General features: G+C 47.2%; 1 pseudogene; it reads left to right on the top strand.

The window, feature by feature from the left end:
• Positions 1-17,582: 17,582 nt before the first annotated feature.
• Positions 17,583-18,059, top strand: LOC119357942 (annotated as a pseudogene).
• Positions 18,060-72,089: the final 54,030 nt, after the last annotated feature.

Below are 72,089 nucleotides of genomic sequence, written 5' to 3'. Positions count from 1 at the left end.
TTTACAGACCCTGAACTTGTCATAGTTAAAACGATGATTGGTTAATTGGAGGCCCATCTTAAAAGGCTTTGTTAAATGGTTTCACTCAGAGGCCTGGCAGCCCATGAAAAGCCTCGATTTGGAGCCTGGCAGCTCGTAAAAAGCCTCACATATTTTCCTATTTGAATTTTGTTTGTTGACAATCATAAGTATTTTTTGATAAACCGGCGTCCCTGACCCGGCTTGCTTTCCAACTACCAGTTGTTGGCACATGATCAATTATAAACTGGTGGTCATTGACCCGGTCTGGTTTGACTAAGTCACCAGGGTTATAAAGAAAATCCGGTAGTTATACTGGTCCGGTTTAATAGATAGCGAGGCATTATGAAGATGAAATTACCAAACGTCTTGGATTGGTGTTAAACACCTTTGCTGTATACATGTTTGGTGAATCAATGAGGTATGTTTTGTACATTATTTTTTGTACAAACACTTGATTATTCAACTAAAGTACTATATACTTCTTGGATATTATGACATGTTTAGCGGTAAACCGCTAGACACTTTTAAGTTTTTTGGACCTAGGAAGGCAAGTCATCATAGGCTATGCATAAAATATATCCTGAAGGACGACACAAATTCTCACAAAGTGTTATGAAACATGCTCGATGGCATGGCAGATAAACAAAGTTTCAGCTATCCTATTACATGAAGCTTCAAAGCGGTTCAAATAGTGCCATTGTTTTTCACAGTAGCCATATAAACCGGCGACCGGATCAGTCTTCTTCATCACGACGGTTTGACGGTTGCGGATCAGTTGGTGTTGGCACTTCTTCATCCCTCCCCAGCCACTGGAAATCAGACGTTGACCAGTCGATTCCGGTTAAAGCTTGAAACACTGCCTCCTCATGGATAAGATCAGAAGGGTTAATATCAGGGGCATAAGTGTGCTTACGAATCGGAGGCACAAGTTCTTCGACTTCATGGATATTGGCCGGCTGTCTTTTCCCTTCTGCATCATAAAACGGTTGAAAATGGGACAAATCGGTGTCCTTAGCCAATTTGCTGGCCGCTGGCAGCATCTGTTTGGTCAGCCGCCGAAGATCATCATTGTCAAAATTTGAACCGTCTTCTTTAACGCCCGGATATCCTTTAATGATATCCTCCGCTTCAATGTCTGGAATCCAAGCCTTGGCTCGAATAAGGGCGGTTAATGCTCTTGCTCTCGCAGCGGCTCTTTTCAACTCACCAATACGCGCCGGTAACATGCCCAGCTTCTCAAGGGTCTCCTTAATCAATGTTGGCGTTGGTTTGTTATAAGCCGCTGTACTAATGGCTCGCTGAGATCCAGAATATAGCTGCTCAACCAATGTATATGCCGCTTTGAGCTTCATCCGCATATCTGCACCAAGATGAGTGATCCGAGTTCCTGCCAAAGATTTTATCAATATTTTGGTCAGTTTTAAGATTCATTGACTGGTGCAACATACATAAGCAGACACTTACCAAAGATAGCAGAGGTCATAGCATTGATTTGGCGCTTCAAACCGGCTAGTTCTTCAACCACCGGTTTCAGGGCTTCCTCGGCATCTACAGCTCTTTTGGTCAAACCGGCTTTTTCGGTTTCCCATTCAGCATGATCTCGGTTGAAGGATTCTTTCAATTTTTCCATTCCGGCCAGGGCCTGCGTCAGCTCCTCTTTGGCTTTTGCAGCTTCGGCTTGTTGAGACTTCACATTTTCTTGCAAGTCAGAGTTTTGGGCATCTTTGCTTCTCAGTTTAGCCTGCAACATTGAAGGTATATTCAACAAAACAACATATTTATGCACTAAGTATAAAGCATATAACAAGTTATCCACTTCATACTTGGGGGCTAATGCCTATTTGCTCTCAAATACTACCCTCTATACAAGTCTCCAGAACAATGCAAGCATTATCCTTGACACTTGGGGGCTAATGTACGTTTGTTCTAAACCGGCGGTGTGGATTCAAAACCGGATTAATTTGCCAAGTTTAACCGGCCTTTGGGGGCTATGCTGCAGAATGTTATCTAAATTTTTTCAAACATGAGTCTTATCTATGATTGAGGACACGCCTTTGCAAGGATCAATGATGGGATGCTTGAAGTGTTACAAAGACCCGGTTTATGATTAACAATCATAAAACGGTTCTTGGAGGCTACTTGGAATAATATTTAAGCTATAAATCAATGTACAAAGGAGAAGCATTTACCTCATATCGTTCTTTCATCAAATTCACCAAACCGGCTTCATAATCCCAGTTTGAGTGCAGACGGTTCAGGAAGCCGGAATGAAGTTCATCAGCGTTAAGATGAGCATAGTTTGATAAGTCACTGCTCCATTTACCTTTATCCCTTGCAATTTGCTCTTCTTTGGCACTATGCTGAGCCAAAATGACGGGATGACCAGGAGAGATGTCGCCTGTTCTAGTAATAATAACGTCATCACCTTGACCTTCAGGATTTTTGGTGGATGATGATGGATTAGCCCGGTTTGGTTCTGCTGGTTCAGTATCAGGGGCGGCAGGTTCAGCATCTGTTGGTTTGTTAGTATATTGGCCGTCAAGGGGTGGATCATCAAAAGTTGTTTCACGATGAAGGCCTTCCGGTTCACCAGTCTGCTCTGGTTCACCTCTTGGTTCTTCTTCTTCAGCAACAAGGTCTTCTGGCGGATTGGTGACCCGAGCTTTCTTGCTGGCTCTAGCTTTGGCCCTGCAAACAAAATAAAAAGGGATTAACATCCTGTTCAAAAGATATAGGGCGCATTGAAAGGAAAGATTTTTCATAAACTCACCCGGCCACAGTTTTCAAAGGGGGAGTTGAGTTGCTGTCGATTCACCAGAAGAGGAAGGAGGTGTCACCTGATAATTTGAATCAGACGGATTAAGAGGCTGTCTGAAATAACCTGCCTTGGGGTAAGAATGGTCAGAAGTAGGAGAGACCTCAGACCGGCGCTTCCGAACCGGAGTATCAGGTAAACCGGTAGAGGTGACCTGTTGGCCACTGTGTCGGGTTGTCCGGCGAGCTTCATGTTGTTGAGTCTTCAAAATAAATGTTGGATCCAAGTGAGCAAGAGGATGAGAAAAGCTTACTTTTCGGATTGCTTGGCGAGTTTTTTGTGTTGGCATAGAGTCTGAACCGTAGGAAAGGGTAATTACCTCTACGTCATCAGCCAGACTAGCTTCTGCCTCCTCCTGAGGAAGATCATTGTTAACAAGATGCATAAAAAGAGAGCCAAGTGAGTCAATTTCTACCTCAACTTCTAGGTCATCAGTATCATCATCAAGTTCCATATTAATCCGGTCAGCCGTTTTCCGCTTTGACATCCGTTTTACGGCTTTGGTCTTCGGGTGGGTTGGTTTGACCACTTTGTCTCCAGTTTTCTTTGCCGCTTTCTCTATGGATTTCCGTTTCCAGAAAGGGTCATCACCCTATATATATAAAGAAGAAGGGTTTCAGCTTGTATAAGTTAAAGATATTAGAGATGAAGAGGAAGTGTAATGCTTACAGCAGGCGGTTTGTTCTTGGTATAGAAGGGACTCAGACCGGTTTGACTACAGACCAGTTCCGATTCATTCAGAATTTTCTTTACACCTTCGGTAACTTATTCCTCAGATAATTGGATATTGCAGTGGCGTTGAGGATCGTCAACTTCGCCGGTATATTCACACATTAAACCGGGATGCCGGCTTAGCGGCAAGATACTCCTGGATATCCAACAACACACAAAATCTACGCCTGTTAAACCGTTTGCCATAAAGGCCCGGAGCATGGCGATTTGAGGAGCGTATTTTGCCCTTTTTGAAGAGCTCAGGCGTTGTGGCATTGGGTGAGTATTGGATAATCTATGATCACGGAAGCCGGGGAGGGGATTTTCATCCTTAGGCAAAGTGTCTCTGCAATAGAACCATGTTTGGTTCCATTCCTTTGGGTGGCTATGGTGTTTGGCATAAGGAAATTCCACTTCTTCCCGCTTTTGAATCGAGACACCACCAAGCTCTGTGTTCGGGCCATTCACAAACTCTGTGCGCCGGTTTAAGTGAAAGAAATCCCGGAACAATTCTGCAGTTGGTTCTTCTTGTAAATAGGCTTCACAGAAGAGTTGGAAATTACATAAGTTGGAGACTGAGTTGGGACCAATATCTTGTGGATGCAGTTGGAAGCTGGCAAGTACATCTCGATAAAATTTTGACGCTGGTGGTTTGAAACCACGGCCTATATGGTCAACAAAGATTACCACCTGGCCTTGTCTTGGGGTTGGAGGATTCTCTGTTCCTGGAACTCGCCATTTGATCTCAGTTTTCTTAGGCAGAGAGCCGATGCTAACCATCTCATTCAATTGATCCTCAGTAACCCGGGAACGAGCCCAGTTGCAGGCAATGAATTGTTTGGCCATTGCGAAGCGAACAAACTGAAAAATGAAAGGCCGATTTATAAATTACGTATGATTATACACAAGAGACAAGGGAATAAGAAACGTGCTGATATGATAAATGGTATAACCCGGAGACTAGTATAATGAGAGAGAAAGATAATGCTAGCACAGGGTTGATCAGACACTGTTAAACCGGAGCATAATTGTGAAGGTAACATGCTCTTCTGGTTTATCAGAGAGCTAATGGCATAGACTGTTTATACAATGCTAAACCGCTTATATGGGTGCGAGGAGAAACGCATCTCGCAGGAACATAGAAACAAATCTCATAGTGATGTATGAAACTTTCGGATCTAAAGCTAAAGACAGAAAAGCAAAAATAATTGGATCTTGAAGGGGTGCAGAACTGAAGCAATTTCTGACAGACTAGATCAGTTCTTTGCGCATAAGGATTTGTGATGACTATGGTAGGTAAGCTACGGGAAGAGATGCATCAAGCATGAAGTGTCCATCTATTAAAGGAAGAATAGGGAAGAATAGCACTGATGAACTTCGGAAGAACGGCGAAGAATGTCGAAACCCTAGGACAGATCTATGGTGAAGAAAGCAGAGAACTTACCGAAGCTGGTGAGGAAGCGGAAGGTCGCCGCAGTACTCTGGTGCGTTCAGGCTGATGCAGCGGCCAAGGTCGAAGCAGAGGCGACGGTCGACGGTGGCGGCGGAGCTCCAGAGGCTGAGCGGCGCGAGGAAGACGACGCGAAGAGGCATGGATGGAAACAGTGAAAATGACCCCTCGGTCCTATTTATAAGGCGAAGTGATAAAATGGCAAGTACGGGAATCAAGGAGCCCAAAAAATGGATAAGTTAATAAAGGTGTTGCCTCGATGACTGGATATATATATTAAATGAAGGAAATATCCGACATCAACGGATGGATGACGTCACGGCAGTTTATCGTAATTTTGAAGTCTGACATCACGGCGGTTTACAAGATCAAAAATGAAGATAAGAGAGAAGATTATTTCTAAAGTGTGGAAGATTGGCATGAACAAGTTCAAACCAATCTGGGGCCTAATGTTGGGGATATTACTAATGGATGTAAACCGGCCTTATGTAGCTGGGTTGACTCTTTGAAGATTAGAAGCCCATGAAGATGTAAAGATGATGGCGCTTTATGGAGGGCCCAAAGGCGGGTTACAGTCTGTAAATGTAAACCGGCCTAGTCCTGTAACTTTTATAGTAAGATAGAAAGAGAGAGGCCGAACCGGACACGTTTATAATCCGGCTTCGGGACTCTGTAGCCCGGCGGGCGTCAACCTATGTATATAAAGGGACGACCCAGCCGCGGTTTAGAGACAGACAACAACAACTCGAGAGCCAGACAAAGCGGATTCACTCCCTGGCCTTCAAAACCCTAGCAATACCAATCACAACTAGACGTAGGATTTTTCCTTCATTGAAGGGGCCGAACTAGTATAAACTCCCGTGTCCCCATGTCTAGTTTAACCCCTTTAAGCTAACCCGTTGCGATGGCTCCACGACTAAGTCATTTCACGAGGACATCTGCCGTGACAAACCCATGACACAAGTCTTCCACCCTGAGTGGCTGGTCAACCCAGTCCTCGTCCTGAAGAAAAACAAGACCCGGCGCATGTGTATCGACTACACTAGCCTGAACAAGGCCCACCCCAAGGATCCATTCGCCCTCCTGCGGATCGATCAAGTCATCGACTCCACCGCCAGCTGTGAGCTCCTGTCCTTCCTGGACACTTACTCCGGCTATCACCACATAAATCTAGACTCGGCCGACGCCCCGAAGACGTCCTTCATCACGCGCCCTTCAGGGCATATTGCAAAATCACTATGTCATTCGTCCTGAAGAACTCTGGCACCACGTTCCAACGCTACATGCGGAAATGCCTGCTACCGTAACTCGGCCGCAACATCCACGTCTACATGGACGACATTGTGGTGAAGACCAAACATCACCTCACGCTCCTCGATGACCTAAAGGAAACTTTTGCTAAGCTGCGCGAGTACTGGATCAAGCTCAACCCGGAGAAATGCATTTTCGTCGTCCCGGCCGGAAAGCTACACGGCTTCCTCGTCTCGGAGCGCGGCATTGAGGTGAACCCGGAGAAGATCAAGGCCATCAAGCGCATGCGCAAGCCGGCTCGGTTGCGCGATGTCCAGAAGTTCACCGGCTGCTTGGCCTGGGTTAGCCGATTTCTCAGCCAGCTGGGTGAGAGAGCCCTGCCCCTATATCAACTGATGAAGAAGATGACGCCGTTCGAATGGAATGACCAGGCGGACGAGGCTTTCCAGGATCTCAAGCATATGCTCTCCACCGCACCTGTCCTGGTCACGCAAAGTGAGAAGGAGCCGTTGTTGCTCTACATTGCCGCCACCTCGCGGTCGGTCAGCACAGTGGTGGTGGTCGAGCGGCCGGAGAAGGGCAAGATTCAAGCCGTCCAGTGCCTGGTCTACTACCTGAGCGAGATGCTCTCCGCCTCCAAGCAGAACTACCCGTACTACCAGAAGATGTGTTATGGTGTGTACTTTACCGCCAAGAAGTTAAAACAGTACTTCCAAGAGCATGTTCTCACCGTGGTCAGCATGGCCCCTATCAGCGAGATCATCGGCTGCCGGGATGCCTCTGGCCGGGTTGCCAAGTGAGCAATTGAGCTAGCCGGCCACACCATCCTCTACGAACCCCGCACCACGATCAAGTCCCAAGCCCTGGCCAACTTCCTTGTCGACTGGACCAAGACCCAGTACCTGCCGCCGCTGCCGAATTCAACGCGTTGGCACATGCACTTCGACGGCTCCAAGATGCGCCTCGACTTGGGCGCCGGCGTCATGTTGTATTCCCCGAAGGGCGGCCAGCTTCGGTATGCGCTCTAGATCCATGTCGCCGCCTCCAACAATGTCACCGAATACGAAGCCCTTGTGCATGGCCTCCGGCTTGCCAAGGAACTCGGCATCCGACGAATCCTGTGCTACGGCGACTCGAACCTGGTGGTGCACTCGTGCTCCAGTGAGTGGTACACCCGTCACGCCAACATGGCAAGCTACCGCTTCCTCGGCCAGCAGCTGTCCGAATTCTTCGACGGCTGCGAGTTCCTCTGTGTCCCACGCGCGGAAAAATGAAGCCGCTAACGCGCTGGCCAAGATTGGCTCAGCCCGGCAGTCTGTCCAGTCCGGCGTCTCCCTCGAGCACCTGCACAAACCATCCGTCAAGACGTGCCCGGACTTCGAGTCCATCTTCGTCTCGGACAACCCGGCCGCGCCTCTACCCGGCCCGGGGGCTGCTGAACCCGGCCCAAGGGCTGCTGAACCTGGCCCGGGGACTGCCCAACCCGGCCCGGGGGATGCTAAACCCAACCCGAGGATTGCCCAACCCGGCTCGGGGGCTGCAACACTTGACCCGGTTGTCGTCATCCTCGACCCGGCCGCCGCCATCCCTGCCCCGGGGGCTGCTATCCTGGAACCCGCCGTGGTGGCCGTCTTCGCCATGGTGACGGCCCCAGCATGGGCCCTACCCATCTCGGAATTCCTAGAGAACGGGGTTCTGCCCACAGATGAGACAGAAGCTCGGCAAGTGCAATACCAGGCGTCTGCCTACAACATCATCAACAACGAGCTCGTCAAGCGCAGTTCGATGGGCGTTTTCCAACGCTACGTCGAACAAGACAAGGACATTGAGATCCTCCTCGACATCAATCAGGGCAAGTGCGGGCACGACACCTTGTCGAGATCCCTGGTGGCCAAGGCTTTCCGCCATGGTTTATACTGGCCACGGCCCTCCAAGACGCCGAGTTGCATGTCCTCAAGTGTGAGGGATGCCAACGCTTCAGCAAGCGCAGCCACTAGCCGGCCTCAGCACTTCGAACCGTCCCGATCACCTGGCCCTTCGCGGTCTAGGGACTCGACATGGAGGGACCTTTCAAGATCGCCCGAGGCGGCATGACGCATTTGCTAGTGGCGGTGGACAAGTTCACCAAGTGGATCGAAGCACGACCGATCAAGAAGCTAGATGGACCAACAGCCGCCCGATTCATCATGGATATCGCGGTGCGCTACGGCATCCCGAACCGCATCATCACGGACAACGACACGAACTTTGCCCAGGGCGCACTCGCGCAATATTGCTCCGTCTCCGGCATCCGCCTCGACCTGGCCTCTGTGGCGCACCCGCAATCCAACGGCCAGGTCGAGCGGGCCAACGGCCTCATTCTATCCGACATCAATGCGCGGCTCGTCGAACCACTCGTTCGTTCACTCGGCAGCTCGCTCGACGAGTTGCCATCCATCCTCTGGAGCCTCTGCACAACGCCAAACTAGTCGACCGGGTTCACCCCGTTCCTCCTCGTCTACAGAGCCGAAGCCGTCATCCCGACCGACATCGAGTTCGACTCACCATATGTCGTGATGTACACCGAAGCCGAAGCCAAGGAAGCCCGCGAAGACGGCATCGACCTACTTGAAGAAGCACGCCTCTTGGTGCTTAGCCGGTCAGCCATCTATCAGTAAGGCCTAAGGCACTACCACGGCAAGAAGATCAAGCCCCTCGCATTCCGCAAGGGAGACGTCATCCTCCGACTCGTCCAGCAACAAGCCGGCCAACACAAGTTGTCCTCCCCATGGGAAGCCCCCTTCATCGTCAGCAAATCCTTGTGCGGCCGCAAAGCCTACTACCTCATCGACGCCCGCAAGTCAAACAAGCGCAAGAGAGACACAGCCGGCAAAGAAACAACCCGGCCATGGAACGCAGAACTCCTCCGCCTGTTTTACAGTTAGCTGTATGTCACCACCTGTCGTCCTCCTTAGCAACTCTTGGTGAGTTCATGTCGCCACGGCCCTCCACTTCGCCCTACGCCACTTAACTTCGGCTGTCGGCTGGCAAGAAAAAGGGGCCAAAGCACCAGCACGCTACAAATATTAAGTTGGACCCACCGGATTTCCCAACCCGGCCCCGTCACCATAAGCTGTCGCACGACCAGCTGCTCACCAACCGGCTTCGCCGGATTGCCGCCAGCCAGTCCAGTCGGTGTTTTGCTCGCGCTCAACGTTTGAAAAGCCTAAGTACCGCGCACCTCTCTCAAGGGCCGAACTCCTTGTCACGGACCAGAGCCCGGCCGTTCGACTCGCGAGGGGGGAGGCCCAAGAAGGGAGGCAAGCAGGAAAATGGGGGGAGGCCCAAGAAGGGAGGCAAGAAGGAAAACGACTTAGAAGATAGAAGGTAGAAGTGCAAACACTCATGAACTATTTACATCACAAATTTATTAGGCCCAAGGCGGAGTTCATTACACTACACCCAAATACCCCCCGTGGGTGGGTGGACCTGCTACCTAACAGAAATTTTTACTAAGATAAAACATGATAGCGCCAGCCATAGGCATCTCCAGCACCAGGCCGCGCGGCTGCCGGCTCCCTCTTGGTGGTCTCCGGGTTCACCGAGGTGCCGGTATCTCCCTCCTCGGCGTCCCCATGGCCATAGACGCCCGCCTCCTCGGAGCTGCCCTTCGGGTCATCCAGAAGCAGGTCGTAGTCGACAGCAGGAATGACTCCCCATCGTCTGTCCGCTCTGGGTGGAACTCATCGTGGATGGCCAACCCGTCGATGTAGTTGGCCCGAGCGGCGATCCGTCCGGCCTCCGCCTGTAGCTGGCTCTCTCTGCCGGCTCGCTGCCCCATCAACATATCCAGCGCTAGATCCGGATGCCAAGACATCACGAACCTGAGCGCCATCTCTTCGCCGGCGCGGGCGGCGGAGACATGCCACGCGTGGAGCTGCTCCGGGCCTGCCTCCAACCACCGCGCTAGCCGCGTGAAGCTGTTCGGTGCAACAGCGCTAGGCCAGAGGGCCACCGTCATCGCCGTGCCGGCCTCGGAGAGCCGCCCCATCTACTCACCTAAGACTCGCAATCGAGCTTCAGCGGCGGTCACGATCTCCGGGAAGGTCCACGCAACCCGCGGATCAGTCCCGGAGCCCATGACTCCCTGTGGATCTCGCTGGAAACGGACGACCTCCTCCGCCACCCTGCGCATCTCCGGGAAGTTCCCTACCAAAAAGAAGAGCAAGACAAATCAATAACCAAGGGAAGGAAAGCTGGCTTCCCAACCCGGCAAAATCCAAAGAAAGCACTTACTGGCGAAGGACTCATCCACGTGCTGCGCCTCAAGCAACGTACCACGCTGCTCCCTGGCAATGGCATGGTCACGCTCCTGAAGCGTCTTCTCCAGGTCGGTGACCTTGGCGAGTGCCGCCTTCAGCTCGACGTCCTTGGCCTCAGCCGCCTTCTCGTAATCCTTGCAGCGGTGGAGTTCCGCCTGGTGCCCCCCCCCCATCTTGGTCCCCTCCGCCTTCAGGTGCTCCACATCGGCCTGAAGCAGGTCCTTGTCGTTGGTCATCTTGTCGCGTTGCTGGCCGGTCTCGGCAAGGGCTTGCTGGGCCTCCATGGCCTTAGCCGCCTCCTCCTTGAGGCGGTCCACCTTGGCCTCGAGCCGGCTCTTGTCGCCCACCAGCTACTCCTGTAGCCGGTCGGATTCGTCAAGCGCCCGCCGGGTCCCTGCCGCCTCCGCCACCTCGGATCGAAGCCGACAAATGTCAGCAATGACCTAGTGGTACTGATAGCCGCCTCGGATCAGCTGGGTTCGCCAGGAGGACACCTCGGCTACAGAGGCCGCACGACAAGGATTCAGAAACAAAGGATTACTTTAAGATTCGACCCAACTACTATGTAGTTGGCCCGAATCTTGGGGGCTACACCCAGTGGGTGCACTAGCGCGCCCCCACTAAGAAGAGCACGCAAGAAAAGATACATGCGGCGACGCGGAGCGCCTCGTCCTTGGCAGCGAGCTGCTCCTTGAGCTGCCGGTGCTTCTCTAGGAGCCGGTTAAAGACACCGACCTGATAAGAGTCTAGTTGTCGCAAGGAGCAATGATAAGCACAAGATAGCAGTTTAAGATTTGACCCAACTACTACATAGTTGGCCTGAATGTCGGGGGCTACATCCAGTGGGTGTGCTAGCGCGCCCCCACTAAAAGAAGCAGCAAGAAGAAAGATAGAAGAGAAAGGAAGAGCTTACAAACATGGCATGCTCCAGCTCCGGTGTCTGCTCCACCTCGGCCTTGGCGAAGGCCTGGGTCCTGTGTGTGCGCCCTCGAAGGCGCTTGCTCACGACGGCCATCGCCGCCGCCTCCTGGGTCAAGGGTCCGAAGAAGACCTCGTTGGGCCTAGCCCGAGCCGGCTGTGGCCCGACGACTCCTTGGCCTGGGTACCAGGGCGTACTCGCCGCTGACCGCCTCCTCCACGGCCGGCGCCCTCTCCAGCATTCTCTCCAGCACGGCGGCCGGAGTCGCCTATGGCGCCACGACCGGCGGTGCCCGAGGCGCTCCCTCCGGCACCGTCCGCAATGCCTCCTCCAAGATGGTGTCGCCTCCCCTTCCTCGACCTCCTCCCACTCGGCCCCGTTGGTCCGTGCGGGGTGTCGTCGTTAACCTCCACGACCTCCTGGTCGAGTTCCACCACCTCCGTGCGACCGCCCTGGCCGCGCTCCCCTTGCGACGGCGGCATGAAGACCATCGTCGCTGGCTCCATGCCTGCTGGCATCTCAGGCCAAGCCGGCTCCTTGCCGGTCCGTGCCCACGCCGCTGCAGCGCTAACCCAAGCCTGGGTCGATGCCGCCTCCAGCTCCGCCTGGGCCCTGTTCCAGTCCCGCCAGGCCAGACACTCGGTGTCGACCGGGTCCTGGCCTAGGTCCGGGTCGACCATCTCCTCGTCCCGATCGATGGTGTTGGTCTAGGTCTTCCGGAACACGGTGCCCCCGCTAGACGCGGCATCTGCCGCCTCCAGCGCCAGCGAGATCGGCGACCCAAGGCTCGACGGAGTAAACAAGCAAGAACTAAGGGAAGCCACTCAGCGACTCAAATTCAACTGAAAGAGAACTCACCCGGCAATAGCGGGACGGTGGGTCTCGCTGGTGTCGCCTACGGAGCGCGACGCTTCCTCTTGGCGGGCGGCTTCGTCGCAGCCGCTTGGTCCACCGCGCGCTTCATGGCCGGACCTCGGGGGGCCACGTCGCCCTTCCCGTGCTGCCGACTTGCCACCGCCGTCCCCCAAGATGACCCGGCTCTAGCCGCGTTGCTGCCACCTCCACTCGGTGCCACTGCGCCAACAAATCATGTCAAAAATCCTCACGCCGCCTCGCCACCGACATCTCAAGAGATAAAGAACGTAGAATCTTACCCTCCGTGCGCCCCGCGCCGGCGTCGGCGTCCGCCTCCTCCGCCTCCTCGCCTTTGGCCACGGGCTCCTCCGAGCCGGCCCACACCACCTACATCGGCGCCCGGTCATATGGGTGCCGGATGGCATTCAGGAGCACCTCCCGTGTCATGTCGGGATGAACAGGAAGATGGGCGGCGGCAAAATACAGAGACCAAGGACTCACCGTCGGTGCCGGGTTGGCCTGGCTGTACGGGGGCTTCCCGAACTCCCAATCCTCCTTCAACCCGGCCTTGGAGATGTCGTTGACCCAACGGGTGACCTGGTCCGCTCCCAAGCGCAGGTTCAACATCTGGTTGGGGTCCTGAAGACCGGTTATCAGACCGATGATGTGGGTGCGCTGCTGCGGCGGTAGCACCCGATACTTGATGAAGGCGGCGATAAGGTCGGCGCCGGTGAGCCCCTCCCGCTCCTTCATCCACGTAACCCGCTAGCACAAGCTGAGCACCTCATGCAATGGGTGCCTGGGGAAGTAGTTCCAGTTCTGCTTCCCCTGCGGCGTCACGTCGATGAAGGGCGGCAGGTTGATGCGGTGCATGCCAAGGTAGCAGACGTAAAAGAAGGAGTTCTACCATTTCTTGGCAGAATCCTCTAGCGGCATTTTGGGGCAGTCCCCGCCCTTCTATTTGTAGATGACGGCGGCCCCGCAAGAGGACATTGATACGTCTTCGTCGTATCTATAATTTTTGGTTGTTCCATGCGAATATTTTACAACTTTCATATACTTTTGGCAACTTTTTATACTATTTTTGGGACTAACATATTGATCCAGTGCCTAGTGCCAGTTCCTGTTTGTTGCATGTTTTTTGTTTCGCAGAATATCCATATCAAATGGAGTGCAAGCTGGATAAAAACTAACGGAGATATTTTTTGGAATAATATGATTTTTGGGAAGAAAAATCCACGCGAGATGGTACCCGAGGTAGGCACGAGGTAGGGGGCGCATCCCACCCCCCTAGGCATGCCCCTGACCCTTGTGGCCACCCCATACGGCGGTTGATGCCCTTCTTTCTCCGCAAGAAATCTAATATACGGATAGAGATTGTGTTAAACCCTTCTCCCATCTAGGGAGGAGGTCAAGGAAGAAGAAGAAGGAGGGGGGCTCTCTCCCCCTCGCTTCCGGTGGCACCGGAGTGCCACCAGGGGCCATCATCATCACCGCAATCTTCACCAACAACTTCACCGCCATCATCACCAACTCCTCCCCCCTCTATGCAGCGGTGTAACCTCTTTCTTACCCGCTGTAATCTCTACTTAAACATGGTGCTCAATGCTATATTTATTTCCCAATGATGTATGGCTATCCTATGATGTTTGAGTAGATCCGTTTTGTCCTATGGGTTATTTGATGATCGTGATTGGTTTGAGTTGCGTGTTTTATTATTGGTGCTGTCCCATGGTGCTCTCTGTGTCGCGCAAGCGTGAGGGATCCCCGCCATAGGGTGTTGCAATACATTCATGATTTGCTTATAGTGGGTTGCGTGAGTGACTGAAACACAAACCCGAGTAAGTAGGTTGTTTGCGTATGGGATAAAGAGATCTTGATACTTTAATGCTATGGTTGGGCTTTACCTTAATGATCTTTAGTAGATGTGGAAGCTTGCTAGAGTTCCAATCATAAGTGCATATGATCCAAGTAGAGAAAGTATGTTATCTTATGCCTCTTCCTCAAATAAAATTTCAATAATGATTACCGGTTCAATTATCGATTGCCTAGGGACAAATAACTTTCTCGTAACAACAAGCTCTCTACTAAAACTAACTTAGTTGTGTCTTTATCTAAACAGCCCCTACTTTTTATTTACTTGTTCTTTATTATCTTGCAAACCTATCCAAAAACACCTACAAAGTACTTCTAGTTTCATACTTGTTCTAGGTAAAGAGAACGTCAAGCGTGCGTAGAGTTGTATCGATGGTCGATAGAACTTGAGGGAATATTTATTCTACCTTTAGCTCCTCGTTGGGTTCGACATTCTTACTTAACGAAAACTGTTTGCGATCCCCTATACTTGTGGGTTATCAAGACCTTTTTCTGGCGCCGTTGCTGGGGAGCAATAGCGTGGGGTGAATATTCTCGTATGTGCTTGTTTGCTTTATCACTAAGTAATTTTTATTTGCTGGTCTTAGTTGTTCTTTATCTTTACTTATGGATATGGAACACGAAATACCAAAAAAATTAGGTGTACTTGCTGCTCATGGAGATGAGGAACCTCCTAAAACCCTTGATGCTCATTATGTGACAGATATTATGTACTACTTTGATAATCCAGAGAAAACCCCATTCAATTTGGTAATGGGAGACACGTTGGATCAACATGAATACTTTAGGGATTATCGCTTGACTCAAAAAGAGAAACTATTATGGGATCAAATTTATATGTTGAAGTAGTATGCTAGGCAACTATGCTTGGGATATGATTATACTTGTTGCTCTAGGATGAAGTCTCCACACCTTCCCTTTTCATGCAAATTTAATGATAATGAAACATTGGCTTCTTATGCTAGAGGTATATATGACTACTATGATGTGGAACAAATAGAAGAATTTGTTGCTTTTATGGATGCTTATGAAATTCAATCTACGTTCAAAGAATATGAAAATCTTTATGATGCTGTTTACAGACCTGAAAATTTAGCTATCCTTAAATGTTGTTATGAGAATTATGAATACAATTCCGATATTGATGCGTTTATTGAGAAAGTCTCCGCTGTCCCAGAAGAGACTAATATTTTACAGGAATCTATGGAAGAAGAAAATGACGAAACTATGAGCTCACTGGATGAAAAAGATGAGAAGGAGAGTGTAATGCCTCGGACACACCCGCCGGTGGTCGTTACTCCTGGCGGGATCTAGACTGGCCCCACAGATCAATACTAGTCTTTTCTGCGTACTTTGTCCTCACTCGTGCGCACCCGGGAGCAACTTCCCGGTCGATCACCCATCCTGACACTACTCCAAGCTGAGAACGCTTAACTTTGAAGTTCCGTCCGAATGGGCTCCTAGAAAATAAGAAATTCCTTAATGATATGAGTAGTCTATCATCTCTAATAAGTCAGGTCATCACATACACCCCCACTCAGAGGAATCGACGTCCTCGTCGGGCCACAGGAACGTTCCCTCTTGGCACATACGTCTGTGCATCCAGTCTGGTACATGTACCATGTCGTGTGCCACGACGGGTCACAAACGTCATGAACAACATGACCGCGCACCTGTCCGCAAACATCCGTGTAACCGCGAGGATCAACTCTGATACCAACTTGTAACGCTCCGGACACACCCGCCGGTGGTCGTTACTCCTGGCGGGATTTAGACCGGCCTCACAGGTCAATACTAGTCTTTTCTGCACACTTTGTCCTCACTCGTGCGCACTCGGGAGCAACTTCTCGGTCGGCCACCCATCCTGACACTACTCCAAGCTGAGAACGCTTAACTTTGAAGCTCTGTCCAAATGGGCTCCCGGAAAAGAAGGAATTCCTTATTGATATGAGTAGTCTATCATCCCTAATAAGCCAGGCCATCACAGAGAGCGAAGAACAAAAGGAGGAAGAGCGGATTGATAACCTGTGCCCACCTTCTAATGAGAGTAACTCTTCAACTCATACATTGTTTAATTTCCCTTCGTGCTTACCGAAGGATGAATGCTATGATAATTGCTATGATCCCATTGATTCTTTTGAAATATCCCTTTTTGATGATGCTTGCTATGCTTGTGGCCAAGATGCCAATATGAATTATCCTTATGTAGATGAACTTGCTATAGTTAAACATGAAATTGTTGCTATTGCACCCACACATGATAGTCCTATTATCTTTTTGAATTCCCCAAACTACACTATATCGGAGATGTTTGTGCTTATTAAGGATTATATTAATGGGTTGCCTTTTACTACTACACATGATGATTTTGATGAGTATAATATGCATGTGCTTGTTGATCCTACTTGCAATTATTATAAGAGAGGAACTATATCTCCACCTTTCTATGTTTCGCACACGATAAAATTGCAAAAAACTGTTTATACTATGCATTGGCCTTTACTATGTGTGCATGAATTGTTCTTTTATGACATGCTGATGCATAGGAAGAGAGTTAGACTTCGTCATTACATGATATATGTTGCTTTGTGCTCACTACTAAATTACAAATCATTGCTAATTAAAATTGGCTTTGATATACCTTGGGATCCGGGTGGATTCACTACTTGAGCACTATATGCCTAGCTTAATGGCTTTAAAGAAAGCGCTGCCAGGGAGACAACCCGAAAGTTTTAGAGAGTCATTTGTCATTTTTTTCTGTTGAGTGCTTTAATATATAGTTAAAAACAACAAAAATAAAGAGGGGAACCCAAAACTTTTTCAAAAAAGAAAGTGAAAATGAGAGAGACAAGCATTGTTGAAGTGAGAGCTAGCCTTAAACTTTGTTCATGCTCACGAAAACTTTGTGAATCTTTATTACAAAAACTTTTCAATAAAAATAATTATCCCCTTGTACAATTCCATTGTATTATCTTTCCCTAATACTAAAGCAGCTACTGCTTCTGGTGGTTCGTCATCCACTTTTACAGAAAACACCCTGACTTTACTGATAATCGACCCGCAATCCTATTGTCCAGTCAGCAAAGGGAACCAAACGAATTTCCTCTAGAGGAGAAGGGAATGGAACAAATTTCTTCTGAGGAGAAAGGAAAGGAACGAAATTTCCTCTGTAATGGGCAAGAGGAAGCAAAGAAAAGGAAACGGAATGAGGAGGAATAAACTCCCAAGTGAGAAAGGAGAGAAGAAAAAGGAACGGAAGAAACCCAACCCATCGATCTCCCTAAGATAGAGTGGTCGTAGTTGCCTTGGCGAGAGGAAGAGAGGGGGGCCACCGGCCCAAGAGCTGCGGTCAGGAACGAGGACGAGTCCAGTAGCTACAAGGAGATGACCGTGTCGCTCCTGACCGGCACGGGGCAGTTCAACATCAGCGACCTCGTGTCGGCACTGTCGTGGCCAGACCTGCAGGGAGTGCAGGCCAAGCTGCACCGGGTGCACCGCCAGTTCGACGGGCTCATCACGAAGCTGCTGGTGGAGCACCCGGCAATGGCCGAGGAGCACGCCTGGGAGGAGGGCCGGCTGGACTTCGTGGACAGGCTCCGGTTGGTGGCCTGGAGCAGGCCGGGGCGAGGCGGTCAACTGGAGCCGCGAGCAGAGGCGAAGCGAGGGTGAGCGGCGCGTGATTGGCCGGACCTATGGGGGGGCATGCCGCTGGTGGCGGAGGCTGTGTGCGGGGCCGTCCGAATCGGGTCGGAGAAGAGGCTGCTGGCCGGATCCGGAGCGGCCCGACGACTGGGGCGGGATGGCCAGATCAGACCCACGACAGAGGAGCTTCCATGGCGTCTCTGGGTTCCTTGTCGATAAAGGGTACTGCCCTGGCTCTGGTCAGCCACAACGGTCGCGCGCACTCCAGGAGAGTGAAGTGCACCATCGGCGCAACACATGTAGAAGAGGAGGAGGAGCAGCAATGGGTGATACTTTGATAGTGGCTGGAGAAGAGGAGGAGGAGCAGCGTTGAGTGAGAAGGAGGAGTGGCGATGTGGATAAGGCACGCAGATCGGCAGATGCATGAGAAGGAGTGGCGCTGGCCGGTCGGTGCTTTTTTTCTTTAATGAAACCAAATGGAATTGGTCTTGTACCGGCTAGAAGCTCCTGGATGCATGCGTGCGATTTTTTTTCAAAACTATGACGTATTTTATAGCAAATTCAGAAACTATAGCAAAGAGTGGAGAAAAATCAAAAGTAGCACCCCATCGGCCACGCGTGGATCGAAAAGGGTGTTTTCGGCCTCCCTTTAGACGAAATGGACTTTTCGGCCTTGCCTTGGCCGAAAAGGTGCGTACCTGGACCGAAAAGACCTTTTTGGTCAGGAGTAGGCTGAAAAGTTCTTTTTATCAGGAGTAGGCCGAAAAGTCCTTTTTGGTCAGGAGTAGACCGAAAAGTCCCTTGGGCCCACTTTTTCACGTTAATGGTTGACCGAAGTTGCATGGCTCCACTCTTCGGCTTACGTTAGACCGAAGTGATTTTTTTATTTTGGTATATAAATATTGTGCAACCATTGTCCATCTTAGACACTGAAATATATATATTCGCGCAACCCTTTCCCCTTAATATTTTTCCGTCAACTCTTTTTCGCCATCCGTTTCCCGCCAACCACTTCCCGCTATATGTTCCTGCCACCCGTTTCCCGCCATATGTTTCCGCCAACCCTTTCCCGCCATACCATAGTATACCATTAAATAAATTCTTCATATTAAAAAAATGGGATAAAAGCGCAAGCGATGGAGTCAAAAACCTGACCTCACGCTGGGTATATGTGTTACAAGCCAAATAGGATAGCATCTGGCTAATGTACAACAACTGATCCCTTTCTTTATAAAAAGTCAACATTTTCAAAAAAGGTGAACAATTTTACTTTAGCAATTTAAAATAGAAATTTCCGAAATATGAACAAACTTTTAAAACGTGAAAAATTATTGAACACATGAACACAATTTTATTCCAAACATTTATTGATTTTTTAAGTGATGAACAATTTATAAATATACACTGAGCATTTTTGTAGTATAAGCTGAAAATTTTCCGAAGACACATTGAATATTTTTGTGATATACGGTTAATGTTTTTCTGAATTGTGAAGACATTTAAAAAAAGTGAAAAGATTTTGAGAAACATGATTTTTTTAAATATGAAGAATTTATTTAATGGTATACTGTGGTATGGCGGGAAAGGGTTGGCGGAAGCATATGGCGAGAAGGGGTTGGCGGGAAACAGGTGGCAGGAACATATGACGGGAAGGGGTTGGCGGGAAACGGGTGGCGGGAAAGAGTTGGCGGGAAAATATTGAGGGGAAAGGGTTGCGCAAAAATATATTTTTTCAATGTCTAAAATGGGCAATGGTTGCATAGTATTTATATACCCAATTTTTTTTAAAAAAATCGCTTCGGCCTAACGTAAGCCAAAGAGTGGAGCCATGCTACTTCGGTCAACCATTAACGTGAAAAGGTGGGTCCAAGGGACTTTTCGGCCTACTCCTGACCAAAAAGGTCTTTTTGGCCCAGGTACGCACCTTTTCGGCCGAGGCAAGGCCGAAAAGTCCATTTCGGCCAAAGGGAGGCCGAAAACACCCTTTTCGGCCCACGCGTGGCCGACAGGGTGCTAGTTTTGTTTTTTCCCCACTCTTTGCTATAGTTTTCAAATTTGTTATGAAATGCGTCATAGTTTTGAAAAAAATCCATGCGTGCTAGCATCAATTACAAATTTTTATTTTCCGGAAGAGCAAAGATTATTACTTGCAGTTGTTTGTTGTTACATTATATATACGCCCTTCTTTCAAAGTAAGTGTCATAATTTTAGTACAACTTTGTATTATAGTTAATACAAAGTTAAGACATTTATTTTAGGGAGGAGAATGTATAATAATTATAGGTGAGTAAATATTAGAAAGAAATTTTTCTTTAGAGAGAAGATATTTGAAGCTTACCGATGCTTGCTGTCCATGAAGATATTCCTCAAATCAGGATGCCATGGGTGAGATAGGGTGGAGTGACGGAGGGATGAAGAATAGAGAGAGTGCGACAACGATGCATCTTGCTCACGTCCTGTTTCGCCCAGCACGGCAGCTGGGAGGGAGAGGACTACCCTCCATTGTACCATCTATCCTGCAGTTCTACATACCCTAATTCTGATCCCCATCAAGGCCCGACGATAATGTTCAGGGAAGTGGTCTTGTTGGCGTGAAGAGTTGCTCCTATCGACGTATCAACAAAGAGCGGCAAGCATTTTAAATACTTCACTTTCCGGCCATCATATTTTTGAAGCGGGAAAGTATAAATATGAATTAATGTTAAAAGCGATTGTGAGATATAGGAATTAATATATGATCTATTTGAAATTGTTACATGATGCACAATTGCTTTCGCATTGAAGTAGCTGATAATCTACTGGATTTTTAAAATATTTTTACACGGGGTTGTTAAATAACAACAACTTATTACACATAACTCAATTTCTTTAGAGAGAGTTGAAGAAGTGGGTTATATTGGTAGAGAGAAAAGATTACGAGTTTTTGGAATACAATAAGATCTTCATAAAGTGGATCCTTACGAGTCTTACAACCGATTAACTGGAAAATCTTATTATTCACCATGACAGGTACACTCTCGAATATCACATGAATACTCAGATTTATTTTATACCTGTTGCAACGAACGGGCATTTTTGCTATCAACTTTTTTTGGTAAAAAAAAGGCTTCGTACGCTCGTCCCTGTTCGTTCGTTTGCTTTTTTTGACAAGTCGATCTATTCGTTCGCACTCGCCTGGGTCGAGTTAGCTTCTGGCTCACCACAAAAAATGTCTGGCCCGTCAACAACCAGAGCGCAGGGCACAATTTTAATGGGCCGGTCCATTCACTGGCACATTACGAGCCAAAAATTCCAGAAAAAACTGATCCATCAGGAATCGACCTAACAACACCTTGATGGACACACAATGATGGTTACCACTTGGGCTACTGCCTATAAGCAATTAATACACAGCACGAACATTTATAAACCAAATGCAGCGGCAGATTAAAAAAACGAAAATTTTCAACAATTTGTTGGAAAATTGGAAAAACAAATTCTAAAAATTGCAAACAGTGTTTCAAATTGTGATAAAGTTTTGAAATTCTAAAAAAATACTGAAAACATCAATTTCTTTTTTGAAAAAGTGATCAAAAATCAATTGCTTTTCTGAGAAAGTGATTAAACATGAAAAAGTGAATGAAATTGGAAAAAACACTGAACAACTTTTAAAACGTGAACAAGTTTTGAAAATGTGAACAAATTTTCAAAAACCTTGGAAACATGAACAAGAAATTTCAAAGAAATTGTGAACAAATTTCAATTCCGAAACAAATTTTTTGAATTATGAATATTTTTAGAAAAAATCGAATCTAATGTACCGTGAACATTTGCTTTGAACGATGAGCATTTTTATACACTAAGACATTTTTTTATACAAAGTGAACATGTTTTAAAATGTACGATGCACATTTTTTATACAAATTAAAAAACTAATGTATTATGAACGTTTCTGAAACGTGATTTTTTAAAAAATATATATATATATTTTTTGAAAATGAACAAAAAATAGGATTCCAAATTTTTATGAATGTTTAGCAAATTTTGATAATTTTGGATTTATGAAAAAAATCAGGAAAAAGAAATGTAAAAAATAAACAAATAAGCAGAAAAAGAAAAAAAAGAAGAAAAGAAAAAAATCGAAAAGAAAATCAGAAAAAGCAGTAAAAGAATAAACAGGAGAAAAGCGGTTGAAGGAACCTTCTAGGAGGTTCCAAAACCGGTTGCTCCTTGAAGTGGGCTGGCGTGTGTGGTGTCGTCGCTCGCAACGCTTCAGCGAAGCCGCAGCTCCGTGAGCATGCCGGCATCAAATAGGACCCCGCCAAACGAGTGTCTTCGTGTTTATCTCAGTAATCAACTAGGCCTCCGAATAGATTTTCAAAACTATAAAAAAATAAAGTGGGCGAGCGAACTCCTTTGCACAAATCCAAGTTGCATATAGGATTTAAACATTCCTAATTCCCATACTACTCAGAGAAAGGGATAAGGTACGCGTCCTACGGAGGCAGCGAACATGGATTTGTGGCTTAGTGAGTATGTGTTTCCCCCGACTCACCCGGCTTTTTTAGGAATCCATCGAAGGGATCAATTTGTTGCTAGCTGCATACCTATTTCTTATTAGCCCTAAAGAAACCTAGGTCCTTTATCATACGATAGAGTCGACCATACATAAATGTTGCTTCCACATCCACACAGTGAGTTAGGTTGCTGCTCGCATGTTAGTAACTCGTTATGATTGTTAATCTTTTTGTTGATCCAAACTTTGGAGCGACAATGATTGATTGCAGGATGTGAAGGAACGAAGGGACCAAGGGGTCTTTGGTGGCACGGAGGTTGGCCCAGCTATTTTAGATCAAGGAGGATCCGAAGCAACAAGTACATGTGGAGATGGAGGCTCGAGAGCGGGATAGGATGGAGAGGAGATGCAAGTGGCGGAGGTGGAGGTGAAGGTGAAGGTGGGAGTGTATGGTACCTTTGGATGGTTTCAAGAGTAGGAGGAAGAGAGGCCGTGGGAGGAAGAAAATGGGAGAGGGGGAGCAAGGTAATGAGGATGTTTTACCCCCATTATTCTAACCCACATCGTTCGATTTTATCACCACCACCACTGACTCCATCTATCTACCACGTGTCTAATCTTTCTTGTGACCATGTTAAGCATATGTTTCTCCAATTACATCGCTGGGCATTTTTGCTATACCTAATAATAAAGACATTAGTGCTTCTTGTGATATGTCACATAAATTACCCCCAAAGTTGCAAAATATTACCCATCAATGCCACTTATAAGTGTCAACAAATGTTTCACACAATGGAATCCCCCGCCTGGGCCAGCCCACACAGCTCCTATAATTCGCTCTGCGCGTTGGGAGAAGACACATCCCGCCCGTTTGAACCGGCCCATGTGTGGGCGGCATGTTTTCAAATTTTATTTTTTTATTTTTATTTTATTTTTTCTTTTTTTCACCTTTAAATAATTTGATACTTCAAAAAAAGTTCCACAAAATTTAGAATTTTAAAATAAAATTTGCCATAACTCATAAAATGTTTGTGGCTTCAAAAAATGTTCTCAATTTTAAAAATAAATGTTTGGGAAATAAAAAAATATTCATCATGTTTTAAAAAAAGTTCGTGTACTAAAAAATATTAATGAAATTGAACAAAATGTTTGTCAAAATGTTACCGGTGATGCAGCAAAATGTTGTCATGGCCGTTGAAGATTATATTTTTTTCTTCTGTTGCAACGCACGGGCCTTTTGCTAGTAAAAATAATGTGCCAATGTTTGCCTTTAGGATATTTGCAATGCTTGTTGGTCTGTACGGTGCAGGACAGAAACTTTGGCTGTAGTGCGCGATTTTTCATTTTTTACTGGAATGTCAAATGGTTCTGACTCTATTTGCACAGTATTTCTTTGCAAATTGTTTATTTTTCCTAATTTTTGCAGAATTTTTCAAGTATCATAAGTATGGTGAATGTTCAGATTATTACAGACTGTTCTATTTTAGATAGATTCTGTTTTTGATGCATAGTTTGCTTTTTTTGATGAAACTATCGATTCATATCAGTGGATTAAGCCATAAAAAAGTTATACTACAGTATAGACAATGAAAAAACAAAATATGAATTGGTTTTCAACACTACTTAGAGTAGTGATTTGCTTTATTAACTAACGGATCTTACCGAGTTTTTTGTCGAAGTTTTGTGTGGATGAAGTGTTCGATGATCGAGAAGGTCTCGATGTGAGAAGAAGGAAGAGAGGCAAGAGCTCAAGCTTGGGGATTCCCAAGGCACCCCAAGTAAATATTTAAGGAGAATCAAGAGCCTAAGCTTGGGGATGCCCCGGAAGGCAACCCCTCTTTCTTCGACAAGTATCGGTACGTTTTCAGATTCGTTTCGTTCATGCGATATGTGCAATCCTGGAGCGTCTTTTGCATTTAGTTTTCACTTTTCTTTTATGAACCATGCTGGTATGAGATAGTCCTTGGTTGATTTATAGAATACTCATTGCACTTCACTTAAATATTTTGAGTGTGGCTTTATAGAATGCTTCATGTGATTCACTTATATTATTTGAAGTTTGGATTGCATGTTTCTCTTCACTTAGAGAACCGCCATTTGTAGAATGCTATTTTGCTTCACTTATATTTGTTAGAGCGTGGGCATATCTTTTGTAGAAAGAATTAAACTCTCTTGCTTCACTTATATCTATTTAGAGAAATGACAGGAATTTGTCACTCACATGGTTAGTCATAAAATCCTACATAAAACTTGTAGATCACTGAATATGATATGTTTGATTCCTTGCAATAGTTTTGCGATATAAAGATGGTGATATTAGATTCATACTAGTGGGTAGTTGTGGATTGTAGAAATACTTGTGTTGAGGTTTGTGATTCCCGTAGCATGCACGTATGGTGAACCGTTATGTGATGAAGTCGAAGCATGACTTATTTATTGATTGTCTTCCTTATGAGTGGCGGTCGGGGACGAGCGATGGTCTTTTCCTACCAATCTATCCCCCTAGGGGCATGTGTAGTAGTACTTTGCTTTGAGGGCTAATAAACTTTTGCAATAAGTATGTAAGTTCTTTATGACTAATGTTGAGTCCATGGATTATACGCACTCTCACCCTTCCACCATTGCTAGCCTCTCTAGTACCGCGCAACTTTCGCCGGTACAATAAACCCACCATATACCTTCCTCAAAACCGCCACCATACCTACCTATCATGGCATTTCAGCCATTCCGAGATATATTGCCATGCAACTTCCATCACCATCATATACATGACTTGAGAATTCATTGTCATATTGCTTTGCATGATCGTAAGATAGCTAGCATGTTGTTTTCATGGCTTGTCCATTTTTTGATGTCATTGCTACGCTAGATCATTGCACATCCCGGTACACCGCCAGAGGCATTCATATAGAGTAATATCTTTGTTCTAGTATCGAGTTGTAATATTGAGTTGTAAGTAAATAAAAGTGTGATGATCATCATTATTAAAGCATTGCCCTAGTGAGGAAAGGATGATGGAGACTATGATTCCCCCACAAGTCGGGATGAGACTCGGGACTTTAAAATAAATAAAAGAGGCCAAAGAAGCCCAAATAAAAAAAGAGGCCAAAGCAGCCCACCAAAAAAAGAAAAAAAGAAAAAAAATCAGAGAAAAAGAGAGAAGGGGCAATGTTACTATCCTTTTACCACACTTGTGCTTCAGAGTAGCACCATGTTCTTCATATAGAGAGTCTCTTGAGTTATCACTTTCATATACTAGTGGGAATTTTCATTATAGAACTTGGCTTGTATATTCCGATGACGGGCTTCCTCAAACGCCCGAGGTCTTCATGAGCAAGCAAGTTGGATGCACACCCACTTAGTTTTAGTTTGAGCTTTCACACACCTATAGCTCTAGTGCATCCGTTGCATGGCAATTCCTACTCACTCACATTGATATCTATTGATAGGCATCTCCATAGCCCGTTGATACGCCTAGTTGATGTGAGACTATCTTCTCCTTTTTGTCTTCTCCACACAACCTTCACCATCATATTCTATTCCACCCATAGTGCTATATCCATGGCTCACACTCATGTATTGTGTGAAAGTTGAAAAGGTTTGAGAACGTCAGAAGTATGAAACAATTGCTGGCTTGTCATCGGGGTTGTGCATGATTTGAATATTTTGTGTGGTGAAGAAGGAGCATAGCCAGACTATATGATTTTGCAGGGATAACTTTCTTTGGCCATGTTATTTTGAAAAGACATGATTGCTTTATTAGTAGGCTTGAAGTATTATTGTTTTTTATGTCAAATGATAGATTATTGCATTGAATCACTCGTATCTTAATATTCATTCCATGATTAGATACATGATCATGATTATGCTAGGTAGCATTCCACATCAAAAATTATCTTTTTTATCATTTACCTACTCGAGGACGAGCAGGAATTAAGCTTGGGGATGCTGATACGTCTCCGTCGTATCTATTATTTTTGATTGTTCCATGCCAATATTCTACAACTTTCATATACTTTTGGCAACTTTTTATACTATTTTTGGGACTAACATATTGATCCAGTGCCAGTTCTTGTTTGTTGCATGTTTTTTGTTTCGCAAAAAATACATATCAAACGGAGTCCAAACTGGATAAAAACTGACGGAGATATTTTTTGGAATATATATGATTTTTGGGAAGAAAAATCCACGCGAGACGGTGCCCGAGGTAGGCACGAGGCAGGGGGGTGCGCTCCACCCCCCTGGGCGCGCCCCTGACCCTCGTGGCCACCCCGTAAGGCGGTTGATGCCCTTCTTTCGCCGCAAGAAAGCTAATATACGGATAGAGATGGTGTTAAATTTTTAGCCCAATCGGAGTTACGGATCTCCAGGAATATAAGAAATGGTGAAAGGGTAGAATCTGAGAACGCTGAAACAGAGAGAGACAGAGAGACAGATCCAATCTAAGAGGGGCTCTCGCCCCTCCCATGCCATGGAAACCAAGGACCAGAGGGGAAATCCTTCTCCCATCTAGGGAGGAGGTCATGGAAGAATAAGAAGGAGGGGGTCTCTCACCCCCTCGCTTCCGGTGGCACCGGAGTGCCACCGTGGGCCATCATCATCATCGCAATCTTCACCAACAACTTCACCGCCATCATCACCAACTCCTCCCCCTCTATGCAGCGGTGTAATCTCTTTCCTACCCGCTGTAATCTCTACTTAAACATGGTGCTCAATGCTATATATTATTTCCCAATGATGTATGGCTATCCTATGATGTTTGAGTAGATCCGTTTTGTCCTATGGGTTATTTGATGATCGTGATTGGTTTTAGTTGCATGTTTTATTATTGGTGCTGTCCTATGGTGATCTCCGTGTCGCGCAAGCATGAGGGATCCCCGCTATAGGGTGTTGCAACCCGAGTAAGTAGGTTGCTTGCGTATGGGATAAAGAGGACTTGATACTTTAATGCTATGGTTGGGTTTTACCTTAATGATATTTAGTAGTTGCGGATGCTTGCTAGAGTTCCAATCATAAGTGCATATGATCCAAGTAGAGAACGTATATTGGCTTATGCCTCTCCCTCAAATAAAATTTCAATAATGATTACCGGTCCAGTTATCGATTGCCTAGGGACAAATAACTTTCTCGTAACAACAAGCTCTCTACTAAAACTAACTTAGTTGTGTCTTTATCTAAACAGCCCCTACTTTTTATTTAATTGTTCTTTATTATCTTACAAACCTAACCAAAAACACCTACAAAGTACTTCTAGTTTCATACTTGTTCTAGGTAAAGCGAACGTCAAGCATGCATAGAGTTGTATCGGTGGTCGATAGAACTTGAGGGAATATTTGTTCTACCTTTAGCTCCTTGTTGGGTTCGACACTCTTACTTATCAAAAACTGTTGCGATCCCCTATACTTGTGGGTTATTAGACATCTTCCCGGTCTTCGGGCCCTGCTTCTTCAACACGAGGAAGCGCACCCAGAGGTCGATCGAGGGCTCGACCCCGAGGAACCCCTTGCACAGGGTAACGAAGCCGGAGAGCTGCAAGATGGTGTTCGCGCCAAGATGATGGGGCTGGAGCCCGAAGAACTCCAGGAAGGTGCGTAAGAAGGGGCTCCTAGGGAGGCCGAACCCGCGCTTGAAGTGTGGGTCGAAGACCACGTGCTCCGTCCCCTCCGGCCGCGGCTCCTGCTCGCCTTCGGCAGGCGCACGGCGACATACGTTTCCCTCGGCAAGCGCCTGGTGGTGTTGGGTTCTCCGGTAGGGTGCGTCGACTGCAAATTAAAATTTTCCTACGCGCAGAACAACCAAGAACATGCTATGGGAGATGGATCACAGTTCGTTACCACTAGACGCACAGTGCCGTGGAGTGGAAGAAGAGTTGGGGCAGCGCGTCTCCTCGTCGTCCGATCTCCCTTGAACAGCCGGTCGTCGGTTCCCACATACAGGTTCGCTAGAGCGGCGTAATTGCACCGCCTCTAGCGCTATCTGTGCGTGTAGTAGGAACGCCGTTTGACAGACTGCTAGGTCCGATCACACAACCGGCGTTGAGTGGAGGTGTCTATTTGCAACACATGCAAACCCTAGTGACAGCACTGAAGCGATCAATCGCATGAGTGTGCCACACCTCCACTTTATATAGGCGTCCATCATGGGCTCAACACTTGGGCCTCGCATGGACCCTAAAGCTCATAAGTCTACTCGGCCACAATCCGAATACTGCTCAGATCACATCCGACCAGTGTCCTCGGATCTGACCTAGTAGGTTCCTTCCCTTAAGCGCGCGACCCCTTAGGTTCAAGCCGGCTTGGTCGTAGTTCGGATCACCTCCAAACTACATGGTTGGTAGTGGCCCCTAGCAAGGCATGCCGAACTCCGAGCAAACTATGAAGATGGTTAGGTGAACCTGTACATCATACTTCCATTCCTTTTGCCACACGATATATGTTATCGGGCTCAAGGCGAGTATGTCATCCTTGTGCTAGCCCAACCTCTTTCTCATTCTAGTGATGCCGACCACAAACCAGACTATCCCATAATCCTTGTCGCATGGCCATGCTTATCCTGGTCGGATCACACGAGGGGCTCAAAAAGATACGGCGGCAGCTGTGGCCACGGCAGCAACATGGCAGGGCGACTATGAGCTCGGGCACGGCGGGGATCGAAGCTAGCAGCCATATCCATCGATGGAGAGAAAGGAAAGGGGGCACAGGAGCTCACAGAGAATACGATGAGGTGGTCAGCAAACTCGGGGACGTCCTCGTTGCTGCGAATCGAGCAGCGGCGATCGCCGACCGTGGCGACGAAGATGGCGGTACGGTGGTGGCGTGGCTTCGGGGCACCCGGCGTCGCGCGCGTCGGCGTAGAGCTTCACGGATCCAAGGCAGAACTTTTGGGCTAGCTGGATGGGCGCGGGGATGCTGCTGGCCGCGGTGGTGTTCGTCGGCGCACTCCAGCTTGTTCGGGTGGCCGCGAAGGGGGCACAAGGGAGAGGGAAGAAGCACCAGGAGAGTGGGAGAGAGGTCGGGGGCTGCGTGGCGACGCATGGAGGCGTCCAGGGCATCGGGGACGCAGGCAGCCAGGCAGGAGGTTGCTCGGGCGCGTGTGCGCGCGCGGCGAGCACGCGCTCTGCCTACGGGCCTAGGGAGGAAGACGACATGGGAGGTGGAGGTGGGCTGGGCCATTACAGCGCCAGGACAGGTGGGCTGCACAGTAGGTAGGTCCAGGTAACTTTCTCTCCCTTCTCTTTCTATTTAAATTTTCTGTTTTTCTATTTTTGCCTTTGTTTTTGATTTAGCAAAAATGCCAAACCACTTTGTAAAATGCTCAAAATATGTGTGGGCACTTGGGAAATTATTTCCCATAGCCCTCAAATGCTTTCAAGATTATTTGGACATTTAAAAATATTTATAGAATTTAATTGTCCAAAATTCAAATACTTATGAATTAACTCCAAAATCCAGAAATGTCCCAGAAATGTGTGCATCATTTTTGGGAGAAGTTTTCACCCATTCCAAAATTGATGAACTTTTCTGAAGGCCATTTTGGGTAGACTGAAAAGATTTACTTTGACCCTAGTTGTATTTCATTTGCTGCTAGGGTTTATCAGTCCCCATTTCAACTTTCAGCTAAAGTTAGACATGATGCAACAGATAGTGCTAGCTTAGTACAAGGTAAAGCTAGGGATGTGACAACTCACCCCCACTAAACAAGAATCTCGTCCTGTGATTCTAGACGTGAGGTAAGAATACAGAGGGAACACAAAGCTAACACGATCTTCTTGATCCAAACCCCCTTCTCGAAGATGTTGATTCATTCCTTCAAATTGATCTTCATGTCCTTGCTTTCGAGATCTTCATCCAACTATGATGATGGAAGATAGGAAACTTGACATAATTCGGTCTTCATGAAGATCAAGCGATACACGATCAACTCATGGAATGAGACGAAAGAACGTCTCTTCAGCAGAGACACAAGACACACATCAGGGGTGAAAGGAAACAGATGGCGATGTCTCAACTCGGTAGGAAACAATTCCACGCTCGATCATGACGTAGTGAGGAGTTAACTGCCATGATTCCGCAACGGGGCACCTTAGGGAAGGTGACTCGTAGAATTATTCTCTTAATTGGCAAAAAGAATTACTTTTGATATAGAGATCATTGAAACTCCCTATACCAGGCTAGGGCAATTCACAACCGACCGTTTGAAGAAGTCTGAAAGGATGGCATACTCAGACTAGAATGGATGATGTGGATTACTTTGTTGAAGACAATGCAATGGATGATTTTTGCTTATCATCAAAAATGGATGGGACCCATGGTAGAACCACTTTTGAAGATGATCCTGAACAAGAATTACTAAGAAGGCAACCCACAGTAAAATGGCACAAAGACGGGCGCAAGCTAGGCACAAAATGCAAATGCAAGGAATGTCCCAACCATCATATCTGCCCGAGATTCAGATCTAGTTAGTAACAGGATACTTCAGACTCAACATGTGTGCACAAGAAAGTTTGCAACACATATCAATGAGATGACGTTGCGAGATTCTCGGGAGATGAACTACGGAAGCAAGCTCCAAAATATGAGCTGGTTCTGCTACACACCTGTGAACGCGCTGTCCATGACAAGCATGGCCACGTAGTAGTCTTACAACAAAACACTACCGATTTCAGGTTGGGAACCATCGTTGAGGATATCGGAGTCTTGTGCATGATCTAGAATTAACACAATAGACTCCTTTTCCTTGTGCAAATCAATCAGTGGTTTGGTGTGCTAGGGAATACATATGGAGTGGAAGTAATTAATCTACGAAACCATAGAATACATTCACACATGCATAACTAACTTGGGATGATACCAGAGGAAACAAAAACAATCTTTCTTGAACTCACTGCGGCAACTTGCACCAAATGCACATGAATTTGAGGAAGTCACTTCTTCCATCCAAGCTTAAGCTTCATGAACGGAACATGACGTTGCTTACAAAGTTTCCAACACTAGGTTGATGTTCAACATGAATCGTGGAGGAGACAAAATGCTGCCGATGGGCTCAACAGCAACTCATCGGAATTTCCCATATCACTTGAATTCCACCATTATGTGAACAATGTTATAGTATTGGTCGGACCAAAAGATGTAATGGTGTATGCTCGAGGAACAACCATGAGTAAGACACCATTACGAATATCGTTGGTTCTAACTTGATTTGACGATAGCCCACACTCAAATCAAGGTTTGGACAAGACAATAGATTCAACAAGCAATCACGAGGAACAATCGATGAAGATATCATCTCTCTTCAACACACACACACACACACACACACACACACACACACACACACACACACACACACAAGGATATCCCTTAGAAATGAAAAGTCGGACAAGCTTTCATCTTCCGACTCTCCAAGTTGTTGTTCAGCTTAACCAACCAGTTTAAGGTATCCAACCCAGATTCTTGGAGAAGGGGTGGTTACAAGAAACCAACTTGATAACAAGCTCAACATAACAGTTAGGGGACAACATGGCGATACTTCCGAGAAGATAGCCAGAAAATTACGAACCACCGAAATGTTATTAAGCTCGGGAGCAATCTTGCTTTCGAGGCAGGATGATGTGATCAAAAGAGCAAGGGATTGACACAATCCTAACTCATTGATCGAAGAGTGCACCAGAAATAAGGACTAGGTAGCATGATCAATCTTAGGATGATGATTCAATAACCAGCATGCTAAGAGTGAGAGTATTGTCCATTAACTACCAAGAAACACGGTTGCTAGGAGTATTGAGTTCACACATCATGGTTCACTTGTCGGCATTCCGGTTGCGATAAAACGGGACCGAGGAATGAAAAATGATGGCAAGAAGTATCATTACATCAAGAATTCATGAGAGATGGTGCAATTCTCATGACAATCCTGACATAAATGGGGTAATACTCCGAGGTAGAACAGACCAAAAGCTGGAGTGGCATTTTGATCTGCGGAATACAACTACTTTGACCACTCCAAGAAATGGATGAGGTGCTGGAGTTTGTTTCTCCTAGTCATTCCAGAATAGAATGGCTTGACGGACCACAAGAATAATAGGAATCGATAACATGAATGCACAACTAGTCCCGACTATCAATTGATAGATAGAGGTTAGTAAAGAGAGACAACTCAAAGGAACACATGGTTTTCTGAGTTGCGGATGCATAAATTTAGTATGTCAAACAAGTTCAACACATTTCTTCCAGATAATCCATGCAAAAAGGTAGGACTGGCAGATTCACAATGCAGAATGGAGAACTCATCAAGAGCACTCTTATTGTGATATTTTGGTTCAAAAGAACTTCTGCCAAGAATGGTTCATGGTATTCGGAAGAATGGTATACCACGGACCTCGAGGACTATCGCAAAGGTTACTAATATCGTAAAGGAACTAGCAAACACTACCAACATGGATGCTTAGGTTGAATCTCGGGTTTAAGAACCCAGGAATGAAATGCCTACTAATTAAATGGCATCACGGGATGCTTTCGAGAATGACGGCCAGAATCATCACACTGAGAACACGAAACATGGCTAGATTACTAGGTGACTCCCTAAGACACCTAGGGTCATACTAATAGCTCCAACATATATACCGAGGAAATGAAGTACCTCCACACATAAGTTAGTGTGGTTAATCTGGCCCAAAGGGACATCGGGAACGGAAAGAAGGGGTTTGCAAATGCATCAGACTATTTAGAAACCTGGGATGACTCGGACAACATAACGGTTGTAAATGCTCAAAAAGATTTGAGACATCCTACAAAATGGTGGCATAACCACGTAGCATCACAATATCAAGGTTCTGAAGCCAGCTATGAACACATGGAAGTAGTAGGAGCTGAACTGAGGCTTGAAACCAACAATCCTATAAGTCTACGGATTAGTAACGCATGATCCTGATAGCAAGATGAGAAGCCTAGTTCTTAACCGCCATAGAAGAGAAGAGGTTGACTCAGATCAGAAGGGCATAAGGTAAAGGAGTAAAAAGAGCCTGACGTTCCCTTCCACAATCAATTCCCTTATATAACTAAAGCATTTCTAGACTGAGCTTCGACCAGTTTGGCTTGGTAATCCTACAGGCAGTCAGGCTCTGATACCAAAGCTGTCAGGACTCTGATCCTATGCCACACCGATCTAGCATGTAACACCTCATATCACTTTGTAGCCTCACGCACGGTATTCCGACGGGTGTCGCCTTACCAGGCCCGTGACCATTTGCGCCTTTTAGCTCACGTATATGATAGTGTCGCTAGCATCCATATGACAAAGAACCCGGGCTGACATGGCTAGTCGTGGACCCAAAGTGGTGCTAACTTATAGGGACAGGCATACATGACACAACAACGAACGTGTCGATCAACAACGAATGAATCCCATGTCGTAGCAAGCTACCAGGACTTAAAGGATCACCACGTTACATTTCCCCGAAGGGACAGACACAGGAACAAAGAAGGACACATGCCGGCCAGCCTAAGTGTTCCAGAGTAGTAGCAAGCTACCATGGCTTAGTGGAAGCACTAGGAGACATTTCCTGGTAAGAGAGGCTACCAAGGATAAACAACTAGATAGTCAGGTCCCACACATACCAAGCATTTCAATAACATACACACAATATGCTCGATATGTGCAAATACAACATGGCAACACAACATGACTCTACAACTCAAGTATGTATTCATAAGATTCCGAAGAGTCAGATATTACAAACATGGGTCTCATGACCCAGTATTCAAGTCACACAAGCAATAGCACAAGCGGAAGCTCATCTTGTCTGAGTACAGACAACTACAAAGGAAAAAGGCTGAGAAGCCTGACTTACTACAAGACCCTGCCAAGGGCACAAGTGAAGGAAATATGCCTTAGAGGCAATAATAAAGTTATTATTTATTTCCTTATATCATGACAAATGTTTATTATTCATGCTAGAGTTGTATTAACCAGAAACATGATACATGTGTGAATACATAGACAAACAGAGTGTCACTAGTATGCCTCTACTTGACTAGCTCGTTGATCAAAGATGGTTATGTTTCCTAGACATAGACATGAGTTGTCATTTGATTAACAGGATCATATCATTAGGAGAATGATGTGATTGACTTGACCCATTCCATTAGCTTAGCACAATGATCGTTTAGATTGTTTCTACTGCTTTCTTCATGACTTATACATGTTCCTATGACTATGAGATTATGCAACTCCCATTTACCGGAGGAACACTTTGTGTGCTACCAAAAGTCACAACATAACAGGGTGATTATAAAGGTGCTCTACAGGTGTCTCCGAAGGTACTTGTTGAGTTGGCGTATTTCGAGATTAGGATTTGTCACTCCGATCGTTGGAGAGGTATCTCTGGGCCCACTCGGTAATGCACATCACTATAAGCCTTGCAAGCATTGTAACTAATGAGTTAGTTGCGGGTTGATGTATTACGGAACGAGTTAAGAGACTTGCCGGTAACGAGACTGAACTAGGTATTGAGATACCGACGATCGAATCTGAGGCAAGTAACATACCGATGACAAAGGAACAACGTATGTTGTTATGCGGTTTGACCGATAAAGATCTTTGTAGAATATGTGGGAGCCAATATGAGCATCCAGGTTCCACTATTGGTTATTGATCGGAGACGTGGCTCAGTCATGTCTACATAGTTCTCGAACCCGTAGGGTCCGCACGCTTAAAGTTCGGTGATGATCGGTATTATGAGTTTTTGTGTTTTTATGTACCGAAGGTAGTTCGGAGTCCCGGATATGACCATGGACATGACGAGGAGTCTAGAAATGGTCCAGACATAAAGATCGATATATTGGACGACTATGTTCGGACTCCGGAAAGGTTCCGGAAGGTTTTAGACATATACCGGAGTACCGGGGGGTTACCGGAACCTCCCGGGGGGCTTAATGGGCCTACATGGGCCTTAGTGGAAATCGAGGGCAGCAAGGGGAGTGTGGGGCTCTCCCCCCACCCCAAGGCCCAAACCGAATTGGTTTAGGGCAAGGGGGTCGGCCCCTTCTTTCCTTCTCCTCCTCTCCCTTTCCTTCCCCTTTCCTACTAGGACTAGGAAAGAGGGGCAAACCTACTTGGAGTAGGATTGCCTCCCCTTGGGCGCGCCTCTCCCATTGGCCGGCCCTCTCCTCCTCCCCTCCTTTATATACGGGGGTAGGGGGCACCCCAAAGACACAACAATTGATCATTGCTCTCTTAGCCGTGTGCGGTGCCCCCTCCACCATAATCCATCTCGATGATATGGTAGCGGTGCTTAGGTGAAGCCCTGCATCGGTAGCATCATCATCACCGTCACCACGCTGTCATGCTGACGAAACTCTCCTCTGAAGCTTTGCTGGATCGGAGCTCGCGGGACGTCATCGAGTTGAACGTGTGCAGAACTCGGAGGTGCTATGCGTTCGGTACTTGGATCGGTCAGATCGTGAAGACGTATGACTACATCAACTGCGTTGTGCTAACGCTTCCGCATTCAGTCTATGAGGGTACGTAGACACACCCTCCCCTCTTGTTTGTATGCATCACCATGATCCTGTGTGTGCGTAGGATTTTTTTTTGAATTACTACATTCCCCAACAGTGGCATACAAGCCAGGGTATTTCATAGATGTTATATGCACGAGTAGAACACAAGTGAGTTGTGGGCGATACAAGTCATACTGCTTACCAGCATGTCATACTTTGGTTCGGCGGTATTGTTGGATGAAGCGGCCCGGACCGACATTACGCGTACGCTTACACGAGACCGGTTCTACCAACGTGCTTTGCACACAGGTGGCTGGAGGGTGTCAGTTTCTCCAACTTTAGTTGAACCAAGTGTGGCTACGCCCGGTCCTTGCGAAGGTTAAAACATCACTAACTTGACGAACTATCGTTATGGTTTTGATGCATAGGTAAGAACGGTTCTTGCTCAGCCCGTAGCAGCCACGTAAAACTTGCAACAACAAAGTAGAGGACGTCTAACTTGTTTTTGCAGGGCATGTTGTGATGTGATATGGTCAACACATGATAAGATATAAGTTATTGTATAAGATGATCATGTTTTGTTGAAGTTATCGGCAACTGGCAGAAGCCTTATGGTTGTCTCTTTATTGCATAAGATGCAAGTGCCAAATAATTGCTTTACTTTATCGCTATGCGATAGCAATAGTTGCAAGAGCAATAGTTGGTGAGACGATCATGTGATGACATGTTGATAGAGATCAAGATGATGGAGATCATGGTGTCATGCCGGTAACAATGAAGATCATGACAATACTCTGGAGATGGAGATCGAAAGCACAAGATGATGATGGCCATATCATGTGACATATATTTTGATTGCATGTGATGTATATCCTTTATGCATCTTATTCTGCTTTGTTTGACGGTAACATTATAAGATGATCTCTCACTAAATTTCAAGGTAAAAGTGTTCTCCCTGAGTATGCACCATTGCCAAAGTTCATAGTGCTGAGACACCATGTGATGATCGGGTGTGATAAGCTCAACGTTCATCTACAACGGGTGTAAGACAGTTTTACACATGCAGAATACTCGGGTTAAACTTGACGAGCCTAGCATATACAAATATGGCCTAACACTGAGTCCGAAAGGTTGAGCGTGAATCATATAGTAGATATGATCAACATAGTGATGTTCACCATTGAAAACTACTCCAATTCACGTGAGGATCGGTTATGGTTTAGTTGATTTGGATCACGTGATCACTTAGATGATTAGAGGGATGTCTATCTAAGTGGGAGTTCTTAAGTAATATTATTAATTGAACTTAAATTTATCATGAACTTAGTCCTGATAGTATTTGCATATCTATGTTGTAGATCAATAGCTCGCACATAGCTTCCCCGTTTATTTTCGATAAGTTTCTAGAGAAAAATAAATAGAAAGATGTTAGTAGCATTGATGCGGATTGGATCCGTGATCTGAGGATTATCCTCATTGCTGCACAGAAGAATTATGTCCTTGATGCACCGCTAGGTGATGGACCTATTGCAGGAGCATATGCAAACGTTATGAACGTTTGGCAAAACTCGGTATGATGACTACTTGATTGTTTAGTGCACCATGCTTTATGGCTTAGAACCGGGACTTCAAAAATGTTTTGAACGCCACGGAGCATATAAGATGTTCCAAGAGTTGAAATTAGTATATCAGACTCATGCCCACGTCAAAAGGTATGAGACCTTTGACAAGTACTTTGCCTACAAAATGGAGGAGAATAGCTCAGCTAGTGAGCATGTTCTCAGAATGTCTGAGTGCTACAATCACTTGAATCAAGTGGGAGTTAATCTTCGAGATAATATAGTGATTGACAAAATTCTCTAGTCACTATCACCAAGTTACTGGAACTTCGTGATGAACTATAATATGCAAGGGATAATGGAAATGATTCCCAAGCTCTTCGTGATGCTGAAATCGACGAAGGTAGAAATCAAGAAAAGCATCAAGTGTTGATGGTTCACAAGACCACTAATTTCAAGAAAAGGGCAAAGGGAAGAAGGGGAACTTCAAAAAGAACGGCAAGCAAGTTGTTGCTCAAGTGAAGAAGCCCAAGTCTAGACCTAAGCCTGAGACTAAGTGCTTCTACTGCAAAGGGACTGGTCACTGCAAGCAGAACTGCCCCAAGTATTTGGCGGATAAGAAGGATGGCAAAGTGAACAAAGGTATATTTGATATACATGTTATTGATGTGTACTTTACTAGTGTTTATAGCAACCCCTCAGTATTTGATACTAGTGCAGTTGCTAAGATTAGTAACTCGAAACGGGAGTTGCGGAATGAATAGAGACTAGTTAAGGGTGAAGTGACGATGTGTGTTCGAAATGGTTCCAAAATTGATATGATCATCATCGCACACTACCTATACTTTCGGGATTAGTGTTGAACATAAATAAATGTTATTTTGTGTTTGCGTTAAGCATGAATATGATTTGATCATGTTTATTGCTATACGGTTATTCATTAAAGTCAGAGAATAATTGTTGTTCTGTCTGCATGAATAAAACCTTCAATGGTCATAGACCCAAGGTGAATGGTTTATTGAATCTCGACCATTGTGATACACATATTCATAATATTGAAGCCAAAAGATGCAAAGTTAATAATGATAGTGCAACTTATTTGTGGCACTTCCATTTAGGTCATATTGGTGTAAAGCGCATGAAGAAAATCCATGCAGATGGGTTTTTGGAATCACTTGATTATGAATCACTTGATGCTTGCGAACCATGCCTCATGGGCAAGATGACTAAGACTCTATTCTCCGGAACAATGGAGCGAGCAACTGACTTATTGGAAATAATACATACTGATGTATGCGGTCCGATGAGTGCTAAGGCTCGCGGCGAGTATCGTTATTTTCTGACCTTCACAGATGATTTGAGCAGATATGGGTATATCTACTTGATGAAACATAAGTCTGAAACATTTGAAAAGTTCAAAGAATTTCAGAGTGAAGTGGAAAATCATCGTAACAAGAAAATAAAGTTTCTACGATCTGATCGTGGAGAAGAAAATTTTAGTTACGAGTTTGTTCTTCATTTGAAATAATGTGAAATAGTTTCGCAACTCATGCCACCTGGAACACCACAGCGTAATGGTGTGTCCAAACGTCATAACCGTACTTTATTAGATATGGTTGGATCTATTATATCTCTTACCGATTTATCACTATCATGTTGGGGTTATGCATTAGAGATAGCTGCATTCACGTTAAATAGGGCACCATCTAAATCCATTGACACGACACCATATGAACTGTGGTTTGGGTACAAACCTAAGTTGTCGTTTCTTAAAGTTTGGGGTTGCGATGCTTATGTGAAAAAGTTTCAACCTGATAAGCTCGAACCCAAATCAGAGAAATGTGTCTTCATAGAATACCCAAAGGAAACTATTGGGTACACCTTCTATCACAGATCCAAAGGCAAGATCTTTGTTGCTAAAAGTGGATCCTTTCTAGAGGAGTTTCTCTTGAAAGAAGTGAGTGGGAGGAATGTAGAACTTGATGAGGTAATTGTACCTTCTCCCGAATTCCAAAGTAGTTCATCACAGAAATCAGTTCCGGTGATCTCTACACCAATTATTAAGGAAGCTAATGATGATGATCATGAAACTTCAGATCAAGTTACTACCGAACCTCATAGGACAAACAGAGTATGGTCCGCACCAGAGTGGTACGGTAATCCTTTCTGGAAGTAATGTTACTAGACCATGACGAACCTACGAACTATGAGGAAGCGATAATGAGCCCAGATTCCGCGAAATGGCTTGAGGCCATGAAATCTGAGATGGGATCCATGTATGAGAACAAAGTATGGACTTTGATTGACTTGCCCGACGACTGGTGAGTCATTAAGAATAAATGGATTTTCAAGAGGAAGACAAACGCTGATAGTAGTGTTACCATCTACAAAGCTCGAATTGTCGCAAAATGTTTTCGACAAGTTCAAGGTGTTGACTACGATGAGATTTTCTCACTCGTATCGATGCTTAAAAGTCTGTCCGAATCATGTTAGCAGTTGCCGCATTTTATGAAATCTGGCAAATGGATGTCAAAACTATATTCCTTAATGGATTTCTTAAAGAAGAGTTGTGTATGATGCAACCAGAAGGTTTTGTCAATCCTAAAAGGTGCTAACAAAGTGAGCAAGCTCCAGCGATCCATCTATGGACTGGTGTAAGCATCTCAGAGCTGGAATTTATGCTTTGATAAAGTGATCAAAGCATATGGTTTTATACAGACTTGCAGTGAAGCCTGTATTTACAAGAAAGTGAGTGGGAGCACTACATCATTTCTGATAAGTATATATGAATGACATATTGTTGATTGGAAATAATGTAGAATTTTCTAGAAAGCATAAAGGAGTGTTTGAAAAGAGTTTTTTTCAAACAAAGACCTCGATGAAGCTGCTTACACATTGAGTATCAAGATCTATACAGATAGATCAAGACACTTCATAAGTTTTTTCAATGAGTACATACCTTGACAAGATTTTGAAGTAGTTCAAAATGGAACAGTCAAAGAAGGAGTTCTTGCCTGTGTTGCAAGGTGTGAAGTTGAGTAAAGACTCAAAACCCGACCACAGCAGAAAATACAAAGAGAATCAAAAGTCATTCCCTATGCCTCAGTCATAGGTTCTATAAAGTGTGCTATGTTGTTTACCATCCTATTGTATACCTTAGCATGATTCTGGCAAGGGAGTACAATAATGATCTAGGAGTAGATCACTGGACAGCGGTCAAAATTATCCTTAGAGGACTAAGGAAAAATTTCTCGGTTATGGAGGTGATAAAAGAGTTCGTCGTAAAGAGTTACGTCGATGCAAGCTTTTTACATCGATCGAGATGACTCTAAGTCTCGATCTGGATACATATTGAAAGTGGGAGCAATTAGCTAGAGTAGCTCCATGCAGAGCATTGTAGGCATAGAAATTTGTGAAATACATACGGATTTGAATGTTGCAGACCCATAGGCTAAACTTCTCTCATAAGCAAAACATGATCACTCTTTGGGTGTTAATCACATAGCGATGTGAACTAGATTATTGACTCTAGTAAACCCTTTGGGTATTAGTCACGTGGAGATGTGAACTAATCACATAAATATGTGAACTAGATTATTGACTCTAGTGCAAGTGGGAGACTGGAGGAAATATGCCCTAGATGCAATAATAAAGTTATTATTTATTTCCTTATATCATGATAAATGTTTATTATTCATGCTAGAATTGTATTAACCGAAAACATGATACATGTGTGAATACATAGACAAACAGAGTGTCACTAGTATGCCTCTACTTGACTAGCTCGTTGATCAAAGATGGTTATGTTTCCTAGCCATAGACATGAGTTGTCATTTGATTAACGGGATCACATCATTAGGAGAATGATGTGATTGACTTGACCCATTCCATTAGCTTAGCACAATGATCATTTAGTTTGTTGCTACTGCTTTCCTCATGACTTATACATGTTCCTATGACTATGAGATTATGCAACTCCCGTTTACCAGAGGAACACTTTGTGTGCTACCAAACGTCACAACGTAACAGGGTGATTATAAAGGTGCTCTACAAGTGTCTTCGAAGGTACTTGTTGAGTTGGCGTATTTCGAGATTAGGATTTGTCACTCCGATCGTCAGAGAGGTATCTCTGGGCCCACTCGCTAATGCACATCACTATAAGCCTTGCAAGCATTGTAACTAATGAGTTAGTTCCGGGATGATGTATTACGGAACGAGTAAAGAGACTTGTCAGTAACGAGATTGAACTAGCTATTGAGATACCGATAATCGAATCTTGGGCAAGTAACATACCGATGACAAAGGGAACAACGTATGTTGTTATGCTGTTTGACCGATAAAGATCTTCGTAGAATATGTGGGAAACAATATGAGCATCCAGGTTCAGCTATTGGTTATTGACTGGAGATGTGTCTCGGTCATGTCTACATAGTTCTCGAACCCGTAGGGTTCGCACGCTTAAAGTTCGGTGACGATCGGTATTATGAGTTTTTGTGTTTTGATGTAACGAAGGTAGTTCGGAGTCCCGGATATGATCGTGGACATGACGAGGAGTCTCTAAATGTCCAAGACGTAAAGATCGATATATTGGATGACTATGTTCGGACACCGAAAAGGTTCCGGAAGGTTTCAGACATATACAGCAGTACCGGGGGTTACCCGAACCCCCCGGGGGGCTTGATGAGCCTACATGGGCCTTAGTGGAAATAGAGGGCAGCAAGGGGAGTGTGGGGCGCGCGCCCCAAGGCCCAAACCAAATTGGTTTAGGGCAAGGGGGCCGGCCCCCTCTTTCCTTCTCCTCCTCTCCCTTTCCTTCCCATCTCCTACTAGGACTAGGAAAGAGGGGGCAAACCTACTTGGAGTAGGATTGCACCCCTTGGGTGCGCCTCTCCCCTTGGTCGGCCCTCTCCTCCTCCCCTCCTTTATATACGGGGGTAGGGGGGCACCACAAAGACACACCAATTGATCATTGATATCTTAGCCGTGTGCGGTGCCCCCCTCCACCATAATCCACCTCGATCATATCGTAGCGGTGCTTAGGCGAAGCCCTGCATCGGTTGCATCATCATCACCAGCACCACGCCACCGTGCTAACGAAACTCTCCTATGAAGATTTGCTGGATCGGAGCTCGCGAGACGTCATTGATTTGAACGTGTGCAGAACTCGGAGGTGCCGGGCGTTCGATACATGGATCGATCAGATCGTGAAGACGTATGACTACATCAACCGTGTTGTGCTAACGCTTCCGCATTCGGTCTACGAGGGTACGTAGACACACTCTGCCCTCTCATTGCTATGCATCACCATGATCCTGTGTGTGCATAGGAATTTTTTTTGAAATTAGTATGTTCCCCAACAACAAGATCATAGCTGAAGTAACAAGCTAAACGTCGAAGTCCATGTGGAACTACTAGCGAGACTGAAGTGTCGCTGCAAAAACATAAATTAAGCAAACGTGAGTACAAATGTACCCAGCAAGACTTACATCAGAACTATCTACATATGCATCATTATCAACAAAGGGATGGTGGGGTGTAACTGCAGCAAGCCAGCTTTCACTCAGTGGCTAACCTAAACTACTACCGCAAGTAACTCTTTTGAGGTGGCGCACACGAGTCCGCATATTCACCAATCAATACACCACTATGGATCCGCTCCCGTCTCCCTACGAGAATGCCATCCATAGCACTCATGCTTATCTTGCGCATTTTAGAGTATCTACTTTCACTTGTCTATGAACTGTATAGGCAACCCAGAAGTCCTTCACCGCGGGCACGACTATTCGAATAGATGATGTTAACCTTGCAGGGGTGTACTTCTTCACACACGCTCTCGCCACTTACCACCATGTACACGTCGTGTATCTCGGCAACCTTCAAGCGGAAGTCTGGAGAGGGAGTCGGCCACGACCTGACTAACCACACAAGTCTCTAGTCCAGGCTTATCGCCTATTCGGGTTCCATCCGTGAGGAGATCCGGCTGGGGTTTCGCTCACAACCCCAAACGATGTGTGCAGGGTTCCCGAGACACCAAACGGGCGACTCGGTACATCGGGCCTCGGTGTATCTACTGCATCATAGCCCACCCCTAGGGTCAGTGCTACGCACGGCCTCCAACACATATACTACAAACACCAGAAACTAGTTGCAACTCTTGGACAGAGATCAAGGCTATTAATAAGTTGAGAGAGGCAATTAAGGATCCCAATGTGTGGTAGTAACTGTTTATGGATCACAAACACAGAACTCAGTTCCTGAGGACAGTTTCAATGAGACAACCCACCATGTATTCCTACATGGCCTCTCACCGCTACCTTTACCAAATCATGTTCACACACTTAGCTCACACACAGTAGGACATGTTCATCACCATTACAATTCATCCCCGATGAATTAGACCTAACTCAACTCTAAGCAGTAGCAGGCATGACAAACAAGCATGAATGAGTAGCCACATCAGGGCTCAAACAACTTCTAGTCATGCTAGTGGGTTTCATCTATTTACTGTGGCAATGATAGGTCATGCAGAGGAAAAGGGATTCACCTACAGCATCATGTAACAGTTGAATTGTTATTGTCCTAATGCAGTAAAAGAGAGCAGGAGCAAGAGAGTGGGATTGTATCGGAATGAACAAGGGGGTTTTGCTTGCCTGGCACTTCTGAAAATAATATAGCTCTTCATCGGTGTCATCGAACTAATCGTCGGAATGTCGTCTACTCAGAGGGAACAATTACCGGCAATAGAGAAGAAACACAATCAATGCAATGCAACAAAAAGATGCATGCTCATGACATGACAATATGCTGTTGATTGAACTAATGCAACTAGCAACCAATTAAATGAAGTTGGTTTGAACCCATGGTTCAAATTCAAACTCCATATGTGGATATTCAAGTGCCATTTATTTGATTTGCCATAAACAGTAGCCAAAAGGTGTTCTAACATGCATGAATACGGTACTGATGGATAGATTGGATTTTTCTGATCATTTTTCATATATAAACTATTTCATTTGGAGTTACGGTTTATTTTCTATGATTTTTAGAAGTTCATACCTTTTCCTGGAATTTCCTAGATTATTTTTAATCCAGAAAATTACTTATTGCGTCAGCATTACGCCAGGGTGATGTCAGCGGGTCAACTGGGTCGGCCAGGTCAAACCTGACCTGCGGGACCCATTGGTCAGTGACCCTGGGCTTGTGAGGTCACGGATAGGTGGCCCGGTCAATGGCCACGTCAGCACAGTCAACTCTGACGCGTGGGTCCATCAGGATTAACTTAAGTCTAACTAATTTTGCTAGGGGTTTAAATAAATCGGTGGGGCCCGGTTGTCAGTGGCTTAGGGGCTTAGTTAGCGGGGTGATTAACCCCTAACAGTGGCTATCACCAGCGGCTAATCGCCAGCGTAACCAGGACGCGATGGTGTTGCCCGTCCGGCCGTTTCTGGCGGCGGGAGCAAGCGGGGTTGGGCTCTACGTGCTCAGCGCAGAGAGGCGCATCAAACGATGGTCGTGGTTCGAGCGGGGGTGGACGGAGTCAGTGGCGGCGACCAAAATGGCGGCGACCGGAGCACGGTGGGTTGCAGGTTTGGGGTTGTGGTGCATTAGAGGATGAGATGGTGCGTGCGTTCGGCTCCTAGGAGCACGGTGAGCACAACGGCAGGCTCAAAAGATACGGCGGTAGATGTGGCCATGGCAGCAACATGACAGGGCGACGACGAGCTCGGGCACGGCAGCAACACGGCAGGGCGACGACAAGCTCAGGCACTGCGGGGATCGAAGCTAGAAGCCATATCCGTCGACGGAGCGAAAGGAAAGGGGGCGCAGGAGCTCACAGAGAATATGATGAGGTGGTTAGCGAGCTCGGGGACGTCCTAGTTGCTGCGAATCGAGCAGCGGAGATCACCGGCCGTGGCGATGAAGATGGCGGTGGTGGCGTGGCTTTGGGGCACCCGGCATCGCGTGCGTCGGTGTAGAGCTTCATGGATCCGAGGCGAAGCTTTTGGGCTAGCTGGATGGGCGCGGGGATGCTAGTGGCCATGATGGTGTTCGTCAGCGCACTCCGGCTCGTTCGGGCGGCCGCGAGGCGGAGAACAGGGGAGAGGGAAGAGGCACGGGGAGAGTGGGAGAGAGGTCGGGGGCTGCGTGGCGACGCATGGAGGCGTCCAGGGCGTCAGGGACGCAGGCAGGAGGTGGCTCGGGCGCGTGTGCGCGTGCGGCGAGCACGCGCTCTGCCTACTGGCCTACGGAGGAAGACGACAGGGGAGGTGGAGGTGGGATGGGCCGGCACAACGCCAGGCTAGGTGGGCTGCAGAGTAGGTAGGTCCAGGTAACTTTCTCTCCCTTTTCTTTCTATTTAGTTTTCTATTTTTCTATTTCTGCCTTCGTTTTTGATTTAGCAAAAATGCCAAACCACTTTGTAAAATGCTGAAAATATTTGTGGGCACTTGGGAAATTATTTCCCACAACCCTCAAATGCTTTCAAGATTATTTTGAGATTTAAAAATATTATAGAATTTAATTGTCCAAATTCAAATACTTATGAATTAACTCCAAAATCCAGAAATGTCCTAGAAATGTGTGCATCATTTTTGGAAGAAGTTTTCACCGATTCCAAAATTGATGAACTTTTCTGAAGGCCATTTTGGATAGGTGGAAAATATTTAATTTGACCCTAGTTGTATTTCATTTGCTGCTACGGTTTATCAGTCTCCATTTCAACTTTCAGCTAAAGTTAGACATGATGCAACAGATAGTGCTAGCTTAGTACAAGGTAAAGCTAGGGATGTGACAACATCCATCCTTCCAGGGGATGGACTCCCACGGCCACACACTCCACCACGGCCATGCTTGGCCACTATAGAATGCATGCTCACTCCGGCCACACACACATATAGAGTCATATGCCCATGACACTAATCCCAGATACAGCTCCAGGAGCACTTTGTACTGCCAGATGTACGCTTCACAGATATATCCAGACATGCAGGAGTAGGGGTGTTATCTCTCCAGAGAGCCCCGAACCTGGGTAAACTACCATGTGCTAATCGCATACCCGCCCCAGGATATTCCGCAACAGTCTTGCCCTCACACGAAGCCACCTTGTGGCATTTGTCGTCTTGCACCCCCGTGAGAATACCACGACAATCGGCGCCCACCATGGGGCAAGCTGCTGCTGGTTGCGCTGTCCGGGCGGGACCATTTTCGTCATCTCCACCGCGACATCGCCACAGTCTCTCCAGCCGTGCTCCAGGGTTCGACACCAACTCGCCCCTGGGGCGAGCGCGCGGGGTGACGCACCCTCGTCATCGGCCTCGCCCTCTTCGCCACCTCCATTACGACCCCGGGCGTCCGTCCGCGCGCACGCCGCATGCGGGGCCTCGCTTCGGTCGGCCGCATCCATCCACGCGTTGTCTGCTCCCCTCCGCATTGCGCCTAGCACGGGCTGAAACGCACTTTCGCACCTCTATATATCATTCATACAAGCTAGCTAGATGCAAGTCATACAATGGTCAAACCATTGGTCATACACTACACAGATACTACCCGGACAATGCCCCGTACACTACCCAGACAATCTCCATACAATATCATGGTCTCTTGCACCAGCGCTGCTGCACTTGTTAGCTATGGCCATGGCCTAGTCACACGCATGCACGCACCTGCCGCATGCGTGTTGGTCGTGTGCGGGACAACACATGCACGCATAGCCGGCTGCTTGGCCAGCCTTGGCCGGCTTCCCACCTTGGCGTATACTGGGTCAGGCCGCCAGGCCCCGGCCTCGTCCGACTCCGCTCTGCCTCATCTATTGCTCCGCGGCCCGACTGCTGTGCAGTCCGCCCCTGCCTTGGTCCCCGCTGGCTGCACCTTGCCCGTCACGCGCGCCCGGCCTACTGTGCTCCTTGTGAGGCAGCCGGCTGCTCCATTCGCGCGCGCACGTCGTCCCGGCCGGCTGCTGCTACGCACCCGCGTCCGCGCGCCTCCGCGTCACGTGCCTGGCGACGGGCCTGGTTGCCGCGCCCTCCGCCTGCGTGCTAGCTCGCCTCCAGCGTGTCATCCGTCGCCCTCGCCTCGCTCCTTCGCGGCTCCGACGAGCTAGCTGGCTTCCCCGAGCTCGCGCCCGGCACTCCTCCCCTTCGCGCGCTGCCTCGGCCTCCTCTGTCGCGCATCCGCCTCCGTGTCGGTTCCCCGCGTGTCGTTCGAGCCGGCCCCGACCATCTCCACCTCCTCCGTGCTCATGCGTGCCCGGCTGCTCCACGTCCACACCTGGACGCCGAGTCCCGACACCCCCACAGCCGGGTCCGCACACACGCACGACGGCCTTGCCGACTTCTTGTTCCGTTTGTTCATAAAGAAAAGAGGCCGACTGCTCGGGCTAGAATGGTCAAGGGCCGAGTGCCCAAAAAATGGAGAGAGAATCCGGCTGCCCGAGAAAGAAAGAAGTACGTCCGGCTGTGTGGGCGGCCAAAAGAGAAGAAAAGAAAAATGTTCGCCTGCTTCGCCACTCGGACAGCCGGACGTGACCCGGCCTGTCTTCCCACCTCGCCGCCTGGCCGGCTGTGCCAGGCCGGCTCGGCCGCGTCCCGCTCGCCGCCTGGCCGGTCAAGCCCGACCGGCTGGACCCTCCTCGAGCGTCCGGAGGCTCGAGGGCTACATCCAGCGGGTACGCCGACGCGCTTCGCGAGCACCGAGTCGCACCGGCTGTCATTGGCAAACTCTGCCTCGACTGCGCCAAAAGCAATGTGAGCTCCTCACCCGCATGATTTTGTACCACGCAAACACGGATAACCCCGAGCAATGCTCGGGGGGCTATCTCCGCAGTTTATTACAGTTGCATCACTATTCGTCCCGGCGCCAACCAGAGTTGGCCCGGAGGCTGGTCGATTAGCCTGAGATGTTCGTTCCTCCAGACGGCTTAGTAGCATGCACGGTACCAAAGGCTCACTCTTAGTCACAGACTGCAGAGCGGCTGTCCGGCTAGCAAAGTGCGAACGCTGGAGGCCACCCATGCGAAAAATGTCTGGGGAGAAAAACGTTTTAGGCGACCCGGCCGTTTGCTTTATGAGTATCTGCTCGGTTATATCCGCTCCCAGAATCTGAGTACCGTACACTCCACTCTGCGGCCCACTCTCAGCCACAGACCATAGAGCGGCTGTCCGGCAAGCGAGAGCACAAGCCAAAGAACTGAGGGAACATGAAAAAGATTGAAGGGGGCTCGGACGAAACCGAGTCGGCACCCTCCACATAAAACTTGCAATGCTAAAGGCAAACCATTGATATATCTGCGCGGACTAACTTTGTCTTTTGCATGATCATTTCCATGGGGAACCCCCTCCTCACTCGGAGGCTCGGAGGCTACACCCAGTGGGTGAGCTGGCGCGCCCCCACTGGAAGCAAACCGCGCCGGCTGCAGCCCGCAACGGGCTGTCAGCAACAACATTAGTCAGCGGACCCCCGCGCCCGGCACCCTTGACGCCATCATCTGCACCAACAACCGCGAAAAGCTTCCGCCCAACTTTTCTAAGTTGCCTAGAGGCTTGGAGGCTACACCCAGCGGGTGCGCTGGCGTGCCCCCGGTGGGAGCAAGCCACGCCGGCTGCGGCCTGCAGCCGGCCGTCATCAAGCATCTTCTACATCAACACCCGCTAAAAAACCTCCGCCAAACTTTGCCAACTTGCACAGAGGCTCGGAGGCTACTATCGGGGTAATTGACCACGGGTACCTCGAAGACGGCGAGACAACATTTCTAGACATCGGGGCTAGCAACGCCCCTTAGTCCGACTGCTCCGGCCGCTCCAGATGGCCCCCTGTCTGACTGCTCGAGCCGGCTCGCCACTCGGCTGCCCGGCTTGCTTTCCGTCCGACTTCTCCCCCCGACCGGCTGCCTGGCCGGCTGCGCCGACCTGTCGGCTGCCCGAAGTCAACCGCTGCACCAACAAGACAGCCGTATCGCGACATCATCTAAAGTGTACTTGTCCCCTGGCACTATTTTATAAAGTGTCGAGGGGAAAACCAGCCATGCCACCATGCCTCACACATGGCTTGGTTTGTAAGCTACCCCGGATATCTTACAACCAATGCCATGTCCCATGCCTACCTAGCTTAGAAAGTAAGCTAGCCATGCCTATATAAAGGCACACATCCATCCATCCAGGGGATGGACTCCCACGGCCACACACTCCACCACAGCCATGCCTGGCCACTAGAGCATGCATGCTCACTCCGGCCACACACATATACACAGTCAGATGCCCATGGCACTGATACCAAATACAGCTCCAAGAGCACTTTTTACTTCCAGATGTACACTTCACAGATATATCCAAACATGCAGGAGTAGGGGTGTTATCTCTCCAGAGAGCCCCGAACCTAGGTAAACTACCACGTGCTACACGCATACCCGCCCCCACATATTCTGGCAGCAGTCTTGCCCTCACATGAAGCCACCTTGTGGTATCTGTCATTTTGCACCCTCCCCCCCGTGAGAATACCACGACACACGGAGTAGCGTTTGGTTGGCCCAAAGCAAGTTTGTGACCATCCCGAGTACATGGGCCAGCTCAGGTCTTAGGACATAGAACATATGTTGTACTAGAGACTCACAAATGACATATCGCTGCCTCTCATAGTTGGGTCTGTCCGACTCGAACCTTATCTCAACTCGGATCCGACTACGTCGAATCCGACCAGATCCTTCCAAGTCCATATTATCCGGTTAGCATCCAATGCTTCATGGCTAGTGAGACCAAGCCATTGACCATGTCATATGCTAGTATAGTCGGCTGCGCGTCCGCACAGCCGTTTCGACTACGGACCTTTTAGGATGGTCATCATACAATGCATAGTCCCACAAACAAGTCACATACTTGATGATACACATCATTGATAATGTCCAAGGGCTATATTTATTCATAAACACATAGGAAATATCATCATACATGATTGCCTCTAGGTAATATCTCCAACAGTCTCCCACTTGCACTAGAGTCAATCAAATAGACATCGAAAGCCTATAGCTCTAACGTGCCCCTCATGCTTGGATTGTGGAAGCGGCTTAGTCAAGGGATCTGCAACATTTGCATCCATGTGAATTTTGCATAACTCAACATCACCATTCTTTACGATCTTTCGTATCAGGTGATATTTCCGATCTATGTGTCTGGTCTAGGAGAAGGCGGACAGCCAAGCAGGCTTTCTGCCCTTCTGATGCTTGGGGCCGGGTTGTCCCTCCGGCTGCTGGTCCTCAACTGTCGCCACCTACCGACTGGTGGGAGCCGGCTGCGGGGCCTTGCGCTTGTTGTCGTTATGCTGCTGGCGCCGACTGTTGTCACCAGCCGGCGTCCGGGGAGCCGGAGGGAGCACCTTTCCAGTCGCATCCACTTGCAGCTCCGACTTCATGTAGGAGTCGGCCGTGGTGTACTTGTCTGCTATGATCAGCAGCTCGTCGAGTGTAGCCGGCTCATCGCAGAGTCGGTGTTCGAGACTGTTTTTCATGGCATTTTGCCCAACCTTTCCTGCTCCCAATCGGCAAGATCAAGATAGACGTCCTCTTCGGAGACAAAGATCACTTCCGCCGCGAGGCAATTTGGTTTGAGGTGGTTGACCTAGAGAGTCCTTATCATGTACTCTTAGGCCAGCCAGCTCTAGCAAAGTTCATGCCAGTACCTCATTATGCCTACCTCAAGAAGAAGATGCTGGGAACCAAGGGCATTATCACGATAGCCGGGGACTATGAGAAGTTGGCCACCTCTGCTGTAGCTAGTAGCCGGCTGGCCGAGTCCCTTGTGATTGCTGCTGAGATGAAACTCCTAGACCGAGTAGTGGCCATGGCTAGCAAACAGCCGGACCTGTCGCCAGATCCCACTGAGTCAGAGACCCAGGGCTCCTTTCAGGCGGCCAAAGAAACTAAGAAGATCCCCTTGGACCCCGAGCACCCGGAGAGACACGCTGTCATAGGGGCCAACCTTGACAGCAAATAGGAAAGTGAGCTCGTTGATTTCCTCTGTGAGAATCAAGACATCTTCGCATGGTCTCCGAAAGACATGCAGGGTGTTCCGACGGATTTTGCCAAGCACAAGCTACATGTCAGTTCAGATGCCAAACCAGTCAAACAACCCCTTCGCCGACTTTTGGATGAGAAGAGAAGAATTGTTGGTGAAGAGATAGCCCGGCTTCTGGCAGCCGGCTTCATTATGGAAGTGTTTTTTCCAGAGTGGCTTGCCAACCCAGTCCTTGTACTAAAGAAGAACAACAAGTGGCGCATGTGTATTGACTATACTAGCCTCAACAAAGCCTTCCCCAAGGACCCTTTTTCTTTGCATCGGATTAACCAAGTGACAGACTCCATAGCCATATGCGAGTTGTTGAGTTTTTTGGATGCCTACTCAGGGTCCCACCAGATCAAGTTGGAGCCAGCCGACCACCTAAAGACCGCCTTCATCACACCATTCGGAGCCTTCTGCTACCTGACCATGAAATTCGGCTTGAGAAATGACGATGCCACGTTTCAGCGTTGCATGTAGAAGTGCCTCTTCAAGAAACATGGCAGAAATGCCCACATCTATGTAGACGATATTGTGGTGAAGACAGAGAAGCGCAGTACCCTATTGGAAGATCTCAAGGAAATTTTTCATAATCTGCACCGTTTTCAGATCAAGCTCAACCCAGAGAAGTGCGTCTTTGGGGTACCAGCTGGCCAGCTCCTTGGCTTCCTTGTCTCAGAGCGTGGCATTGAGTGCAATCCTGTGAAGATTAAGGCCATTGAGAGGATGGAGAGACCCACCTGACTGCGAGACGTCCAGAAGTTCACCGGCTGCTTGGCATCCATCAGCCGCTTCATCAGTCGTCTGGGTGAGAAGGCTCTTCCCCTGTACCAAATCATGAATAAAACCACTCACTTTGAGTGGAACGACAAGGCGGACCAGGCCTTTCTCCACCAGAAGAAGATGCTGACTACCCCGCCTGTCCTGGCGGCCCCGGCTGCTAAGGAACCCATGTACCTCTACATCGTCGACACCAACTGGGTGGTCAGCACTGTCATTGTGGTGGAACGACCAAAAGGCGGCAGAGCACAGCCGGTCCAGAGGCATGTGTACTATTTAAGCGAAGTGTTGTCTAGATCAAAGCAAAACTATCCCCACTATCAAAAGATGTGTTACAGCGTGCACTTTGCCGCCAAGAAGCTGAAGCCATACTTTTAAGACCACCCAATCACGGTTGTCTGCACTGCCCCACTTGCTGAAATAATAAGCAGAAGGGATGCATCAGGACGGGTGGCCAAATGGGCCATCGAGTTGGCCCCTTACACCATCTTCTACCAGCCATGCACCGCCATCAAGTCCCAAGCACTGGCCGACTTCCTCGTCGACTGGGCCAAGACCCAGTACCTGTCGCCAGCTCTGGACTCCACTCATTGGTGGATGCACCTTGATGGCTTGAAGATGCGCACCGGCTTGGGAGCCGGCGTTGTCCTCACCTCTCCCAAGGGCGACAAGCTCAGATACACATTGCGAATTCATTTCGCCGCCTCCAACAACATGTCCGAGTACAAAGCTCTAGTACATGGACTCCGGTTGGCCAAGGAAATCAGCATCCGCCGGATCCTGTGCTATGGTGACTCGGACTTGGTGGTCCAACAGTCGTATGGCGACTAGGACGCCAAGGATGCAAACATGGAAAACTACCACTTCCTTGTCCAGCAGACCAGCAAATACTTTGACGGGTGTGAGTTCCTTGACGTGCCACGGAATGACAATGAGCAAGCTGATGCCCTGGCACGGATTGGCTCCACCCGCCAAGCAATACCAGCCGGCGTTTCCCTTCAGTGCCTCCACAGCCCGTCTATCAAGTCTTCTCCAGAATCCGAGTCCATATTCATGTTGGATGCTCCCGAAGCAGTCGGATCCGACTTGGGGGCTGCAGCAGCCGGCCCGAGGACTTCACCAAGCGGCTCAGGGACTATGGTAGTTGCACCCGGCCTGGGGACTTCACAACCCGTCCCGGGGGCTGCAGCAGTTGGCCCGGGGACTCCATCAACCCAACAAGCACTACAAAAAATACACTTTCATGATGATACGTGTTTGTCACAGTAGGTCGCGTTTTCTGTCATGCATGTACATCCATGATGATTTTATGACAATATCAAGATAGTCATACCTGTGTTGTCGTAGAAGTGTTCCATGACATTACCAAAATTGTCATCACGGAAGTGTCCACTTCCATGACGATAAATTGCGCGTCACAGAAGTGCTTTCGTCAAGGGTGACCGACACGTGGCATCCACCGTAACGGAACACCGTTAAGCTCTCTGGTCAGGTTTTGGATCGGATAACCCGTTAATAGCCCCGACCAATGGGGATTTTCCATGTGTAAAATCATCATTGGCTGGAGGAGACACGTGTCAGGTCCGCGTTGGCATAGGTGTCGCTCATCCAATGGGCGAGACGCGCCTATGATATGTTGACACGTGGACCGGCCCATCAAGTTTAAATGGGCTGGCCCAACTAAAGGCCCACAAGATTTTTCGGACCATAATGGGCCGACCCAGCTAAAGGCCCATGAGATTTTGCGGACCATAATGGGCTAGCCCAGCTAAAGGCCCACAAGATTTTGCGGGCAATAATGGGCCGTCCCAGGTAAAGGCCCACAAGATTTTTGTGTGCCATAATGGGCCGGCCCAGGTAAAGGCCCACAAGATTCTTGCGGATCATAATGGGCTGACCCAGCTAAAGGCCCACGAGATTTCGCCGACATTAATGGGCCGGCCCAGCTGTAGGCCCACAAGATTTTGAGGACCCTAGTAGGACGACCCATTAACTGGCTGCCATGTTTTGGGCCAAATGCCGGCCCATATTTGATCCGGTCCATTAATAGCCTGCCACGCTCCGGGCCTAATAGTGGCCCATATGAGATCCGGCCCGTTAAAGGCCTACCACGTTCTGGGCCAAATTACGGCCCAGATCAGGTTCGGCCCTTTAAGAGGCTTTGGGCCCAATTATGGCCCATATAAGATTCGGCCCGTCAACTGGACACTATGCTTTTGGGCCCACTTGCTAAAGGCCCACTTAGTAATTCGGCCTGATATTAGTTTTGGCCTGTTAAGGTCCCGTTTAACATTTCGGCCCTATATTAATTTCGGCCTGTTAAAAGCCCGTCATATAGTTGGGCCTAACTACGGCCCGGTTTGCATTCGGCCTGCTCGCAGCCGATATCTGATTGGGACAAACAAGGATCGAGACAATTTTGGCCAGTTAAAAGCCCGTGATTTGATTCGCACAATCATGGGCCGGGGTTCATTTCGGGCTGCTGCCGACCCGTGAGCTGTTCGGCACGTTTCAGGCCCAACCTACATCATGATTGCATGACAGCCCGATTATGTACCGTAATTTTACAGTTTGCTCGGTTTACTGCAAAGACAGGATATATATACAATAAAATAACTGCAACATCGTGAATAAGAAAAAACCTAGACTATACAATAAATAAATTATGTCATATTACATCCACTAGGCATCAAAGTTCGCCACTATGATAATAAAGCACAAGCAGACAGCTGATTACATACATTGGGCATCAAAGATCGCCACTGGTGCAAATAAACATGCCGACAAAATAACATACAAAACGGACAGCACTTCAATAGAGTTCAAGAAAAGTTAGCCCTGCTGGGGAGCTGCAGCGCAAGCAGCTGAGCAAGATCATGAGACTGCGCTTGTTCAACACTTATATCTTCCTCACTCTGAAAGGTAAACAAGCAGACAGATGACATGTTTTGCACATAAAAGTATCAGTGCTGACAATTCATCACATTTCTTACTGACAAATAAAGTGACAGAGTTTAAAATTGCATTAACACAATATGGTATTGTTCAGGTCAAGACATGGCAGGAAATGACATTGTGAAGGACTTGGCAGCTTCATGACACCACTAGATTACAGATCAAGAACTCATAAGTATCAATGGTTAGTGTGCTGTCAATTTATACCATTTCAGATTGGCAAATAAAGAGACGGTTTAAATAATAGTAGAATGATATGACATTGTTCATAGTTAATACATTGCAGAATATGACATTGTGTTGTAGTGGGCAGCTTCACCACACCACTGGATTACGGATGAAGAACATAAGCATACATGCAGTGCAAAAGAAGATCACTTGCTCTTTATAGTTTAATTTACATGGTATGAAGAAGGAACTTGGTTGTACAACTGAAAACTTAAATTGAGAAACGACAAACTTTTGTTTATGAACTGCATAATAAACTTTAAACAAGCAATTTGATGCAAACACCAAAAATAAACAGCTGTTGCAGTCATGCCTAACCAAATATATACAACAAAGTTTGAAGGCTTGATATGGACAAGCTTACATTATTGGTGAAGACAGGCTCTATAAAGGCCTTCTCCATGCTGATGGGGGGGGGGGGTAATTGAAGAAGTTTCTCACAGAATCTTCTTCAAAAGCATTGCCTTTATTCTACATTATGTTAAGAGTAAATATAGATGTGATAATATACGAAAAATGGAGAATATTTAAGATAATATGAAGAGTGATGCTACATAACCAAGTAGCTATAAATGTAAGTGCAGTGATACAGGCAAAAGGTACAGCCAAGAGCAATGCACAACTAAACTTCTTCAATACCAACCTTATGGTAAGAGTAAATATAGATCTGATGTGTAGAAAATGGAGGGCACTTACAAGAACAATGCAGAGCTAAAAAAACATTGGCATGGGATATATTCTACACTAATGTAACCATTCATACAGATTAGATAATTTGGAGCGAACAATTGATAAGCAAGCTATCATGCATACTGCTGTCACATAATGAACCAGGTATGTATGCAAGTATAGTGATACAGGACAACAGGTACTAACAAGAGCAAAGAAGCGGGCAGCATATTTGTGATATCCTGTCGTTCTTGTCAAACCGGAATTCTTCTTCGAGCAGATTTCCTGCAAAAAAGATCCGTAAGGCACATGCGGAAAAGTAGAAGTTCAAATTGTCATGTGATTTCATAGACAGTACCTCATCCTGGGAACGAGATCAGTGCATAACAAGGTTTTTCCATTCAATGTCTTCTAAATTTAGCACAGGAGAGTTCACGGAAATTCGTTTATAGACTTGCCATCAAAGTGTGATTTCCTCAGGTAACACCGATACTGCTGCAATGCTTCCTTGAAAAGCACAAGCAAGCTTTACTCGTCATGACTATCCAGATTGACCCTCGTCTAGTTACAACAATGTAATGTAAATCATTGATGTGTTCAATCAGTAGAAAACAGGAAAATAATAACCATGAATAATAGCACTTACACATAAGTTGGACAGGAAGACGTGAAAATGGTGTTTGTCTTCACAATAATCTTCCCATGATGGGAATATATGCACGTAGTCCCTCACAGCATTGAAAGCATTGTCTTTTAAAATGGGAATAAATGGAATGGGGTTCCAATCTGCAGGAATTGGCCATCTCTGCAGTTGGGATAGGTCCTCGGCCGGTGGACTTGCTGTACTTTTTGTTGGAGTGGGATTTTTCTGTGGTACAGCTGGTGCTATGGCAAATTAAATCAGTATACCTTTTGCTGGAGTGCAGGTCCTGTGTGGTGGGGCTACTGGTGTGGCCAGTGAAGTATGGGTACAGTCTGCTGGAGTCGGTCCTACATTTTGTGTCACTTGTTGTATAACCAATATAAGTGGGCTGTTGTCTGATTTCTCCGACACCACTATGTTTTTCAAGGACTTTGCTGGTGCTCCTTCAGGTTTGGCAATCACCCTCTTCCTTTTTGATGTCTGATGCACAAGAACAACATTTGAGTGAAAAAACATGGCATGATGACAGATGGAATATGTATTGATAATGGATGGGCATGGCATCTCGACATATATGATGAGTAAACTAAGAAGATGGCGGTGCAACAAAGTAGAAGAAATGCAAGACAACATATGCAAGATACCCGCAATCAATAAAACATTGCCAAATTAGAATTGGCACTTTGATGAGTGAACATGACATGCCATCTTCCTTTGACTCCTCGAGGTTAGAATAGTCATTAGGATCATATTCTGAACAAGAATCAACAGGTGGGGAGCGTATGAGTTTCATTGCATCCAGAATGGCACTCAATGCCTTGGTGCCAATTTTGTAAGTCATTGAAGTGTTTAGCTTCAAGAGTGGACTTCTGCTAGTGTGACACAAATCAGCTACACAGATCATAGTGTAGATATAACGGGAAAACCTTAAGCATCAGAGTAAAATCAGCAAAATGGAACTTGCTGGAATATATGTTCTAGTATTGCCGGTACGGCTAGAAAGGCTTCGGATACCAGCTCTCTTCAAGTGAAGGTGTGGTACTGTTAATATCAGTGTAACTCTCAAAGGCGACACAACTCCCCGCATTTCCTTGCTATTCTTGTAGGATTCAAGTGGGCAGGCCACTACAAATCCTATTCCTATGTTTACAAGATCCTACGAATCAAAGAGGCTCAAAGTGTTCATCACAACCGACCGTATAGACCTCTAAACTGCAAATGTCCCTACTCATCTTCACTACAAGGAACATACTGTACTACTATCATACTCCCTCCGTTCTAGAATATAAGTCTTGGTAGAGATTTCCACTATGGATCACATATAAATGTATCCAGATACATTTTAGAGTGTAGATTCACTCATTTTTCTCCATATGTAGTCCATGGTGGAATCTATACAAAGACTTGTATTTAGGAACAGAGAGAGTACATATTAAAGAAGAACGGAAGAGGAACATGGTAAAGAAGAGCAAGCAGATTTTGGATAATAAAATGTTGGTTGCGCAGTGCCCACACATGATGAACCAGAGAACATTAAGAATGCAACTCCCTGCTGTCTCTCGACCATTTCAGGCGGTTGGATGAAGATCCTACGTCTCCTAACCCTTCTTCTTCTTCCTCGTCTCTGATTCTTCCCATACAAAACACCGCACGAGCCGCCGGCCGGACCACCGGACCCCACCGCCTGTGTTCCTCTGCCACCCCCGCCCCAACCCCCACCTGCGTCGAGTTTTCTTCGTTCGGCGAGGCCCCACAACCACCCGCGCACCTTTGATCGCACCAGCGAACTCTGGCGAGCTCTGAAAAATTGACTGACCCAATTTTGAATTTTAGTCTACTGTGATTTAACTAGTGTGGAATATAAAAGGGGAAAACCATAAGCATTGGGAGTATAGTGTTGAGCGTGCCATGGCGGATCTGAAGGTGCAAACCGGACAAAGGCAACTTCGCAACAAGGACAAGAAATCTGAGTAAAGCAGTGGCGATCTATTTTCATGCTGTGATAAATAAGCTGAGCAGATACGAAAGAGTACCGCCTCTGGTGCGGCGCCGTGTACGCATCTGCTGAGAATTTGACGGTGCTATGGTAGCGATGGCCGTCAGCGGTGTGGACGCAGATCTAGGAGGGTAGACGGTGGCGGCGGGGCGCGGTGGACGAGACGGTCATAGGGGCGGCGCCGGCAAGGTGGACGACGGCGGGGATGAAGCGAGAGGACGGGATGAAAGGATCCCAGTCTGAAGCCGTGGATGAGAGAGGTCGATCTCTTGTAATGGACGACGGCGTCGGGGTATCAGCTCCGGCATGGTGGAGGAGGACGGCGGTGGATGGGGTGGCAGACAGCGGCGGACGGAGGAGGGTGGGGTGGAGAGGGTGTTTTGGCGCCCACGGAGTACGAATGGGGAAAAGGGAGGTAGAGAGGAAGGGGGAACCATGTATTCAGGGCGCGCTTGTCTCAAATGCGAGGAAATTTACAAACTTAGCCCCCATTTCAAATTTCTACTACAACACAGCAACATTAGTCGGTTGGGGATAGGACAGTAATCACGCATATATACACCGAATATTTGCCGACGAGAGTTTGTTTTTGGCGCCCACCGTGTATGAATTTGAATCGGGGAGGGAGTCGATTTCGGCCGAGGACACACTATGTTTTGGCGCCCACCGTGTATGAATCCGGGTGAGAGACGATTACGTCACGTTTAGGTGAAATTACAAACCTACCCCTATCGAAACCTATAGAAATCCAGCAGATAGGCCTTGTGTGGCAGGGATAGGCAGTAGTGATTTCCATCTCGTAGATTTTGGTTTCGGGCGGTTACTGCGACTTTCCACGCTTCGTTCAAATTTTGTAGAGTGCACGTTTACCGTGCCAACTCAATTCGAATCCCGTTTGTATTCTATTTTTTTCTGGGTGGGATCCATTTTCAATTGGAATTACATTCGATATACATCATTTTTTTATATATACTTTCAAAAGCACAACAAAGAATTCTGCTCCTTTATATGTATAATATGATTTACAAATACAACAATCTCGAAATCTTAAGGTTGAATTCGAATTTTTTTAACCAAATTATGTTCTGCTAAATTGTATGGATTAGTAATATCTACATATTAAATAACATAGATATGCATGAATTCATATGAGTATGCATGTTTCATAGATCAATTTTGGTTCGAGTATGGATTACATGTATCATCATCTCGAATTCAAATATTTGAATCCACTTTTTGTTCACTCCTTTCACGCCCATCTCTCTCGCATGCATGCTCCTTCAGGTAGCTATCACTCTCTTTTCTCCAGCTCACCCGCACGCTCACTTCATGTTTATCCTATCCTCGCAAACATGGTCTCTCGACGTCTCCCTTGAGAAGTGTCACACTCTCCCTATCATTATACATTACACGGTTTTCATTATCTCTCACGTCTCTACTATTCTCTGGTATCACTCGGTACCTAAGCTTTCTTTTTCACCGCCACACACACAGTCTCCACTCGTCTTTCACTTTGTCTTTCTCTCTATGGGATTCTCTCACACACCCTATATGTCTCTACATATGACTCATACCACTAAAATTACTCTCTCTCTCTCCTGTAGACACAACATTTGTTGCGGTCTCCTTTTCGTCTCCATCCCAGACTGACATTATTCATTTGTTTACCGATCACACAACCCCGACTACCATCTCCTCTCTCTCTCACAGACACACACACACAACTCCTGCTTCCACTCCCCTTCCTGACTATCGTCTCTCTCTCACACACACAAAACTCTCGCTTTCGCACCCCGACTTGTATTTCTCTCACAAACATTTATCGACTAGCTAGCCTCTAGATAGGTTTATACACCCGCACACTCGTGCTTCCACCATCGCAAACATGTCTCTCTCCTGCTCCTTGTATCTATGTAGATTTTTCTGCCCTTCTTGAGACACGCCCTCTCGATCGTGCACACACACTATCACCTCATTTTAAGCTGATACCTATCGCACACACACTCCTTGTGTCTTTGTCACACATGCACTCCGTCCTCCTCCACTCTCCCTCTCTCACACACACATGGGATTTTTGCAACAACTAGCAAGATGCCCATGCGTTGCACGGAACATCAAGATGCATTTTTATGAGTAGTGTATCTTGTGGGGGAAAAGGATGAACGAGGGAAGGCCTTATTTGCAAATGTGGAGAGGATGTGGGTATCTTTTTTCAAAATTTCCATAGTTTCCTTCCTATCCGTCAGATATAGATCGGACGACCTATATTGCAGGATGGCAGGCACACAATCATCACCGACAATGCTTTTTATAAGAGTAGGGATAAAAAATAGAGTTGGTGATGATGGTGGGCCTGCCATCCTATAATGTAGGTCGTTCGATTTATATCTGACGGATAGGAAGGAAAATATGGCAATTTACCCGCACTCTTCACCACATTTGCAGATAAGGCCTTCCCTCGTTCATCCTTTTCTCCCACAAGATCTTTATGTTCCATGCAACACACGGGCATCTTGCTAGTAAGAGTAGAAATTAGACATATACCACTTCTTGAATCTTCAAACCAACAACATTCCTCCCTTATCTCATCAAAACCGCCAAAAGGAATATATTTTGAGTGAAACATAACATATTTTTTAGTGATATACGTATTTCAAAACTAGACTTTTTTTCTATCAAATCGGTGAATATGTATTAATCTACTTTGATCATGTGGCAACGCATTGGGACATTGCTAGTAGTTATTATAATTTTTGGACACCAGACAAACGGTGGAGTACATATACGAAGAGAAGAGGCACACGCACGCAGTCGGCCTCTCGCTGTCTCACACACATGAGTGTTACGTAAAGGCGACGTTAACAAATAAACCCTAAAACCCTAGGTGCACGATTGCTGCATTCGCGGGTACCGGGTACGTGGTGGAGCACCTTTGTATGAATAGTCAGCTCGCGTGATAATTTGATCCGTAGGAGTTGATGGTCGGTGTCGGTGTCAAAACCGGCGGATCTCGGGTAGGGGGTCCCGAACTATGCGTCTAGGTCGGATGGTAACAGGAGGCAGGGGACACGGTGTTTTACCCAGGTTCGGGCCCTCTTGATGGAGGTAAAACCCTACGTCCTGCTTGATTAATATTGATGATATGGGTCGTACAAGAGTAGATCTACCACGAGATCAGAGAGGCTAAACCCTAAAAGCTAGCCTATGGTATGATTGTTTTTCGTCCTATGGACTAAAACTCTCTGGTTTATATAGACACCGGAGAGGGCTAGGGTTACACAGAGTCGGTTACAATGGTAGGAGATCTACATATCCATATCGCCAAGCTTGCCTTCCACGCCAAGGAAAGTCCCTTCCGGACACGGGACTAAGTCTTTAATCTTGTATCTTCATAGTCCAGGAGTCCGGCCGAAGGTATAGTCCGGCTATCCAGACACCCCCTAATCTAGGACTCCCTCAGTAGCCCCCGAACCAGGCTTCAATGACGACGAGTCCGGCGCGCAAATTGTCTTCGGCATTGCAAGGCGGGTTCTTCTCCATATTCCGTGTACCTGTTGAATAGTGTCCGATTTCTTCTAAATGTAGTGCTCCTTGGTTTCTACGCCCAATAATGGCCGTTTTCCATGTGTCAAACGAATACGAAAAGTCAGGGTGTTTTTTATATTTACACCCCTAGCCGAGTGAATGAGCCGCCTATTTAAGGGGACGAGGATTTAGATCCAAACCACACCTTCTCCCTTCTGCAAGTATTCAACAGAGCGTATCCGACAAAGGTCCATTCTATCATGGCCGGCCGCCGCAGCTCCTCCTCTCACCCTTCCAGCCCTCAGCCTGGAGATTGGAAGAGGTGCTCCATTCCGCACAGCGAGCTAGTGAAGCTCCAGACCAAGTGATTTCTCCCCCCGGCCTATATGGTCCCGGTTCGAGCCGGACTTGCCACTATAATGGCGGAGAGCAAGTGGAGAGCGCCCCCAATCCCTCCAAAGGAGAGCGGGTATGCCTTGCCCCTTACTTAATAAGAGGGCTCGGATTTCCAATTCACATGTTTCTCCGGGGGCTTCTGGAATTCTATGGCCTCCAGCTGCACAACCTCACGCCTGCCTCCATATTGCATATCGCGGGCTTCGTAGCCCTTTGCGAGCTGTTTTTGGGCTGCAAGGCTCATTTCGCGTTGTGGAAAAGGCTATTCTGCCTTGTTCCCCGCTCTAAGGAGGGGTCAATATATCAAGTGGGCGGAGCCGAAGTGTGGCGCATCGCCGGGACCGGATATCTATCCAGAACCCGAAAGAAGCCGTCCGAAGACTGGCCTTCGGAATGGTTTTATATAGAGGACGTCCAGCTGCCAGATCCTGTCCGGATCGGCCTCCCTGAGTTCGACAGTGCTCCCCTAAAGAAGCGCCTAAGCTGGCGTCCACGGAGCCCTCAGAGGGAAAGCCACAGGGACTTCATTTACCTGATGGGCCGGATAAGATTGTTAGCTCATTCCGGACTGACCATGATCGGGGTCATGGCCGCATGCATCATGCGAGGGGTTTAGCCGCTTCGGTATAGAGGCAGCCCCATGTGGGACTTCAACGGGGAGGACAACGCCACCCGCTATGGCCGTAAGGGGCCGGATTCGGCTGCCGCTCTAATAAAGACCTTGTCCGCTTTGTACAAGGGAGAAGAGGAGGAATTTCTCCGCGTCAACCCACGGAGTGGATTTTCTATGTACAATCCCCCAAGTTGGGTAAGTGGACACTTTTACTTGCCCATCCTTTTTATATTCCCATTGTTAAATTTTCAGTCTAACGACTTCAACGCAGGAACTGCGCCAGGCTGTTAAAGAAATAAACAGCCCTCCTCCACAACCCGAGGATCCGGGACGGTCCCTCGATCCGGCCTCTCAAGAGGATCTGGACTTATATGTGGAGCTGATTGGTGGAGTGTTTCATCAATTGAGCAAGGACAACGCCTTGGTGGCCATTACGGCCGATTATCCAGGGCTACTCCCAGCCTCGCAGGTAACTGAGACCGGAGTCCCAGCACTTTGAAAAGGGATCTGTCCTCGCGTGTTTTCGATTGCCGTATGACAACCGTGTTTTGCAGGGGAGGTCCTTGAGACGGGAGGCCGAGCCTGTGGCAACTAGCCAACGAGGGGCGGCAAGGCCCCGCGAGCTGAAAAGAAGTGCGGTCCGGACTGAGGCACCGGCACAAAGGTATAGCGCGCCGCCTTATTCCCAGGTGTTATTCCTTCGAGGCATATTAACGCTCATGCTCTCTTCAGGACGAAGAGACCTCGCCAGACTATATTCGGAGAGGCTGCCAATCGCGCCTCCACCAGCCAGGCTCCAAAGCCTGGTCCGAAAGAGGAGGCGAACACGAGGCGCACACAGGACGCTCCTCCGACGGAGGATGCAGACAGGCTGTCTGCCACCAAATCCGAGGTGGAGAGTGCCATGAACCACAGGCGTCGCCAGACAGTTCTTCACGACGCTTGTTTCTCCCGAGAGGCATTGGATGCCTTCAATTCGGGAGACGCGTACCTCCGTGCCGCGCAAAATGGTCTAGCCAAAGCCACGGAGCAGTATGTGAAAGACATACGGGTAAGAAAATTTTGGTAATTATATATATATACCAGTAGCCCCCGAGACTTGAAACAGTTAGAATAACTGTTTTAAGGATCATTTGTTACGCATGTTCTTACAGAAAAGAATACCCTACTGTCCCAGGTGCTGGAAGAGTGCAAAGCCCAACTTCCGCGACAGGGGAGCCCAAGGAGACCCCCTCTGGTAATATACGCTTCGAAAGATAAGTATTTTGCGAAGTGCGGCGTGGGTGCAAATCTGACAAATGAAATTGCAGATGGCGCTGGATTAAATCCGGAAGTGCAACAACTCCGACGCCAGCTTAAGGCTGGTGAGAGCGTGCTGACAAAGGTGACGCGGGAGAAGAACGATCTCCAAGATGCCAACACCAAGCTAGGCGTTGAACTGAAGGACCTTCGTCCCCAGCTGTCAGACTCCGTGAAGGAGAATCAATGGCTTCGACGCAACATATATAGTAAGTTCTTAAACGAACTTTGCAAAAAGAGTTCGGCGAGGAAGTCGACTAATAGAGTAATGTCTGTAGGTATGCTAACAGGTCGTCCTGCAGAGGAAATGCCTAGTTCTATAGGTGACCTTCTTCCCGAGCTCTCACAACTGCACGAGTGAGTTCGGCAGGTGATGCAAGGCGTCGCCCAGGCCTTGTGGCCACCGTCTCCATGCCCGAAGGCCTTGGAGAGCTTGTAGAGAAGCTGAAGGGAGAGCGGTGGCGCTTCCGATTGTGTAAGATGTCGGCCTGCCATGAAGGCGCCAGGGAGGCCTGGGCCATGGCGAAGACGCGGTACACGAAGGCTGATCCAAACCACATGGCCGAGGTCGGACCCGTAGGGGCCGATGGGAAGGAGATCCCTGTGAGCTTAGTATACGGCCAAGTAGAGTTGGCCGCAAAGTATTCCCAACAGGACTGTAAACTAGACAGCCTGTTAGATGGTATTGAAGAGGAATACAATCAGTCAGACTGACTATGTAATTTTAATTGACATGTGTAATGCCTTCTAGCCGGATTGTAGATTGTTTGTCATGGCCGACCTTTTCGCTTCGACCTCGGGACCTGACGGTCCGGAGTGTGTCCGAATACCCTCGTGGTTATATAAGAACCGGGGTATGCATGGAGACCAGGCGTAGGGGTCATTAGTGCTTGAACAGACAAGTGCCCAACTAGTTATGTTATATTACGTGGTTAGTAAGAAACATCTTCCAGGGAGAATAGTTCTGTTAGGGGTTCCTTTCCCTAGGAGGCATGCCCTAAAGTGCATGTCCATTCTGTGAAAAGAGATGCAGGAAAAACATCTGGGGGCGTATAGATAAATAAGTGAAAGAAAAGATCATCTTTAGTTCACCGACCGAATATTCCCTTAAGAACGCTAGCTTTCGGCTTCACCCAGTCTGAGGTACACATCCGGCTGACCCGGCAGTAACAATCGCAGAGGTGCTCCCTTTACCACGTAGCCGAACAATCGGGAATGTAGGGGTAAGCACAGGAGCCATGCAACCCAGCTTGGCCAAAACTTAAGTCATATTGATGCATATAATGGTGAATAAAAGGTACATGCGGAAGTGTGACACATGTGTTGGGCATGAAGCCTGTATAAATAAGCTTCTGTTTAAAGAAGCCCCGAAGTTTAATGAGTGCGGATAGCGCGTAACTTTATGAGCCTTTGAAGGCTATAAGAGAAAAAGAGGAGAAGGAGAGAAATGTAAGACAAAAAGTATATAAAAAATGGACAGAGGAAGGAGACGAACACAGAGTCCAGCGCTAGGCATAGAATCTTCAGAGACGGGCTGCGTTCCATGGGTTCGGCTCGATTCGGTTATCCGATGCATCTCACAGACGGTACGCTCCACCAGTCAGGACTTGGTCAATTATGAAGGGACCTTCCCACTTGGGCTTGAGTTTGGCCTTTTTCTTGTCCGGCAGGAGTAGAACTAATTCGCCAACGTTGTAATTTTTGGCCCGTACTTCTCTGCTTTGGTATCATGATAGAATACGGAACGGGCTTTTGCCACGTCTCTCTCTTCCTCCAAGGCGTCCAAACTGTCCTGCCGATCGAGCTCGGCTTCTCTTTCTTCATACATGCGCACTTGAGGTGAGTCATGAATTATGTCGCATGGCAAAACTGCCTCTGCGCCGTACACCATGAAGAATGGTGTGTATCCGGTGGTGCGATTCGGCGTGGTCCGCTGTATCACCCTCGATGTGACTATATCTCCCACGTGTCGAGGCACGACTTAGAGGCATAATCGCATTGAAGGCATATGTCGCAAGTGAGGTAATCTTCACACAACCCATGTAATACATAAAGGAAAGAGATCCATAGTTGGCTTACAATTGCCACTTCACACAAATACATAAATAAAGCACTACATCATCCAAATACACTTAAGGTCCGACTACGGAACCAAAATAAAAGAAGAACCCCAAATGCGACACGGTCCCCGATCGACCCCAACTGGGCTCCACTACTGATCAACTAGAACGGAACAAAACAAAGGACAAGATCTTCATAGAGCTCCTCCTTGAGCTCGGTTGCGTCATCTGCACGGTCTCATCGACATCCTGCAAACTGGTTTTGGAAGTATCTGTGAGCCACAGGGACTCAGCAATCTCGCACCCTCGCAATCAAGACTATTTAAGCTTATGGGTAAGGTAAAGGTGTGAGGTGGAGCTGCAGCAAGCGACTAGCATATATGGTGGCTAACATACGCAAATGAGAGCGAGAAGAGAAGGCAAAGCACGGTCGATAAAAGTATGATCAAGAAGCGATCCTAAAACAACCTACGTCAAGCATAACTCCAACACCGTGTTCACTTCCCGGACTCCGCCGAAAAAAGACCATCACGGTTACACACGCGGTTGATTCATTTTAATTAAGGTCAACTTCAGGTTTTCTACAACCGGACGTTAACAAATTCCCATCTGCCCATAACCGCGGGCACGGCTTTCGAAAGTTCAAATCCCTGCAGGGGTGTCCCAACTTAGCCCATGACAAGCTCTCACGGTCAACGAAGGAATAGACCTCCTCCCGAGACATTCCGATCAGACTCGGTATCCCGGTACTCCAAGACATCCTCGACAATGGTAAAACAAATCCAGCAAGACCGCCCGATGCGCCGACATCCTAATAGGAGCTGCACATATCTCGTTCTCAGGGCAACACCGGATGAACACTACGTACAGCTAAAACCAGCCCTCAAGTTTCCCCGAGGTGGCGCCGCAAGTGACTCTAGTTTGGACCAACACTTAGACAAGCACTGGCCCCGGGGAGGGGGGGTTAAATAAAGATGACCCTCGGGATGCGCGACTCCCAAGGGAAAAAGGGGTAGGTGGCGAATGGTAAAACCAAGGTTGGGCCTTGCTGGAGGAGTTTTATTCAAAGCGAACTGTCAAGGGGTTCCCATTATACCCCAACCGCGTAAGGAACGCAAAATACGGGAACATAACACCGATATGATGGAAACTAGGGCGGCAAGAGTGGAACAAAACACCAGGCATAAGGCCGAGCCTTCCACCCTTTACCAAGTATATAGATGCATTAATTAAATAAGATATATTGTGATATCTCAATAATTAAGCATGTTCCAACAAGGAGCAACATCTCCATGTTCCAACAAGGAACAAACTTCAATCTTCACCTGCAACTAACAACGCTATAAGAGGGGCTGAGCAAAGCGGTAACATAGCCAATCAATGGTTTGCTAGGACAAGGTGGGTTAGAGGCTTGGTTCAACAAAATGGGAGGCATGACAAGCAAGTGGTAGGCATCGTAGCATGGGCATAGCAAAAGAGCGAGCATCTAGCAAAGCAAAGATAGTAGTGATTTCGATGGTATGATCATCTTGCCTGAAATCCCGCAAGGAAGAAGAACGAGTCCATGAAGAAGACAAACGGACGTAGTCGAACGGATCCTCACAACGCGACGTTACCGGAACTAACCCGAAGAAGCAACACCGGAAAGAAGCAAACAACATAGTAAACAACCAACACATAGACATGGCATGATGCACAAACAATTATGATGCATGTCCGGTTTAATGAGGCATGGCATGGTAAAGTGCACAAGCAATCCTACAAATTAAGTGAAGCTCAATATGCAACTCCGTTGCATATTGACGGAACACCACATCAAATATTTAGTTCTCTCTCGGTTAGGTACTCAACAATATTAAATGGGGCCGGATATAACAAATAACGAATCCGGTAAATCCCCATATGCCTTAGTAATTTATTGCAACAACAATTTAAACATTTTAATTGTTGTTATCATGATGCGGATGACATAAACAAGTTTATGCAATTTTTATGAAAATGTTGATAAGAGCATTATGAAGCATTTGTCACCGTGGTGGAAAGAAAAGGGGTGCCACGGCAACGAATCCGAAAATGATGCCACGACAACATATCGGTTCCGGTAACTCGATTGAGATCCCGGTGCGAAAGAAAATGCAACGGGAGCGTGACGTGCGATAGAATGTGGGGTGCTCTCGAATACCGAGTTCCCACATGTCGGTGGCAAGGCAAAAGAGGGGCGACGTTATCGAACAAGGGTGCATCTCGTACAACATGCATTCGTTTACGGGCATCGTCTCGGGGTTATACCTTCGAAGCATGTGTTGTCGGAGCGGACCAAGTTCGATGCGGTGTAGGGGAAGTAGACGTTCTCGGGACGTTCGTAGTGGAAGTAGGTGTACATGGCGACGGTAGAGGTACACGTTTTTCTGTAGATGTTTGGGTCATCGTGGAGGTACTTGGGGTCTTCGGACTTGTCGGTCTCATCCTTGCGACGGCAGACATTCACGTTTGTTCGGAGAGGTACTAGACGCACCCCGGATCTGTAGTCGTACACGCACGTAGATGAACTTGGTGTAACCATGCGGTAGTTGAACTTGGCGGTCCGGTGCGGTAACCAACACGTAGGGGTACACTTGTTGAAGCGGAACTTGACGAAATCCAAATGGAGGTAGCCGTCTGTTCGGGGACGTTGCGACAACAGCAGCAGCCGGACGTGCTCGCGGGTGAGAGGGTCGGCCCTAGGACTGATGCAGGGAGGAGCAGGGGAGGTACAGCGATGGGCATGGAGCGACAAGGCGACGAGGACGAGGCACGTCGGGGCAGCAAGGCGGAGTGGAGCAGAGGCGGAGGCGCCTGGCACAGGGACTTGGCGCGGCGACGGCAGAGGCACGATGCTAGTCGTGGTTGCCGGCGCGATGATACAACACGGACGCCGTGGCAGGGAGGCGGCGAGCTTGAAGCTGAACGGAGGGACGAGGAGGCGCGGGCGCGAGGAGGTGAAGGAGAGGACGGTGAGGCCGGAGGAACTGGCAGGGCTCGGCGGCGACCTGCTGCTGGCAGCGCGCTCCAGCGAGGCCGGCATCAGGCCGTGTGGCTTGCGAGCGTGCAACGAGGGTGAGGAGACAGCCCCCGGTGCGGGGAAAGGCAGCAAGGCGCCGGGTCACGCGTGGGGTGGCCTTCCTGATGGACCTCGGTGGCGGAGGAGGCATGGGACGATGAACGGGCGGCGCAAGGCGGTGGCTCACAGGGAACGAGAGGGAGATGGTGAGAGAGAGATCGAGGGGATCGGGCTCTGGCTGGCGGCGCTTGGGGGAACGAAGGAGAAGGAGGGGTTCGAGGGGGATGGGCTTAGGTTTAGGTGGGAGTGGGGCGCTGGGCCTTAGGAGAGGGATGGGCCGGTGCAGGAGGCCCAGTGAGAGGAGGTCTACCAGGCCGGTTGGTGATGGAGAGGCCCTGGTGGGCTGCGGCTGTCCCGAAACTGCTGTTTCCTCTCTCTAATCTTCTTCAATCAGAAAATAAAGAGAAAAACACAGGGGAAAAGAAGAGGTGTATGAGAAATATAAAAATATCCTCATGACCTTGAATTCATGCCCTATTTGATAAAATTGGTCTGGACATTTTTGGAGGTAGAAAAATAAAACAAGTTTAAATATGATTCAAACTTGAGGCATTTTTGAACCAAACCAAAACAACTCCAAAGGATCTGAAATTTGACAAAGAGGTTGAGGGCATGGTCGAGAATTTATAGGAAAAGAATGAACATTAATAGAGAAGGGGAATGCGGCACTTGCAAAAGAAAGGAACTAGAAGGAAAAGAGAAGGAGATGATGCATGGGACAAAGGCATTGGGATATTTTGCAAGTGTGTTTGCGGTAATTCCAAACGAGTGGAATATTTTTATTTAGCTCCCTAATATTGGGAGGATATGTTATAAAGAGAATCACCATGTGAATTCCCTCGATTTAAATGGACCGAAGATCCATGCAATTTATTTAGTTGAGTTACAAAAGATTTATGAGATGATGGCATGATGACATGATGCAATGCACATGATGCAAAGATGAAATGCAACGGGCCAAACAAATCACACGACAAAACCTGGAAACCCTGGAAGGCATCTGAACCTCCGGTCTTGGGGCGTTACAACACTCCACCACTACGAGAGGATCTCGTCCCGAGATCTAGAATGGCACCGGAGGAGCAACGGAAGAGAAAACAGGAGAGGTGAAACTAAGTTGCTTCTTCGACAAATGAGTGAGACCAAAGAACCTTGAGAGTCTGAACAAAAGATAGACAGAAAGCAATGGAGATGAACGAAGTTGAAAACACTCCGTTAGGGAAAAGAACAAGGAAGAACAACTTCGGGCAGCACTCCGGTTGAAAATAACAGAAATTGAATAAGAACTTGATAAGGTGATAGAACTTGAAAAGAGGGCACGACACTCCGGTTAAATGGACAATCATGAAAAAAAACATGATCTTAGGCAAACGAGATGATGGGTTGAGAAGAGCAACATCAATAGACCTCCAGGAGAAAGAATAGGATAAGGATAATTGAGACAAAAGAATGTAGAAGAAACAACCAACTTCTGCTACAAAAGAGCTTGAAAAGGCATCTTAAGGAGAAGGGTCGAACGGAGTTGTTGGAACAATCCACAACGAAAAGAGTAAGCTTGACATGGTCTTATGGAATACATCTCAAATTATGAGGTGAAAAACCTGCCACTCACAGAAAAAGAATTGTATTGGAATGAACAAGGAGACGAGAAACTTATATCACCGGGAGGATAAATGAAGAAACTTGGATCATTTATAAGCACCATAATAACAACAATCCTTAGGGAAGGCTTTAGGTGAAATATAACCCAAGATAATTCCAATGACGAGATTGATGGATTTAAAATATATCATTCATGACAACATGTGAATCATGAAACATGAATTCAAATTATCAAAATGACATAATACCACCTCCAAGAATATGGAAGACAGAATTGCACTCCGGATAGCAAGAAGAAGAAAGCTAGAACTTCTTAGAAGAGAATCTTGAAGAAAAGCTTGGAGAAGGAATTAACTCCTTGATGAACCATCATGTAGAGCCTCCATGAAGAACTCCGGTAAACAAAAGGAATGAAAAGAAAGAGAAATTGAAAACACAAGGTGAATCCTTGCAATGATTTAGATGGATCTCGCGATGAAATAATTGAGAGAATTTGGCACTCTGGGAAAGAAAGAAGAGCACTTGAAACCAAGAATAAGTATGATGAACCACTCCGGAAAACAGGAATTAAATAAACTCGAGGAAACAAGAATAAGAATTACATTATGCGTATCCTTCACCAATTTAAAATTGATGACAAGCAATGGAATTGGCATACTACTTATTCTCGTAGAAAGGATTAAGATAGATATAGCGCAAGCTTGGGAAGGTCTTCAACGAACCACCGGTAGAATTGAAACAACCAATAAATTGATATGATACACGAAGGAGGAAGAATCTTGAACGAA

The sequence above is a fragment of the Triticum dicoccoides genome, chromosome 2A (genome assembly GCF_002162155.2).
Source record: "Triticum dicoccoides isolate Atlit2015 ecotype Zavitan chromosome 2A, WEW_v2.0, whole genome shotgun sequence".
Lineage (NCBI taxonomy): Eukaryota > Viridiplantae > Streptophyta > Magnoliopsida > Poales > Poaceae > Triticum > Triticum dicoccoides.
Note: the sequence above shows the minus strand (reverse complement) of the source record. Positions and strands in the feature narration are given on the sequence as shown.